Source organism: Mustela lutreola, chromosome 5 (genome assembly GCF_030435805.1).
Source record: "Mustela lutreola isolate mMusLut2 chromosome 5, mMusLut2.pri, whole genome shotgun sequence".
In the NCBI taxonomy this organism is placed as follows: Eukaryota; Metazoa; Chordata; class Mammalia; order Carnivora; family Mustelidae; genus Mustela; species Mustela lutreola.
In genome coordinates, this window is record NC_081294.1 from 1100306 (window position 1) to 1168188 (window position 67883).

The window sequence follows — 67883 nt, forward strand, 5'->3', positions numbered from 1 at the left end:
TCAGTTTCTCAAAGATATTATTTCAGTTGGAAGTGAGAAGAAATGATGGGGGAAATCCCCCTCGAGCAGTAGCAGAACCGGTGGAAATGAAGTCTTGCGCGGACGGGAGCCACGTCCAGGCTCGCGGCTCGGGGGCTGCGGGCCGCCCCCCTCTGCGGGTGTGCACGCCGTGGCCCTCACTGAGGCTCATTCACTAGGGATTATGCAGATCCAGAAGTGTCCACCAGAAGCTGGGTAGGCCACGGAGGCCCTCAGCTGTCAGCGACCGGGACTCCCTGCACCCTTGTGAGGGCCTCGGGGATGCGAGTCAGGACACAGGGAGGACCGTGGACAGGCGGAGACACGCGTGCATTTTCAGGCGTTGGCGTGGATCTAGTGGGTGTCTCGCAGGTGTTTCCAGTAGCAGCAGGGCCTGGCCTGGCAGGGGATGGGCAGGAGTGGCTGACTTGGGAACGTGGCGTCGGGGTTCCCGTGGCCCACCAGGTGGAGGTGGACAGGGTGAGGCAGGCCGGTGAGAAGTCAGATGGGGGGACCGGCGTGTGTGCAAATCGGGGAGTGGTGCCCTCCTTTCCAGCTCGGGGCGAGGAGGTGGATCTGGAGCCCGCCTATCTGTTGTCCAGCGTCTCTGGGGGGGACCGGGAAGCCAGAAGCCACAGAAAGCCCCTCCCCCCGTGCCGGCGCCATGTCCAAGCTGGAGCTGGCCCCTGGGCCCTGGACCGCTGTGCTCGCTGTCCCAAGGCGAAGCTGAGCTCTGGAGGGTTCCTGCGAGGATGGGGGACGAGTGTGCAGCGGTGCTGGCGCGGAGGCCGCGGGCGGGTGCCACCCTGCGTGGGGCGCGGGGAAAGCCGCGGCCTTCTCGCTCCTGGCGCATGGGCAAGGGGGCTCCGTGCTGCCTTCGCCCGCCGTGACCGCCCTCCGTGACAGCGCCCGACTTCCCGCAAGAAGCCCGACACGCTCTGCTGGGGAGAAGGACCCAACGTTGTGACAGTGCAAAGCCCGGGTCCGGCAGGAGCCGCACTGGCCTCCCTGCGCGAGCACGGTTCTCCGGCTCCTGCCGCTGAGCCTGCAGGGAGGCGGGGGCGCAGCTGGAGGGTCTGGGCCACCCTGCTGCAGTGGGGTGCAGCCCTCGCCCCGCGGAGGGCCCCGCCAGGCCTCAGCCCTCCTCCCTGCCTCCCGACTTGTCCCGCTGGAGCCCCCAGCTCGCACGGCTAGCTCGAAGCCAGAAGAGCCCTGTCTGAGGACACGAGTCCTCGGAGCCCCTGTGAACCACGGGCAGGAATGTGGGAGCACAGTCTGGGGTCAGAGACGCTAAGCACAGGGAGCACCACGTGGCCTGCAGCACTCAGTCCCACTCCACACCTCGGGGGCTGGGGGGGAGTGGGGGAGGTTGGGGGATGGGTAGGACCAGGGCGGGGTGCAGGGAGACGGGGAGGATGCGGGAGGCACAGACCCGGGCAGGCGGGGAGGCAACCTGGCTCCTGTCGTCTGGAAGCTCCTCCGCGTCCTGGACACATGCAAGTGATTCCCGTTTGGTTTCACAGGAGATGCTCAGCGGGTGTGAATGGACCTGTGGACCGAGACACTTCTCGCTTGTTCATTTTTCTTTAGTTCTGAGGCACGTGGTGTGATTTTCTAGGAAGCGTTCAGAGGGTCAGAAGCTCACTCAAGCCAGTGTCGTGGTGGCTGCAGGGAGAGGGCGGGGTGGAGGGTGCCTGGGGCGGAGGCCAGAGTCCCGTCCACCTGGAGGGAGCCGCTGGCCCTTTTTCTTCCGTCCCGCACTTTCCTCCGTGCCTCTGTGTTTCCGCAGTCCTCGCGGTCCTTCTGGCAACAGGGCCTCCAGCATTGCCCAGGCCCCCAGGAGCTCGCAGTCTGGGGCTCCGCACGGGACCTGGGGCTGCGGTCTCCGCATAGCCGCCACGCTCACTCGTCCTTCCTGCTGCGCTGCTCACGGACCGGACCCTGGCTGGGGAGCGTCTCTGCCTCTGATGCCATGGGGGGGGGGGGCTGTTCTCCTGGGAGGTGACGTCTGCTCAGCGCTCCTCCCTCCCCAGCGCTCCTCCCTCCCCGCCCTGCGGGCGCCTTCTCCCCTCTGGCCCTGCATGTGGATGCGTGTGGACAAGGGGTTGGAGGGACCTTGCCCCTGGAGCAGTGCACAGAGGCATCTCGCCCAGGGCTGGTCCAGAAAGCCTGGCACATGGCGCCAGTGGTGCCCACGGGGAACACAGACCTCACGGAGGGGAGATGGAGGGTGCCCTGAGCCCTGGCTGGACATGCCGTGCCTGCTCTGGTGGACGGGCCACTCTCTTTGCAGAAATAGGATGATGTCATGGGATTAATCATGTGTCCCCTAAAATTCACAGGCTGATGCCCTATCCCCAGTGTGACTTACTGGGGACAGGGCTGTCAGGGGGCGCCCGAGGTGAGACGAAGTCACTAGGTGTCCTCGTCAGAAAAGGAGATGCGGACACAGACAGGCACGGAGGGACGCCGCGCGAGTACACAGAAGACAGCCGAGCTGCCCAGGGCTGTCTGCCCAGGACAGCATGCGTGTGCGCGTACATGGTGTGTGCGTGTGCCTGACACCGTGTCGTCTGTGTGCGTTTTCCCAGGAGGAAGTGAGGGGTCCAGCCCTCGGCCCCCGCTGGGGGGCCATGCTCTGGGGTCTCGGCGTGGATGGGACGCTGCCTCCGCTCCTGCGAGCCCCGGGGCTCCTGCACCCTGAGCCCCGCGGGGTATCAAGTTCGTTGTGCTGGCGGAAGCCGATTCCCTGCGCCTGCTCCTTCCTCCTGAAAGCAAGCTTCTGCTTGGTTCTAATGAGTAGCTTTTCCTAAAGAGAAACAGTAACAACAGCAGGAACGCAAGTGGGTTCTGTACACTTGTAATCGCGCGTGTCAAACAGCGGCAGCGTTTTCCGTCCGAAACAGACACGGTGGGAAAGAACACGGTGCGGCGCCGGGAACGGTGTTTCCTCTGACAGAAGTTAATTCTAAACTAAGTATTCCTGGGAAGAAAAGCGGGGAGAACATTTTTACATGTCTATCATTTGTCCTCGGAGGACACAAAACAAATATGTTTTTTGAACGCGTGACACCTGCATTATGCCGTGGCCTCGGGCTATGTGCTGTTTCCAGTTTGCAGAATCGGAGAAGCCAACAGCTCTGCATTAAGAGAAACAGACATACAGGCTAATCACAGCCGCGCAGAAACCAGAGGCCGCCCGCGGAGGAAGGGCTCGGGCGCCCGGAACCAGGGAGGGAGAGGCTGGGGCGGCGAGCACTGGGCACCCACGATGGCCCACGTGCGTGGACACTCTGTGGGCAGGAAGCTCATTTCAGAGCTGCTCGAGATTTCTCAGAGCGGTTTGTATTTTGACAGGGAGCCCCTTGGAAAGGCAGGAGCCGTTTCTCAGTGGGTGCTCCTTGGCAAAGACTCTGCTGCAGAACGTTCTGTGCCCTGAGGTCCCGAGAAGCCCACAGCACTCTCAGAAAAGAACCCCTGAGTGGGTCCCAGTGCAGGGCACAGGCTAGGGGACCGGAGACTGCTGGGCTGCAGCCCCTGGGCTGATCTGGTGGACACTGTCGAGCCCCCCTGCGAAGTGAGCACCACAGCCAGTGCGGCCTGGACATTCCAGGGCAACAGGCTCTGGAAGGTCCTTTCCAGAAGAGCACAGTGTTGACCCTCCTGGGGTCACCTGTCCTGACTCACACCTCACCTCCGCCATCCCCCCCTTCCTCAGCTTCACCTCGGGCCTCAGACGTCCCCACGCAGGGTCTGGCCCAAAGGCTCGCCCACACCTACATTCCCCAGGGTAAGCCACAAGGCCCAGAGGGTGTGGAGCTGTGGCCGTGGCAGGGGGCACCTCCAGTTCTCCCAATCAAATGGGAGGTGTCTCTTTCTCCAGGAAACAGCCCCATCACTAGCCCTGGGGCCTCGAACCTGGATCTCTAAGCCCAGAGCCCCCGGTGTCATCTTGGGGGACTCTGGGGACCTTCCTGCTGTGAGCCCAAGAGAGGTCCCTTGGCCTGTCCTCACGGGCCTCCAGACCCACTCTCCCAGCCACTCTGGGTGGGAGGGGCCTGTGCTTTCCTGGAGGGTGCACCCGCTCACGGGGTATGGATAGCCCCTCTGGGCTCATCACTGAGGAGCCGGCGAGTTCACAGTCCCACAGACGGCTTGGGGCTGAGGGGAATCCAGGCCAGAGGCTCCCCTCCCCCACTGTTCCCTCCCGTCTTCTCCGGAGGCCCAGCAGCCTTCCTAGATATCCACGGCGGCCCTGGGTCACTGGGGTTTATCATGGTTGGGAGCCCAGAGCTCCAGCCCAAACTGTGCTCAGCCCACTCAGGCAGGAGGAGTGCACACTGTGGCCTGGGAGCTCCCCGCGGGAGAGTTCCAGACTCTTTCTCCCCCCATCTGCTTCTCTGGGCCTTTCAACGAGCCCTTGCCCCGAACCCAGGAAGTGACCCTAGACGCCCTGACCCTCATGTGTCCCACGCAGGTTCCACGGGTTCCCACAGGGATGGCGTCACTCGCCGTCTCCCTGTCTCTGCAGTGCACACTCACACAGCGTGACAATGGGTCCAGCCACAAGCTGGCTCGGCTACCACCCCCCCCCCGCAGGCCGTGGCCCCAGTACCACCCAGCTTTCTGGCCTGGAGGGGAGAGGCCGTGGCGCTCTGTTCTCGGCTCTGTCCAAATGGGGCACGGGATCCCAGCTTCGGAAACGCCCGCGGTGGACGGGGCGGGCTGCCCAACCAGGGCGCAGTGCAGGATAGTGGGGACCCGGGGCCGGTGCATGGAGGGTCTCAGAGCTTCCTGCTCTCTGCTGAGCCCTGCAGAAGCCTTCAGATCGGCACCTGCAGACGCCCCACAGGTGTGCACGCACATCGCACTGTGCAACCCACACGTGTGTGCACCCCGCATACAGGCTCTGTGCTCTGTGTCCCCCATGTCTCCTGGAAAGGCTGGGACTCTCACCAGCTCTGCTCCTACGAACACAGTTCACGACAAGGCTTTTAAAACCGAGTCATCCCTCTATCTGTAGGGCACGGTGAGCAGAGTCCCTCAGGCCGGCCCTTGCCCCGTGTGGATGGGTGAGGGGTCAGGAGACCAGATCACTTATGAACAGGGGAATGTGGGGCCTCCAAAACAGTCTTTTACGAGTCTGGAGGCTCCAAGTTGGGCCCAGTGCGCCTGCTCCGCGGGTTAACGCACTCACCTATAAATAACAGCGGTGACAGGTCCCCTGTCAGCAGCACTGATGGACGGTCCCTTCTCCTGCCATTACAGCCTTGTGACTATGGGAAAATTAATTTACGTGGTAGTTAATTTCTAATGAATTCCACTCAAGCGGTTAATGTGGTCCTGGGTGTTATGGTACCCTTCACGGATCATTGCGTTATGTAAATACATTCTACTTTATGCTGGTTTATTAAAAAACAGTGAGGTTGGGGAGTCTGGTTAAATCCCGTCTGCACACACACAGCGCACTCTCGGCAGGGGGACCCTTAAAAGGGGAAGAAATGAAAAAATCCATCATGAGTTTTCCGGAAGGCTGAGCTCGCCTGCTTTCAGCTGCCCCACGGATGGCAGTGCCCGCGGTCACGGGCGTGGACGATACCCGAGTCACGCTGTTGTTGTGGCACAGGGAGCAAGGGGGGCGCTTTCACCTCACAGCCCGTGGGAAATTCAGAACTGTCCTTCACTGTGCTCTCCGGAAGCGCGTCTGAGGACAAGGCGGGGGGGCGGGGGCGCAGCTCTCGCACTGGCGGACAGAGAGGGGCGGCCCGGGGGTGAGCAGCTCAGCTGGGCTCAGGGCGGGCGGGCAGGGGTGCGTCCTCACTGTTGGGGGCCCTGAGGCTGGGCTCCATGGCCTACCCCCATGGCCGGTGTGTGCAGGGATGTTCTGGATGACTGACACGGCTCAGGGTCCCCCATGTGGGCTCCTGAGCTCAGCCACCGCGTGGGACAGCACAAGCTGGGTGGCCGAGACAGCACACAGGGGTCTCTCAGGGCTCCGACGGCCACAGGTCGGGGGTTGGCGGTCGGCGTGCTACGCCAGCAGATCCGGCTCCCCTTCCTGGCCCGCAGACACTTGGGCTCCTCGTCCATCCCAGGGAGTGGGCACCTTCTCGGGGGTCTATCCGGGGGAGGGCACTAATCAGACCACGCCCTGCCCCCCAACCTCGCCTACAGGGAACCACCTCCCCGGGCTCCACCTCCATGTGCGTCGCACTGGCCAGGGCTCCAGCATGCACATCTGCGGGACACAGACGCTCCTGCCGGCACCGTGGGCTCAGCACATGTTGTGGCCGGTCACGCGGCCTGGGCTGGCTGCTTCCTCCACATGTGCCCGGTGGAGAGACCCGCACCGGGGCTCTTTGGGCACCTCGCCCTGTAAGTGGGTTCTCCGTGAGGACACCTTCAAGGGCCCCAGGGTGAGGGCCCCGGGAGGACCTGCAGGCACGAGGTGCACCTGCCTGCCTGGAGGGGGCTCCCTCGTGTCCGACTGGCCTGCAGAACTGCCGGGGGTGATCTGCAGTGGGCAGAAGCCAGACTCCAGGCCCAGCCACAGCCAGCTCAGACCCCACTCTCCAAAGAAGAGCCAAAAGCAATGGGTTAGGGATTTGGGGGCCCGGTGGGTCTGGCTGTACTGAGCCGACAGGCTGGACGTTCAGGTGGGAGTTGGCGTTGTAGGCCTGAGTCTGGTTCACGCAGGAGCAGCTGGAACCTCAGCCCGGGTGACTCCGCCACCATCATAAGGCTGAATTCTGCCTCAGACCAATGGGTCTTTGCACTGATGACCTTCAACTGATTGGGCAAGGCCCACCCACACCATGTAGGCTTACCCAGGTTCCTCGAAGTCTATGGATTTACATGCTGATCACAGGTACCAGGGGTCTGCAGAGCAGTGTCCAGCCTCCAGGAGCCATCACCTGACGCTGATGCGTTCGCTGCTGCAACGAACCATCCGTGCTCATCACTGTGTCGGTGGCCTGCCCGGCAGGGCCGGCTGCAGGCGCTGCCGCGGGCCCTTCCCTGCCATGACTCTTCCTGAAGAGGCCCTCAGGCATGACTCGCCAGGGCCCGCAGAGCCATGGGGCCTCTGGCACGGCCGGCTGCACCACATGCTGGGAGCCACGGTCCTGCCAAGGACGGCCTCCGGCCTCTGCCTGCGGACGCCGGGCCCTGCCAGCCTCGTTGTATTCAACGGGCTGCTCTGTGTCTGCATCCTCCCCGCAGCCTGCACACCAGGAGGGCCACCCCAGGGATGGGCAGGACGGACGTCCCCCCACCGCACAGCCGACGGCTCCTCCGACGGCCTGCACTCTGCTTACAATCCTCCAAGATGCCGGGCTCCATCTCCCTCGGCACCCCTGGAGCCTCCCACAGCGTGGACTGGGAATCAGGCCCTGTGTCTGCCCTGCCGTGGCCTGGACAGCATCCTACAGCAGGGGGCCCGAATGGCACCCAGCCAGGCCCTCACCGGACTTGCGGGGATGCCCCAGGGCAGGTGCGACCCCGCTCAGAGAGCCCCTGCTGGGCACTGACACCGCCAGCTCTCCGATGGCCACACATATCAGGCCCAGGAATGGGGACGGCCATGGTTTTAGTGGCTGCCGTAGTGCGGCTCTTGTCAGAACGCCAGGGTTTGGGTCAGCTTCCCTGTGGCCCGGCAGCCGGGCGTGGGCTCGCTGCACACTCCCACTCGGGAGCCAACAGCCAGCCCACCCCAATATCTAGGGAAGGATATGGTGGGAGAGAGGACCCTTGGGTCTTTCGGTAGAGTGTGTGACTCTGGGTCCCACAGTCGTGGGTTCAAGCCCCACACTGGCCACGGAGCCAACTGAGAAAAGCCACAGCATCTGCCGGTGAGAGAGGGCGCGTGGGCACCGAGGGCGGAGAGACCCAGCCTCCCTGTGCTCCTCCGCCCAGCTTCCCGCCCCCGCACCTGTCATGGGACGTGGGAACCACGGCTCTTGCGTCTGCCTCTTCAGACCTGGCTCTGTCACCACCCCAGGTCCCAATTCACAGGGAGTCCAGCCAAGGAGACAGTTAGGAGGGACGGAGTGTGGAGGGGAAGGGGAAGCTCAACAGCGGGGACGTAAGGCCCCTTGCCCACCGCAGCTTACAGGGGGACTTAGCACTGTCACCCCGGCAGGGGCCATGTGGTCTGGAGAACCAGGCCAGAAAGAGAGCAGAGAAGCAGCCCAGAAAGCAGGTTTGGGCAGAGGAAGGGGTGGAGAGGGCGCGGGGGGCGGGGGAAGAGGAGGAAGGAGGAGGGGAGGGACCCAGAGGGAGGGGGCGGGGGGCGGGGGGGGGAGACACAGGGGCCGGGGAATGGCTCCTGCCTTCCATGGACCCTGACCCGGCCTGGGGCCCCGTGAATCTGGAACTTGGTAAGGTCCGTGTTCAGAGGCCCAGGCGGCCCCACAGCAGAGCCGGGGTGGAAGTGAGCTGGTGAGTGGCGCACCCCCCCAGCCCCGCGTCTGGGAGCCGCCCGCCGGGCTGAGCCGCCTGAGAGCCCGTCGCTCGGCGCAGGGGAACCACGGACGACTCTCTGATGTGGAGACGGGAGAAGCTTACTTCGGAGGGTCCAGACTGATACTCTCGGGCTCCAACGGTAACTGCACTAAACGCCCAAGCAAGCAAAAGCGCCTGCGATTCAAAACGGTAACGGGAGAGAAGCACAAGTTCTGAGTCACTGGGCACTGAGAAGCCGTGTGAGCTCTTCCAGGAACACGACTGGGACGGGACAGGAAACCAGCACTAACTGCAGGAGTCCCACCACTGGTGGTTCGGAAAAAGCGGGTTTTCCTTACACAGAGAGGGGCGCCCCCCCCCCCCAAGATTTTCACCTGGAGGCACACAAGGTTCCGGACACAGATGGGAGCAGCCACGGTCGGGCATCAGTTCCCTTCTTTCCTTCCACAGCAGCAGTCCCTCGCCAGCCCATGCAGCTGGAAGACTGGTTTTCTGCCTTTGGAGCCGGGACCAGCTGCTGGCAAGTTAGCGAATCCATGGTGGGTCTCAGAGAGCTGCTTACCGGAAGGCTGAGAGGGATGTGTGGAGGGGTGGGTGTTGGGTTTGTCCTCCAGCCCTCCCCTGCCTGTCTGCCTGGAATGTTGGATGTAATAGCTGGAGCTCCAGCTACCATCTTGTGCCATGAGGTTTCCTGTGAGCACGGAAACCAAGCACCAAGACTTGTTGGTGAGGCACAGGACTGAAAGCCTGTTAGAGCAGCGGCTCTAACAGCTCTGAGTGCCTTCACGGGGCCCTCCTCCACGGACGAGGGCAAGACATTGCATATTCTGTGTAAACACTGTGATTTCCAGCCCGTCTCCCGCAGGGGACAGAATATATAGCTGATGGCACATTTCAGCAGACCAAGCAGGACTCTTCTCATACATGTATCCATCACCGTGAATGTGATGCAAAACAAAATCTTAAATATTTGGGTGAGCGGTTAATATATGACGAGTCACAACTTTTGATTCACCAGTCAGAAGAGACTCCACCTGCTCCTCTATCTCAAGTGGCACATGAGGTAATTAAACTGATGGCAGTTTCGCAGTTGGTGACCCATGGCATTAATCACTGAGGAAACGGCTGTACGTGAGACAGGAGCCTTAGGACAAGCCACACTCCAGACTTCCTGAGACGGTGCAGGGGACCAGCTAGGATTTCTGCACGGGGATCCGTGCTCGTGTCCTGTACTGGCCTCACATGGACGCGAACACATGCCTCACTTTCTGGGAGAGCCCGCACGCTAGGTCCTCTGCCACAGTTGCTTGGGTCTGCTCCCGCAGCGTGGACGTAGCCACAGATGACACATGGAGGAGGCTCCGTGGCTGTTTGCCAATAAAACTTTATTGACAAGAACAGGTAGCGATGGGGCTGCCCACCTCCGGCCACAATAAGCAAGAGACCCTCATTTGCAGAAACTGACGTCCCCAAGGGGTAAAGCAACAGTAGAAGACACCTGTCTTCTCCACTCATGGTCCAAGATTAAGAAACGCCACACGGGCAAGCAGTGTGGGCGCTCCTCAGAACCTAAACAGAACGGCCGAATGACCCAGCAATCCCTCCTCTGGGTGTTTATCCAAAGACAACGAGCACACTGATGGGAGAAGACTGCGGCCCCACACTCCCTGAAGCACTGCCCACGGTCGCTCGGATACGGGAGCAGCCCAAGGGACGGACTGCCGGATGGCCACTCTGAGGTGGGCCCGCCCGTAACGAAACGCTGCTCACCATCAGCGAGAATGAAGCCCTGCCGTCTGCAACATGGGCGGAGCCGGAGGGGATACCGCGAAGTCCGAGAAGGACCACCACCCTACGATCTCCTGTACGTGGGATCAAAACATCACCAAACCAACCCCCCCCCACCCCGCTCACAGACGCAGAGCACAGACGGGGGTGGGGGGCGCACAGTGCAAAGGTCCAGTTACAAAATGAGGACGTGCTGGGGGTTCCCGCGCGCGGCGACTCCAGTTAGCGATTCCGCGTCCCCCAGTGGACGGTCGCTCAGCTGCACAGAGGCTCGAGCCGTGTGTGGTGACAGGTGCCCACTAGACCTCGTGTGGTCACTCTCGAAGTGTACCAATGAGTCCCCGCGCCGCACACCTCCGACGAATGTACTGTGCGTCAACCATGCCATAATGACAAAACAGAAACGCTTACAAGTGGGTTACGATATTTAGAGGGTCCTGGCGCCCCCGGAGGAAAGAGGGCAGTGGGAACGGCGGAGCTGCCGGCAGGTGTGGGCGCTGAAGGAGCTGCAGGCTGCACGTCGGGGCCGGGCCGGCTGCCAGCAGGTGTGGGCACTGGAGGAGCTGCAGGCTGCACGTCGGGGCCGGGCTGGCTGCCTCGCACGGGTCAGACACTAGAAGGAGGTGGTCTTGTGGGCTGGGTAAGGAGGGCACCGCCGGCTCGGGCAGCGCAAGCGGGGCTGGAAGCCTGAAAACCCGGGGCGTTCCGCCCGCGCGGGCGTTCATAGTGGACACACGCAGAGCAGGCAGGCACGGGGCCGCAGTGTGCATGACCGCACGATATGGCCAGGCCGGGACAGGAGGTCCAGGGGTAGGGGGGACGGGCCTGCGGGCCTCCCTGTCCTGTGCTGTCATTCTGTGGCTCAAATTCTCTTCGATGAGGGTCCGGTCCACAGCACTCCACATTCCTCTCTCAGGAATCAGTTACAAACGGGAGACGCAAACCCGACTCCTCAAAGGAAGGGAAACCACGTCTACGCCAACAAGGGAGGCCCCGTGCACTCCCTGCCTGCCCACTGCCCCGAGAAGCCCCGTTGTTGCCACCTGCTGTGCGCTCCTTGAGACTGTTTCGTACACAGGCACCCGGTATTTTCACCTTGAAAAGCATGTGGTTGGGTTTTTAAGAGTTTAATGTTCACATGTACGAAAACGTGCTTGGCACGCTGTTGCAGAACTTTCTTCCAGACGCAAGATGCTGAGCCCTGTCTCAGGGGTGTCCGTGGCTCGCAGCGGCCGTGTCCTCCCTCTGAGGGTTCCTAGCTGACTTCCCAGGGCCCCTGACCCTGAGCTCGCTCCAGGTCTTTGCCGTGACGTGCACTGCTCCGAGGGCAGCCCCTTGCAGTCCTCCGCGTGTGCAGGGGCGCACTCAGCACACCAGGTGTGGCTGGGGACACATGTGTTATCTGCGGGGGCTGCTGCTCCGTTCCTGCACGGGCACTGCTGGCCGCAGGGCCAGGAGTCCGTGCTCACCACCAGCCGTCCACGCTGGAGCGCGTTCTCCGCGAAACTTGTGCAAATCGGATGGGCAAGTGCTTGCTTCATTTCTCCTTTCTTCTCACTCCTTGATTACTATGAGATCCCCGCCATCTCAGTGGATCTTCCACACTCTCCCTGTTCACGCCTTCTGTCCATTTCTCTGCTGGCTTGCTGGACCTTAAGAGTGGGTGATGCCTTCTGTGAACCTGCCATCTCCTCTGGGGCGTTACTGTCCGTGGCTGGGGATTCCCTCCCAGACGGTCTTATTCTGCAGAATGTGCTGGATGGCAGCATCTCCCCTTGTCCTGGAGGGTGTGCCGAGGCCCTGGTGGACAGTCTATGCCTTTTCAGGGCAGACTCCGGGCCCCACCTCCAGACCCCCATCCCTCTGAGGTGGCACTTGTCAGGGGGAGGGGAGGGGTTGGACGGGGCCCTGAGGCCCAGAGCAGACATAGCCTCCCCAGTGGTGGGACACTGTGTCTCTGGAACTTGGGAAGCCCAAGCCCCGTTGCCGGCTTCCCCGGGGGGACAGAGGGCCAAGGTGGTGGTGTGTCCTCTCCACGGCAGGAAGAAGGGGATCGGATTTTCTTCCATCCCGACCAGAAGCCAGAGGCTGCCTGGGGAGAGGGGTTTGGAGATTTGGCTCCTGGAGCAGACGGAGCTTGCCGTGGTGTTGGGAAGCAGGGCAGGGAACACGGATCTGTTGTCCGCCGTCCAACCTCTGGCGTCAAGTGGCCACTTTTAGGGCTGGCCCTCATGGCCCAGGAGTGCCGTCTTTCACCTGCCAAAGTGAGCCTGTTGTGTTTCTTCTCTTCTGACTTATGGAGTCTGAGCCTTGCTGAAGAGGAGGTCTTCCTACCCCAAATTCATGCAAATAATTTCCCACCATTCTCCTTGCCACGCGCCCTTACCTGGCTTCTCCTTGACCTGTGGAAGGCTTCCTGCACACGGGGGGTGTGGTCGTACGTCCGGCCTTTCCCGGGGTGGGGTACTCGTGGTCCCCAGCCGCTGACCACCTTCTGCTTTCCTCCTTCTTCCAAGGCGCCCTTCGACCCTTCCAGGTGGGAGCTCCCTGGAGACCTCTCCCCGCATGTCCTCAGTCCTGCTGCGCACACACGCCCCGCGTGAACTGTTCGACCTTCTCAGAGTGTTTTCACGTCTGCAAGTGAACCTCCCCTCACGTTCGCGATAGGACAGGTGCCCCGGTTGTCTGTTCACGATTCTCCTTCTCGAGGCGGAAGCCACTGGGAGACGGTCACGTCCATCAGCGTTCCCGCAGGGACCTGGCTGGCTTTGCATGAGGGATGAGTGGGCCAGCGGTCCCCGGGAGCAGAGCCCGAGATGGGCAGAGGTGAGCATGTGATCTGGGATGCGATTCCTGCACGCAGGGGAGGGGAGGGGAGGGGGCAGGGGAGGGGAGGGGAGGGGGCAGGGGAGAGGCGCCCGAAAATCTGGCTGCATGCCAGTCAGCCCACTTGTCAGCTCCTGCCGCTACCAGACATTAAATTCCGGACCTTCTGGGGGGCCTGGGGGCTCAGTCAGGGAAGGGCCCAACTCTTGATTTCGGCTCGGGTCATGATCTCAGGGTCACGGGATGGAGCCCCTTGTCGGACTCTGTACTCAGCACGGAGTCTGCTTGTCCCTCTCCCTCTGCTCCTGCCCCTGCTCTCTCGCAAAGAGGAAAGAAATAAAACCTTAAAGAAAGATTCCTTCCAAAGAAGCAGCCTTCACATGCTCCCATTTTCCTATTGCTTCTCTGTTTTTTATCATTTGGATTTTGCTCTCCACTTGCGAGTTTCTTTGGGTAGAAGTAAAGAGCATGGTTTCCTTTTGCCTTTTCTAATAAAAGCGTTCAGTGTTATACATTTCCGTATATCGCTTTTTTCCCCAAAGATTTTATTTATTTATTAGACAGACATAGATTACAAGTAGGCAGAGAGGCAGGCAGAGAGAGAGAGGAGGAAGCAGGCTCCCTGCTGAGCAGAGAGCCCGATGCGGGACTCGATCCCAGGACCCTGAGATCATGACCTGAGCCGAAGGCAGAGGCTTAACCCACTGAGCCACCCAGGCGCCCCTAAGCATTGCTTTTTAATGCCTTCCACGCTTCCTTTTGAATTCATTGACGGATGGTTTATTTAGAATTGTGTTGTTTAATTTCCAATTACCTGAGTGACTTTTCAGTTGTCTCTGTTGTTAAATCTTAGATTCATACCACTGTGGTCAGAACATATTTCCTATGACTGAAGTCCTTTGCAATACATTGAAACTCATCTTATGGCCCAGAATATGGTCAGTTTTGGTACATCCTCTATGAGCCTAAGAAAGATGCTTCTGCAGCAGATGTCCGGGGAAGGTTTCATAAATATCGATTAGATTAAATTGGTTGATGGTGTCGTTCAAATCTTTTTGCACCCTTAATATTTTCTGCTTTTCCTCCCAATTATTGAAAGAGAAGTGCTGATATCACCAATCGTGATTTTTATTTCTGTTTCTCCTGGTAGTTCTATAGATTTTTGCTTTCTGTATTTTGAAGCTCTGTTTTAAACGCATAAAGATTTAGTATTATCTGTTCTTGATTAATTAACCCATCTATCGTGATACCTGCTAAGGTGATTAAATCTACTTTGACCAACATTACTATAGACCCTCCAGCTTCCTTTTGATTATCATCTGATACTTCTTCTGTCATTTATCCTCTCCGTCACTTACATTTAAAACGGGTTTCTTCTAGACTGCATATACTTGGGTCTTGCTTTTTCTTTTTTAAGATTTATTTATTTTAGAGAGAGAGGGAGAGCACGAGAGAGTGGGGGAGGGGTGGAAAGAGAGAGAGTCTTTTAAAAAAATCTTTGTATTTATTTATTTAAATTTAAATTTCTTTTCAGCATAACAGTATTCATTATTTTTTCACCACACTCAGTGCTCCATGCAATCCGTGCCCTCTATAATACCCACCACCTGGTACCCCGACCTCCACCCCTCGCCCCTTCAAAACCCTCAGATTGTTTTCAGAGTCCAGAGTCTCTCATGGTTCACCTCCCCCTCCAATTTCCCTCAACTCCCTTCTCCTCTCCATCTCCCCTTGTCCTCCATGCTATTTGTTATGCTCCACAAATAAGTGAAACCATATGATAATTGACTCTCTCTCTCTCTCCCGACCATGTTGCTACAAAAGTTGGGCATTCACCCTTTCTGATGGAGGCATCATACTCCATAGTGTATATGGACCACATCTTTCTTATCCATTCGTCCGTTGACGGGCATCTTGGTTCTTTCCACAGTTTGGCGACCGTGGCCATTGCTGCTATAAGCATTGGGGTACAGATGGCCCTTCTCTTCACGACATCTGTATCTTTGGGGTAAATACCCAGGAGTGCAATTTCAGGGTCATAGGGAAGCTCTATTTTTAATTTCTTGAGGAATCTCCACACTGTTCTCCAAAGAGGCTGCACCAACTTGCGTTCCCACCAACAGTGTAAGAGGGTTCCCCTTTCTCCACATCCTGGGAGAGAGAAAATCTTAAGCAGACTCTCTGTTTGGCATGGAGCCCGATATGGGGTTTGATCCCAGGACCCTGAGATCCTGATCCTCGCTGAAATCAAGAGTTGGGTGCTCAACCAACCGAGCCCCCAGGTGCCCCAAGTCGCGCTCTTCACACTGTCTGACAAGGATACTTGCCCATGTCCGTGTGCTGTGAGTACCAAAAAGGCTGAATTTAAATCTATGGTTTTACTTTCATTTCCTGTTTAACATATCAATATGTTGTTCCTTTTTCCTCTTTTGGTGTTCTTATTTTAAATGAATAACTTTAATATTGCATAATTTCTCCGTAATTGGCTTCCTGCACTTACCTTTTTGTTTGCTTGTGTGCATAGGGCGCACAGTGACGTCACAGTTCGCCTTTACATAACGCCTTGGGAACGTCTGCTCCTGGCCGCCTGCCCTCCCCCCGCAGCCCTGCAGATGCTGTGAGCACCGGGACACTTTGCCATTATTGTTTCTTTAGAGCGTTCTTTCAAAAGGATATTAAAGGAGGGAAAGATGTCTTTTGTATCCAGCCAAGCAGCTCCTGAGCCGATCTCTGCTTCCTTGAATGCTCCCAGATCTCGCCTTTCAGCCTCAGTCCTGAGAGGTCCTCGCGGGACACAGGTTTCTGGACGGCCGCACTCCCAGCCCCTTGTGGACGGCCGCACTCCCAGCCCCTTGAAGATGTGTTCTTGTTCTGGGCCGCATGGCCTCTGATAAGCGTGCGGCTGTTTCTGTCTCTCCGTGAGGAATCAGCCTTGCTTCTCTCCCTGGGTTTTAGAGGTTTCCTTTTTAGCTGATATTTAGCAATCTGATAATGCTATTATTATTATATGGTTTTCTTCATAATTCTCCTGATTAAGCTCGTTGGATTTGTGGATTTATCGTTTTTGTCAAATATGAGAACACTTCCCCTGTTATTTCTTCAACTGTTGTTTTTCTCCCCCGGGAAGAATGCTGGACCTGGTCCCACAGCTCACGGACTTCCTTTTTTTTTAAAAAAAAGATTCATCTGATCCTTATTTGCTATCTAGCAATTCCATTGGGGAATCTTTTTGCAAGGTCTCTTGAAGCGAGGTTCTGTGAGTTTACAAGCGTGTGTTGTCACGAAACGGCCACCCCAGTCAGCGCATATTAGAGTCCCATCACCCGAAAGCGCTCCTTCCCGTCCCTTCGCAGCCGGCCTGGCCCCCGCCCCCAGCTCCGAGCCACACGCCTTCCCTGCCCGCAGGTCGGATTCTCCACTAGTCGCAGCACCGAGATCGTGGCGTCCGGAGCCTTCTGAGGGCAGGCTTCTGTCGGTCGGAGCGGCGGGTCTGGGGTTCATCCGTGTTCGCGTTTGGGCCACTTCTCCGTCCTCAGCTGCTGAGCACTGCACTGTGGGAGCGCGCCATACCTGCTGGACCTGTTCCCCAGCTGAGGGACACGTGGGCTGTTCCCCGCTGGTGGTTTTGTTTGTCTTGGTTGTAAGTAAAACCATTACATCCACGTAAAGGTCTCACTGTGAACATCAGTTTTCACTGTTCTTGGACAAGTACTCAAGGCGGGGCCACTTGGCAATGAGTCGCTTAACTGGATCGGCTGGTCCCGGTCCGGCAAGGCCGCGCCACCCCGGCGAGTTACCTTGGCTGCAGCATCTTGCGCTTTCCATTCTGTAAAGTATGTGATTTTGTCGTGATGCTCATGTGCATTTCACTCAAGTCCAGCGTTAAACACTTTGATCTGCTTATGTTCCATCAGCGTCTGTTCCTTTGTGAAACGTCTTTTGCCACTTTCAGCGGGTTCGTGGTCTCCCCAGCACTGAGTCCTGAGATCTCGTCATATAATCCAGACCCAACCTTTTATCAGATAGGTGTTCTGCAAACATCTTCTCCAGTTTTTGGCTTGTTTTCATTTACTTAACATTTTTTGAAGAGATGTGAACTTTGATGAAAATATCTCGAGGATAGAACTTTGGTGCAATCCAATTTATGATTTTCTTTCATGTTTTTGCTATTCTAGCTAATAAATCTGCAGATCCCAAAGTCACATGTATTTTCTACGCTTTCTTGTGAAGATTTCATAATATTAGATTTCACATTTAGCTCTATGATTTGTTTTTTTAATAGACATTTTATTTATTTGACAGAGAGAGATATCACAAGTAGGCAGAGAGGCAGGCAGAGAGAGGGGGGGGGAAGCAGGCTCCCCCCTGAGCAGAGCCCGATGCGGGGCTTGATCCCAGAACCCTGAGATCACGACCTGAGTTGAAGGCAGAGGCTCAACCCACTGAGCCAGCCCCATGCCCCTATTTTTAATATCGGCGTATGTTGAGAATTATTTTGTGTATTTGGAAATTCAATTTTCAAGCACTCTGTGTATAAAACTCTGTCCTTTCTTCACTGAATTGCCCTTAATCCTGTTTTGAAAATCACCTGAGCAGGGATGTGCGGGTCCATCTCTGACCCCTCCACGCTCTTCCCTTTTGTGTGCTTTGCTGCATGGGGACTAGTGTCTTGGCTACTGTGGCTTCATTGTAAGCTCTGATATCAGGGGGCAGGCTTCCTTCAACATTTCTATTTTTAAAATTTTGGCTCATTTGCATACTTAGCTTCTCCATACAAAATTTTGAATAACCATGACATTTGTACAACAATTTTGCTGGGATTTTTATTGAAATTACATCGAGTTTGTAGATCAGTTTGGAGAGACTTAACCCGATCATGTATTCTAACCCACAAACATGGTATAGATTAATCTGCAGATCTTACTCAAATTCTTTCAAGTGTTGTGTAATTTTAAGTGTATGGAATGTGTATAAATTTTGTTAGGTTGTATCTAAACATTCCTGGTTTCGGTGCTATTACAAATAGCACCTTTTATTTCAGTTGCTGTCTGCTCACGGGCAGCATTTACAAAGCTCCTTCTCATGTGTGGATAATAGAAAATCCATGAAGCTCTTTTGGCAGGTTGTGGTCATTGTGAAATCAAATCCCAGGGTGAGATGGGGAACTACTGTGAAGACCCAAACAAGGAGCTGACACACTTTCTCTGCAAATGTAACTCTAGCTGTTAGGATTTTCAGGCCATACAGTATTTAAGCAACTACTTGGCTAGTAGAAGGCACAGACAACAGATACGTGATCGAGCACAGGGGGACGGGTGTGCCTGCTGCCTCCTGACTGCAACGAGGCTTGCTGTTCACTGCTGCATCTGGCTAGACACGTGGGCTCATCCGGACACTGAAAAGCAACGGAGCCATAAGGATGGTTTGGTCAGCACACAGGCAGCCCCCTGAGATTGAAGAGAGACTAACCCCAGGAGGGATGAATGCTTTAAAAACCCATCAACACCCTCTTAGAATCCCAGCCCATCAACTACGATCCCAGGTTCCTGTGGATTTGCCACCCCCCACCCCCCGGCTTCTGTACATTGCTTACTGCCTGTCCTCGGATACCTCTTTGAGAGTCACTTCCCCGCGTACAGGACACCACCAAATATTTGCAGAGCCAGGCAGTCACAGGGCAAGTAAAGACCTCACACTTACCTGTCGAGGAGAAAACAACTGAAAAGAAGTAAGGTGTGTGCGGTGTGTGTTTGTGTGCATGTCCTGGATCAGTGCAGTACCCAACTTCTCCCCCACGCAGGATGGGGCTGCATTCCCATGAACAGGACCTGTCGGCCAACTCTTCAGAATGAGGCCGTGGCCTTCGCCGGACAGAAGCCTGCCTCAACCAGGTGGAGAGAACGAAAGGCCTTGTCCTGTCGCTACCACGTGAGTGCACATGCATTTGCTCAGTGCCTACTACGGACCAGCCCCTCTAGCAGATCGAGAGCAAAGCAGGACAGAAACAGGGTCCCCCCCCAGGGCTTCAGTTCTCCACAAACCCTGTGTGCGGGTGGGAAGTATCAGCTCCTGTGGGGGAGCGTGCCCTGGGAGCCCTTGGCCACGTCTGGAGATCTGGTTGTCACGCCCAGGATGAGGGTGCTTCTGGCACCCCGGGGGAGGGGGCCTAGGATGCAGCACCCTCCAGTGCCCGGGGCAGCCGGGCACAGACAAAGTCTGTCCCGAGGGCCAGCAGTAGCGAGCAGGATAACCCGCCCGTGTCCCAGCCGTGTGCTGGTGTGACGGGAATGACCACCTGCGAGCATCTGCTCTCAACACGGTTCAACTCGAATGAAACAGCTACAAACATCAGCCTCTGCGAGGCCCAGCTGCATGTAACCCCGACAGGGTCCCTGCAGCACTTGATGGGGGGGAAGACGGTCCTCACTCCTGCAGAACCCAGAGAACCCCCGTCCGCAGGATGAAGCGCTGCAGGGAAGGGCGCTTCCTTCTTTTCCTTCTGGGCCCTGTGCTGGGGACCTGGGTACCAGAGTCAGGGCCCACGAGGCCGGGACCACAGGCACAGCGCCGGAGCAGGGTTCAGAGCTGCCTGCGTGCTGGGGGGGGGGGGGGAGGGGGGGGGGTCATCCAGCTTTCCCGTGCAGGACGCTGCTCGGCCCCCAGCCCGCCAGGGCCCCTTGCTGGGACACCCCTGCGTCGCACCCTTGTGGGGCCTGCGGGAGTCAGCCCGCACCCACCTCCCTCCCCGGGACGGCATGGCTGGGGAAGGCCTTCCCTGGGCTCTGCACACGCTGCTCACCGACACTCTGCGCCCTGTACCACCGTCCCACCCAGTGGGCCCCGCTCCAGCCGCCCCGGGACAGGAAGGTCACCCGAGGCCGCGGGCGGAGCTCGGACCATGTGGCGAGGCCGGCAGACCCGAGACAAGGGCCGGTGAACACCTGCGCCACGGGGTCGGGCCCCACGCGGGCAGAGGGTAGCCGGGCCGCGGCTCCGCGCAGCACCACGCACTCGTCCCCCACACACGCGTGTTCGCGCGTGCTCACGGGCGGCCGCCACGCTCGGCTGAAGCCCCGACTCCGTCTGCGGTCGGAAAGCCGCGTCGGCCTGGACTTTGAGCTGCTCTCCAGGCTGCCGCACGGGTCGTCTGGACAGGACGGGACCGGGCGGTGCCGTGGGAGCGCGGCCGAGCCGGGGACCCTCCGTCCCGAGGGATCTGGGTCCCTGTGAGCCGGCCGCGTCGTGGGCCGGGGCAGCCCCGCTCCCCCCGGTCTTCCGTCCGCACGACGCCCCCCACCCCGGGCCCTGCGGGACCGAGGGCCGGAGCTGGGCGGCGACAGGACGCGCAGAGGCAGGAGGACGCGAGGCTGGACACGTGGACACGGAGCGCGCGAGTTCCCGTTTTATTGTCGGTGCCGCTGGGGCCCTGCCGCGAGGGGGACGCCGCGGCTACAGCTGCCTCTGCTTGTGCTTGGGGTTCGCGCGGCAGTAGATGAACCAGCGGCCGCGCCTCTTCACCCGGTAGCAGTCCCGGCAGCGCTCCCGGATGACGCCCCTGGTCTTGAACCCCCGCGCGGGCGGCAGGCCGGGCGGCGCCAGGGCGGGCAGCAGGCGGCCGGGGAGCAGAAGGCCGGGCAGCCCCGCGGCCCCCGCAGCGCCAGGGCGTCCGGGCGGGAGCGTGGAGAGCGCGCGGGGCACGGCCGGGGGGGGCCGCGGCCGGAGCAGGGGGCCCAGGGCGGACGCCAGCCTCTTCGCCGCCAGCATCTTCGCCGCCAGCATCTTCGCCGCCAGCGCGGCCGGACCTGAGCGGGAGCAGAACGCGGTCCTGCGGGGCCTCGCGCACCCCCGGCAGCGGCGCCCCCGCGGCCCCTGACCCCAACCCCGCCCCCCCATCCCTGACCCCAATCCCGCGCCCGCCCCCCCCGAGCCCAACCCCGCGCCCCCGCCCCGCCCCGCACCCCCGGCCGCCGACGGTCCGCGAGGGCCCCGGACATGCCCGCCCGCGGGGGATACCAGGCGGCCCTTCTCGGCCGCGGCGTCCGGGGAGCGCAGGGCGTGCGGCTGGGGCCCACGCGGGGACCCCCGAGCCCCCGCAGCAGCCACCGCCCGGGCCCTCGCGACTCCCGGCGCCCCTCACCTGAGAAGTACCGGGTCGGGGCGACGAGCCGCGCGCCTCGCAAGCGCCTGCGCAAATGGGGCGCGGACGCCGCCGCCCGGACTGTGCGCCAGGAAGAAAGATGGCGGCGGGGTCACGTGGTCACCCCCTCGGGGCCGGGCGCAGAGGCGGGGCCGGGCGCAGAGGCGGGGCCGCGCACGATCCCGGGACGGCCCCCGCCCCCGCCCGCACGGGAACCCCCGACCCGCCGGCCGGTGTAGGGCACGGACGCACCCGGAGCCCACGCCAAACCGGGGAGCACCTGGGCGCGCACTCGGGGGTTCCCGGGGCAGGCGGTGGGCTCCGCGGGCGGCTCCTCGCCGCGGCCCTCGGACCACCGCCCGCTACGGCCCGGCCCGGCGGACGCGGGGTCTGGCGCGCCCGCCCCGCCGCGGCCGCTGTCTACGGGCGCCGGGGCTGACGGTCCCGCGGGGCCGCCTGACCTCGCCGGCCGCTCCCTGCGGCCGCGCTGTCCCCGCGGTGCTCGCCGCTCGCTCCAGCGGAGCCCCCGCGGGGGACACCCCCGTGGCCATCAGTGACCGGCCAGCGTGCGCCCCTGCGCCCCCCGTCCTCCCCGTCCCGCCCCGGCGGGAACCTCCCGGCGGCCGCGGGCGCTCAAGCCGCGAGCCCAGTTTCCCGCCTTTTCCCGGCCGGGCCGCGGCCCCCCCCACCCGGGACGCTCCCGCCGGAGCGCAGCGCGCGTGCGCGACGCCCCGAAGCGCGCGAAGTCGGGCCGCCGGGCCCTGCGACACGGTGCGCATGCGTCAGCGTCTCGGTGCGGCGGGTCAAGGGTCAGCCCCAAGATGGCGGCGGCGGTGACCTTCTGCCGGCTGCTGGGCCGCACCGGCCCGGCGGCGCTGAGCCTGCCCCGGGGCGCCCGGTGCTTTGGGGTGCGCACGTCGCCGACCGGGGAGAAGATGACGCACACCGGCCAGGTCAGCGCTGCGGCTGAAGCCGCCCTCCGTCTCGGCTCGTGCCCGCGGTGCCCGCGGCGGGGGGGCGCGCCCGGTTCCCGGAGGAGCGGCGGCCGCGCGCGGGGTCCCGCGGGCCCGGGGCCTGCGTGGGTCTCACGCTCTGTCGCGCCGGGCGCTGCGGGCGCGGGGGTCCGGGGCGGGCCGCCGTCCGGCTCGCGTCGGGGCCGCGCTGCGTAGGAGCTGCCGGAGCGCAGGCACGGCCGGGAGGCGACTCGGGGACCCCTGCCGCCGCGCTGCCCGCGTCCGCCGCTGCTTCAGCCCCGCCTCGCCGCCCCCCGGCGCCGTCGCCTCTTCTCTCCTTCGGGCTCTCGCCGAGCTGCGCCCCCGCCCGCGCAGCCGCCCCCGGGCCCCGCTGTCCCCGGTCCCCGCTGTCCCCGGGCCCCGCTGTCCCCGGTCCCCGCTGTCCCCGGGCCCCGCTGTCCCCGGGCCCCGCTGTCCCCGGTCCCCGTTGTCCCCGGTCCCCGCTGTCCTCGGTGACAATGGCCGGAACCTTCCGCGCACACTTTCCGGTAATGCTGGCCGTGGGCACCGGCGGCTGTAGAACTCGCACGGTCTCTCCCCAGGTCTACGACGATGCGGACTACAGGAAGGTCCGGTTCGTGGGTCGCCAGAAAGAGGTAAGCGGAGGCGAGGGACGGCCGCAGCGTCTCCGTGAAGGCTTCAGGGAACAGCGAGACACGGAGGAGACCGGAGTTCTCAGACGAGCCCCGGGCGGCTCTGGAAGCCTGCGGTTCTGTGTTCTGTTTCCCTCCGGTCCCGGCTGCCCCTAAGCGCAGTCTGGGGTGTGTGTGAGCCCCGGCGGCCCTTTGTTTTCCTTTCATTTCTGGGCCTCGCACTCCCCAGACCCTCGGATTAAAGGAAGTCGCATCATCCACTTTTAAAAATCACTCTCTCCGTCCCCGGGCTGGGGTTTGCTTGTCCTACTTCCTGCCGGACAGAGGGGCCCTTGTTCTTACAGGGACGGGCACTCCCGAGCGGACGCTGGCAGGAGGACCGTCCTGCCCTGAGTGGCTGTGACTGGTCCCGTACAGTGGCGGCAGGAGAGAGGATGCTGATGTGTGTCTCCAGGAACCTGAGCTCCTCATTCCTCTCTGACCTGCGCTGCCGGAACGCAGTCTGCGGGCCGCGCCGCGGTCGGGGCCGGTCGGGGCCGGTCGGGGCCGGTCAGGCCGTCTTCCTCTTCCGAGTCCTTTTGTCCTCTGCAGTCACCTCGGGCCCCTCCTTCCCCCAGTCAGCCTTCTTGTTAGTTCTTGTTAGCTCTGCGCGAGTTGGGTTTCCCGCCTCTCTGATCTCGGTTACACTGTCTGTTCTTAAGGTCTTTTTCTACTTCGTTTCCTGCCTTGCGGGGGACAGGGTGGTGGAGACAGCGTTCAGTGCCTCGGTGGAGCCATGGGTCCTGACTCTGTGGCTGGCCCCTGCGGTCCGGCCCCCGGCTCCCCAGCTCAGCAGTTCTGATGCGTGAGCAACACCTGGTTCTGTCCAGGCTCCTCCCTGCTACAGACTCTGTGGCCTCTGGTTTCTGATCGCCTTAGCAGGGGGCCACCGGAGCAGCTGAAAACCAAAACCAACCCAACGAAACCAGAATTCGCAAAGCCAGTGGAGTGTGAACAGAGGAGGCAGAGCTGAAGGTGTCCCCTCACCCAGGTCCGGAGCCCCTGTCCTGTCTGCGGCCTGTCGCTGTGGGACATCACGTGTGTTCGGGGAGCATTGCTCCCGTTGTCCGGGTGCGCGTGTTTGTAAACGAGCGCTGCTCTGGCGTGCGTGCGTGCCACAGACATTAGGCGCTTAGTAGCAGTGTAAGATTGTTAGCGTTTCCCAGAGGCGTTGTTTTAGAAGAGTTTCACGTGTCCTGGGAACTGGGACAGGAAGTGCGACCGTTCCTCTGGACCCGCCTCCTGCCAGGCGGCCTGTTGCAAGTGGCACCTTCTGTCCGGTGCTGCGGTCACTACAGCGGGTGCTTCGAACACTTGATGGTGTTGATACGTGAGCTCAAGCCCACGGCTTGTGTCGGGGTTCACTGTCGGTGGTGTACAGTCTGTGGATTGTGACCCACACGTGTCCCGTGTCTGTTTTTACAGCATCAGAGGGTAGTTCGCCCGCCCTGAGAATGTGTCACGTTCCGCGTCCGGCAACCACGGGTCTTGCTGGCTCTCTAGTTTTGGCTAGTTGTATTTTAAGAAGCCCACCGAACCCGAGCTTAATCTGATGAACGAGGAGCGCGGAAAGCTGGATAGCTGAGCTGGCCTTTGCAGAGAGAGACAGGAAGTGTCTGTGCGTGGCTCTCGGCTACTCCTGGCCAGAGGCACCTGGTGCAGTTTGCGGCGTGTCTGCAAAGGAATCCGTGCGGGCCTGTGACGGGGTCTTCCTAAGACGAGACACTCCCGTGCTGAAGAACCGGCTGCATAGCGCCCACTCCTCGAGGAGGGGCCAGAAGCCAGGCCTGCCATGGTCCTGGGCCACCTCCGCGAGGCAGGGGGCTGGAACGGAGCAGAGGCTTGTCTGAAGCTACAGAAAGCGTGTCGTTGACTTGGTGCTCATGTACCTCAGACAAAAGGCACACGTGTTCTGTCCTCCAGCAGAAGAGCTCGTGCGGACAGGAGACCGCGTGCGGAATGGCGGTGACAGTGACAGCAGTGAGAAAGCAGCAGCGCTGTCTCTGTCACCTTGCGGCTCAGAGGTGTCTGGTCTCGAGTGTGGCTCCAGGCCGCTCTGTCCGACCGCGTCCGGATCTGTGCAGCCCCCTAAGCGCTGCCTGCCTCCGGCGCTGACCTCACTGGGCTGAGGGTGCTGGGTCCGAGGGGACGAGCCACTAGGGAACCCCCGCCCTGGGAGGCCTTCAGCGAGCGTGTGCCCCATTCTGTTGCTGCTGGGTTATTGCGACGGGGCTGGCGTCATTCGTGCGCATTAAAGATGCGCAACGGGGCGGAGAGCCCAGAGCACTGGGAGGCCGAGTCCGTTGAGTATAGCCCCCCGTGCCCTCCGCTTGCTGCAGTGATGACGGGGCGGCTCAGCCCAGGCGGGTCGCCCTTGCCGGCTGGGGGGCAGCGGGGACCCTCGCTGCCCAGGTGCTCTGGACATGTCCTGCCCATCTCAGACGGCCTCCCGACCCCCCGGCGGGCAGGTGAGTCTGGCTGCGACTCTGACTCATCCGCTGGGCACCTTGGTTCCTCAGTAGCAGCTGGAAGGTCCCAGCCACCGCGGAGCTGAGGAGCGGTCCCCGTGGCACCTGCTGTGTTGGTGGAGTGACGTGAAGCCTGTCCTCCCCAGAGGGGTCTGGACGTGGTGGCTGTGGACGCACAGCAGGGGCTGGGAGTGCCGGAGTGAAGAGCTCGCGGGTGGGGCGCGTGCGGTGTGGCTGCGGGCCCCACCGGGAGTGACGAGTGTCCCTCAAGGGCTTGTAGCCCTGGGCTTGTTGGGCCTTGCTTCTGGGCGCCGGCAGAGTGGACCGCTCGCGTGGTGAAGTGACTTCTCCGCTGAGGTGGACCATGCTCCCCGCGCAGACGCTGTAGGAAACTTGCGGGTGTGCTCCAGGATCGGCGGCGGAGGGAGACCCTGAGCGTAGTCGTCCCGCTAACGGCGGCTGCACACCGACACCTCTGTGAGCTGCCGTCCGGACCGCGGTGATGCGAAGGTGTGCGTGTGTCTGCACGTCCAGGCGGCTAGAGGAGGCTGCACGAGCCTGCGGGACGCAGCGCTCCCGAGGCTCGGAGGCCGGTGGCCGGGCGCTGAGCCTCCAGGTCTGTGCCTTCCTCTCGCCCTCTGGCGGTTCCACGATCCGTGCTTGTCCTCGGCCCCTGCCCCGGCCACATCGCCCAGGGCACCTGCAGATGCTGCTGTACAAAAAGCCTAGGAGGTGTTTTTGAGCATTTTCTCCAAATTTGTGTTAAAAATTAGCAGGTTGGCAGCGTCCAGCACGGGGTCACTCCGCGAGGCTGTTCCTCCTTGTGCAGTTGTAAGACTGTCCCGTGTGCTCCCGCGTTGTACCTTGTGCTTCTCGTGGGCGTGACCTCAGTCTGACGTAAGGGAGTAAATTGTCCATGGGAACGGTCACTCCCCAGGGCACGGGTCAGACGAAGATAGCCGCCGCCTCCCGGTGAATTTAAGCCGGTGGGTCTTCGTGCCCAGTCAGTGGGCCGTCAGGAGGTAAATGAAAAGGTAATTTCACATTCGTTACGTCGGTGACGCATAAAGGACAATCGTATGGCCGTTGGACAGTCGAGGGCGTGTGACACCGTCTGCCTGAAACCCACGGTGCTGACGGCTGAGGCAAGAGCCCGGGCCGCTGTGATGTTCCTCTGCGTTCATGCGCTTGGAAGGCCCGCGGGTGGCCTCCGGGCCTCGCCTCCGTCGGGGCGGCCAGACCAAGCCCTGAGCTGCCACCTGGGCTCGGCTCTGGGACTCCGCGTGCGCCTGTGGTTGAATTGAATCCCGGGAATGAGACGCTCATCACGGACGGTCAGGGTCACCCTGGGGCTGAGTGACGGGCAGTCCTGTGTCAGTCTCTGGTGTCAGCTGCCCTTCCTGCGGGAGATGGCGGTCTGTCTGACGGCCATGCTGGGGCCCCGGGGTTTGTTCGTGTGGCCTTTGTGACACGTGTGTCACTTAGGTAGACGCCGTCCCGTGTTACAGCACCGGCTTCACGTGTGCGATGCACGGCTCTGTGCAGCCGAGGGGAGCGGGCCCTCCCGGCCTCCGCAGCCGGCCGACAGGTGCGCGTGTAAGCGGAGCGGCGAGGCCGCGTGTGGGGCCGCTGTGCTCAGAGAGCCTGTGGGATGGCCCGGCCTCCCCACCTGGCCGCGCTGTGTGCGAGCCCTGGGCTCTGCTGGAGCCCCGTGTCCCCGTAACCTCCTGGTGAGTTTGTAGAAACGAAACTTCACAAAGTCAGAGTCTGTAGTAATAATTAAGTTTCTCCAGAATGTCCGCAGTCTGTGGGTTTGGGACATTATCTGAGTCAATGGCAGGCGAGGCCGTCTGTTCCCGTGCACGAGTGAGGGGCTGGGCCCTGCGGGATCGCGTGTCCTCTGCACGGAGTCCGCTGGCTTTAGAGAGGCTGTTCACGGAGGCTGATCGTGCCTTTCTAACTCATTTCCAGGCCTCATTAGAGTTCAGAGGTCCCAGCCCCCTTCATTCGTGAACACTGATCCTCGTCTCCCTGTCTCCGCTGCGGTGGGGCCTCTCCCTGTCCGTGAGGCTCTGGGGACGCGGGGCAGGTGCCCCGCTGGGCCCCGGCAGCCGCGACCGACTGGCATGGCTCTGCCGTCAGGCACCCCTGGTACCGAGGTTGGTACTCACGGCGCGGCTGGTGGGCGAGCCCACTTACTGTGTGTGGCCTCCGTTTCCTGTCCTGTCTGCACGCAGTGTCACCCCCGTGGTGGCCGCGGGGATGTCTGCCAGGAAGAGTAGTGGCCCTGGGAGCATTCGTCCCGTGGCGTGTGCTGCGCGCAGACGAGCCTCCGGCTTCAGAGGCGGGTGACGTCCCAGATGTGGTCTCGCGGTTGTTTTCCGCCCTGGGTGGGTTGACGGTGGCGCGGGGTCTAGAGGAACCACCAGCTGCCGCTGCCTGGGAGCCCGAGCGTGGGACACCGAGCCCTGCAGACGGCCGAGAGTGTGGTGGGGGCTTGAGGGTTGCCGTAGACGGCTTTGGGGAGCACACGCCGTTGGAGGGGGGACGTGCCTCTGGACGGCTCTCCGGGGTGAGAATCTGCAGCCCCTGGCATGGGCCGGCCCCCGGGGTGAGACGCGGGAGTCGGCTCCGTAACAGGCTGGGGGCACGTTGGGGACCTTTACACACACACACACGCGCGCGCTCTCTCTCTCTCTCTCTCTCTCTCGGATGCTTTCCCTTCCCAGCCTTGGGAGCTTTGTCTCCTGGGTGATGGCCAGGGAGGCTGTGCGCGCCTGGCTCAGGGCGGGTCAGGTCCGAGCCCGGTGGGTCTCCTGGCCTGGGTCCCCTTGGCCACAGTAGCTCGCTGTGAGACATGCTACTTGCCCAGCCAGGTGTGCGAATTTCTGTTTAACGAAACAGATGTGGGGGGATAGTGTCACGGTCCCTTGTCCCGTGAGCCCGGTCTGGCGCAGCCGTTACCAACCAGGAGGCTTCCCGAGGCGGCGGCGCTGCTCTCTGTGCTGATGGCCCACAGCCCGCTCCCCACCAGGGCTGCCGTTCCGCAAGCAGGTCGCCGACTCGGTCCCCGTGAACCGAGTCCGCGGTGCCTGCAGCCCCCACGAGGCACTGACTGGACCGCAGACTACCGCGATCTCTAAGTTAAATAGCGGAGCGGAGGTGGAGTCCTGATTGTGTCGGAGTAAGAAGAATCTTGTGACTGAGGACACAGATAAGCCCCAGGCAGTGCACCTGCTGACGAGTCTAAGTGTCTTTTAACTCTTAGGTGTCGTCCCCCGCCCCCCTCCCGAGGCTCCCTTTACCTGCTCGGAAGTCGCCTGTCTGTGGACCCGGGTCTCTCTCTCCGCTGCGTCGCCGGCGGCTGGGTCTCCCGGCTGCTGTACGTTGTGGGGTTCGGTGCCCGTGTTCTCAGGGTGTGGAACCCGGGTTGGCTGTGGCAGCTGCATCAGGTCAGACTCGGGGTCTCTGTGCGAGGTCACTGCGTGGGGGCCGCACGGGGTTCCAGGGCGGTGGCCGTGACTCCAGACGGGGTTGAGGGTGACACGGTCTTCCCCGCAGCTTGAGCGCTTGCGTGAAGACACTGGGTTAGCCTGGAGGAAGCGGAAGTATCGGTTCTTTCCCTGTGTCCCAGTTCTCACGGTGACATCCGTCCCTGACGCGAGGTATTTATTCAGTCTTCAAATCGGCGAAATCACAGATTTCAGCATATTTGTTGGGTTTCTGTCCCTGGGGTTGCAACCCTGTCGTCTCTCCAGTGTCCCGTGTTGTCCCGTGTTGCTCCATGCGGTGTTTCCCCGAACTGGCTGCCCTTTGGGTGCGGCCGTGAGAGTCTGCCAGAGCTTCCTTGCCCCGTGACTGCGGGGCCTCTGCTGGCGGGGACAGCCAGCCCCGGGTGCCTTTCTGCATGTCACGGGTGGAGCGAGACGCGGGGCCGGGAGCAGAGCTGGTGTTGAAGCCGGGGCGCAGCGCGGGGGCTCTGGTCCGCACCTTGGGTATGACCAGGGGCAAGTGTTCGTAATCTGGTTCCTGCCCCGTTTCTGTGAGTTTGAAGTTGTGTCCGGACGGGAAGTGACGTGTGTGTGCATGTGTGTCGTGTGTATGTTGAGGACCGGCAGCAGTCCCAGATGCGAACATACGAGAACGTACAGAGGTGCCTGTGCTGGCAGGACCCGAGCGTGGGGCCGTCCTCTACGTAGACCTAAATTCCGTGAAATTGTCCCGTTTTTGTACTTGGCTACGTGAGCTTTTCTTTCTGTCTCGTTCCAGGTGAATGAGAACTTTGCCATTGACCTGATCGCTGAGCAGCCCGTGAGCGAAGTTGGGAATCGTGTGATCGCGTGTGACGGCGGCGGGGGGGCTCTTGGCCACCCGAAAGTGTACATAAACCTGGTACCGTCCACCTGTCCTTGTGGGTCTAGTCTAAGCGGTCCTGTCCCGCGTCCCTTGCGGCGCTGGCTCTCACCTTTCCTCCAACCACGTGCTAGGGACCACGTGGTGGGCGCCCTCTCCATGGGGACGCGCTTAGCGTTGCCAGCACAGTCGTCCACTTTCCTGCCACACCTGGGGCTTGATCTTCCTGGAACCTCATTTTGCAGGTTGTGCCCCACAGGGCCTTGGCGAGGGGAGGACCGAGACGTTCGAGCAGAGGGGTGAGCGGGGGCTGAGGCTCAGGTCTGCCACGGCGTGGACGCAAGAGGGGGACGTCGCAGCACCCTGGCTCCCCGTCTGCTGGTGGCCTGAGCAGGCCCGGGCCGGACTGGGGGCTGGTGGGCCTCTGCGCAGCGCCCCACCTGTTCCAGTCCGTTGAACTCTGGGCCCAGAGGGAAACCTCGGCCTTCGCGGGCTGGGAGAGAAGACGGGCGCTGAGCTAAGGCCGGAAGACGTGTCCTCAGGGTGATCCCACGGGGCCGGAGCTAGGGTTCAGGCCCCTGCCCGCAGCTGGCAGAGAGTCGGGGTGGAGCAGAGTCAGACCTGGGCCCTGGTGCCGTGACGGTTCTCTGTCCCTGTGCGACCTCCGAGGGCTTAAGCCGCGTCTAGTTGAGACCCGAGCTCAAGTGTGGTGCACGCTGTCCTGTGTGATGCGGGACGCGTGTAGACAGCAGCAGAGCACGGCGTCATGAGCTCTCTCCTCTGAATCTTGCAGGACAAGGACACGAAGACGGGGACATGCGGCTACTGCGGACTGCAGTTCCGACAGCACCGTCACTAGCGCGGGCCACTGCGGACGGCGGCTCCGACAGCACCGTCACTAGCGCGGGCCACTGCGGACGGCGGCTCCGACAGCACCGTCACTAGCGCGGGCTGCGCGCACAGCGCCTCTCGCTGGGGCTGAATAAACGGTGTTGGGACCCCAGACGGCGAGCCACCTGCCTGTTTCTTTCCGAGAAGCGACGTTTCCTCCGAAGCGCAGACCACAGTGGGGTCATCCTCGGGGGCGCGTCCTGTGGCTCCGCGGTCGTCGTCACGGCGGGGCCAGGCTGGGGGGCTCAGGGCCAGGCGGGAGAAGGACCGCTCTGGTTCCGCAGACGGAACGGAGGTTTGTCAGGCGAAGGGCTCCCCATTTGCCTCCGCACTCCGACCGGAAGACCGCACCCCCCCCCTGCCCCGTTTCTCACCTACAGTCACGCTTCCCTCTGTGCTCTTGTCGCGGGGGAAGTGTGAGGTCTTAAAGCCCGAAGCGTCTGTGTTCATGCAGGCCGCGTCCAGGGCAGTCTGCGGAGTGCGGAGCAGCAGGGTCACCGGAGAGCAGCACTGGCACTCGGGAGGGAAGGGGACGCCTGGGGAGCGTTCCTGCAAGCCCGGACACGCCGTCTGTGGGGTCCAGGAGGAGGCAGCGCTGGGCCGTGCGAGGTGAGGAGGGAGCCGGAAGGGAAGCCTGCGCAGCGCGGGGCACGCCGCCTCCCAGCAGGGCTGGCGAGAACACGAGCTCCGTATGTTCTGACCCTGAAATGTGTGGACTCCGAGCTGTGGGGTCTGGAGAAGAGAAAACTGTTTGAGCTTCTGGATGAAAGAACAGATCGCCTAACGAAGGCGTTATCAGAAGGGCGGGAAGCCTTTCTGTCCTGGGAGCTGGAGATCGTCAGGAGCATCAGGAACCTGCAACAGGCACCCGTCTTGAGGGGGACGCTCCGTGGACCCCTGTAGGGCCAGCCCAGGCCTCGGGGGCAGGGCAGGCGTGGGTGGGGCCTGCCGGTGGTGCGCGCCAGTCCAAAGCTGGGCACGCCTGGGCCATCGTGAGGCTCTTCTGGCAGAAGTGCCCAGGGGCAAGCATTGGGGGAGGGGTGTGGGGGGGAGGGCCCAAGAGACCCCGGGGTCACGATGGGTGTGGGGGGAGCTGGAAGGGGCCGGTGGTCTCGTCAGGGTGGAGCGCGAGCAGGATGAACACAGGAGGGACGTCACGTGGCCTCGGTGTCCAGTGGCCTCGGAGCCCGTCAGAGCTGCACCCGGGTGGCGTGGTGCCCTCCAAGGGAGCGGGCCTGGCCAGGCCGGGAGTGTGGCAGTTGGAGGGCGGCGGGCAGCCTGGACACCCGCGGGAGGGCCCCTCGGCTGCGCTGCTGGGTGCAGGTGGGTCTTTGTCCAGCCGGCCGCGAGTTCAGCCTTGCATGGATGTGGGGTTCTAGCAGACGCTTTCTCCGTCTGTTGGAATGGGATGCTTTTCTCCATTAAATACGGGCCACGGTGAATTACTCTGATTTTCTAGAGGGAAACTGTTCCTTTGCCAGGAGAGGCCCCACGCACTCCTGGAATCCTCCTGTGAGGCCTCGTGTGGTTTGGGGCTGCCGCCTCTACGTGTGGGCGTGGATGAGGGTCTGTAAGGTTTCCTTCCCTCTGTCCCCAGTGTTGGCGTCAGGGGTGCACTCCCCTGCAGCTGGGGAGCCCCCGGGTTCTCTGCTCTCCAGAAGAGAAGGGACAGGGTTGCGGTGACCTAGTGACGGGGGCTCAGGAGTGTCTCGCGGGCCTGGTGCTATGGTGGGAAGGTTTGATTTCCTGGGAGCTTCTGGCACATTCACGTTTCTCCTTGAGCCAGTTTTGGTGCCATGGATTCTTTTTCTTGGCGTCTGGCTGTTTGCCTCCGTGCTCGGTCCTGGCGTCGAGCTGCTGAGAGTGACTTCCTGATCTGCCGTGGCCTCCCCCTGCCCCCCCGGGGTTATGTGGGCCTGACCGGTCTTCTCCGAGCTGCGTCTCTCCAGAGGCTTCTCCACCACTTAGCACTCTTCGGTGTGTCGTCTGCTTGGCTGTGTTGCTGGCTTCGGTCTGGCTTCTCTCCGTTACCTTCGACCCCTGCCCCTGCTGCCCGCTGCCCCCACGCCTTGAGTTGGAGGCTTTACTGTGTTGCTTCTCAGCAGTCCTGTTCTCACAGGCACTGAGTGCCACGAGGGTCACTGGCCTCTGCTTTAGCCAGAGCCCTTGTCTGCAGCCACACCCACAGCCCCTGATGTCATTACTGTCCAGTTTTAAATGTGAGCGCGCGCTTACCGGTGGCCAAGCGGAGGGGAGTGTCCTGCTCCTAGTTCTCCGCACCCTGGTCTGGCAATGTGCCGTGTGCGAGTCCGGCCCTTGAAACCCATTGCTGGGGACCTGCTCGGCGGGACCTGCTTGGCGGGACCTGCTCGATGGCCGCTGCACGGCTGCCGTATGGAGCGCCCTGGCTCGCTTGCAGGGGCCGATGCCCCGGGCGGTGCGGCGTGGCCGGGGGGAGCCGGGGGGGCCCCCAGATGTGGGCTGGGCTGTTCCTCCACCACGTTCTCTCTCTCCTTCCTTGTTTCCCGTTTTAAAGGCGAGCGTCTGGGGCTCTGCCGTCGGGCTCCTCAGACGGGAAGTGCTCTCTTCTGATTAGGCAGCGATTCTGTTGGTCTCCAGTAAGACATTTTGTTTTCCGTCGGTTTTGCTTTTCTTGATTTGGCCACAGCAACGTCTTCTGCTGGAGGCCAGCGTTTGCACGTTCTGTGTTTTCAGTCCTCTTACCTTCAACGTGAATGTGTCCTTGTGTTGTTAGCGTGTCTCCTGAAGACCCGCGTGGCTGGATTTTGGCTAACCCGTTTACAACTCTTTGTGTTCTAACTGGAGAGGTCAGTCCGTTTTTACGTGAGGTGAGACCCTTGGGTGTGACGGTCGTCTTGCTCTGCTCCTTGTCCCAGCTTGTGACTGGGTCTTTCCTATTCTTCCTTAGAGAATTGATTTTTTCATTCTCTTTTTCCGTAATACATTGCAAGCTGAGTTTTGTTTAAAACAGTGAAGACTGGGGAAATTACTGGCAGCTCACATGGTAAAGAACCCAAATACAGGTCGATAGAAAAACGACTCCATCACGCAGGGAGACGGGAAGAGGCACAGGCGGACGCTGAGAACGAAGCGCGGGGGCAGATCGCTTGTGCCCGCTGGTGTCCGGGCCCGGCGGCAGGGCCACGTGTGCCCCAGGAGAGTGGAGTTCTGCACTGAGATGTGCCTGTGGGGCCTTGTCGGGAAATTACCCCAAGGAATCCACTGGCAGACGTGGAAAAGATGGTGTGAGCGTGTCCACTCACGGCTGTTCGGCGAATTATCCCGAACTAGGGCCTAGGAGTTCCGGTGTGCTGAAGCTGTTAGAAGGACTGTGCGGGCCGAGCTGACCGCCACCCGCTGGCCGTGGCTGAGCCGACCGCCACAGGTGCAGGGGCGTGGCCTGGTCAGGAGCCTGGGGCTGGATTCTGCAGGACGCCCCTGTGTCGCAGCCCGTAGCTCACTGAAACCCTGGCTGTTTGGAAATGTGGTTCAGAGGACCCCCCCATCCTCTCTGTCCTCGGATTTTGTAAGTCATGCAATAAACCACATCCCTTCTGTTTGCACGCAGAGTTTTCTGACCAGAGTGTCCTGTGAGCCTAGTGGTTTGGAAATCTCGTAGCCAAAGAGGTCACTGTTCCCGTCAGGCTGCAGAAGCTGGAGTGCAGGGTTCACACAGGGTGCCCCGAAGTCGCACTAGTCTTCAGGTCACCTGGCAGACCCTGTAGCCTCCGACACCTTTGAGTCTGCTGCCGGCGAGCCCCAAAGATGAAGCCTGGAGTGGAGGCGGGGTGGGCGACGTCGCAGGGAATGTGGACGGGGTGGGCGACATCATCAGGCAGGACACGGGCTACAGGTTGGACAATGCGCAGAGGTTCTGGGGCCTGCCTGATGTCATTCACGTGGAGTCCGGGGTCGTGAAGTTTGGGTGACATCATGTAGAGCATTGCGGCAGGGTTGGGTGACCTGATGGCGCAAAGCCTGGGGGTGTGGAGTGGGGTGATGTCACACACGGGGCATGGGGCACTCCTGGGCCCAACTGATGTCATCCACCAGGAGCATCAGGGGCAGGGAGAGGCGGTTCTGGGTGACGTCAGGGGCCCCTGGGTCAGGCACGCCAGAAACGGGCTTGTGAGTTTGAACCTAGTGTGCGCATGTGTGGCAGTCTTCTGGGTTTTGGGTGGATGGGTTGGGCATCCGTCCCCTCCCACAGTGAGGTTGGGGAGTTACGGCAGCCGCAGACACATGGGAGTCCGGAGATGAAAGGTGTTTCCAGCGCTGCCTGAAGGAGCCACCCGAGACCGGGGCTTAGAATAGGGCACCACGGGCTCTGGGGCTGGAAGTCTGAGGTTAGGGCGTTCCCAGGGCCCCCAGTGCCCTCCCTCGGAAGACACAAGCAGGCCTCCTGGAGGGCAAGCCTGGGGGTCCTGGGTTTGCAGACCATCACCTGTTTCTGCCTCGGTGCGCCCTGGTCCTCCCGTCCCTGAGTGTCTGTCCTCGCGTGGCCTTCCTGTAAGTTCACCAGTCGCTGGTGGGGTCCCCCTGCTGCACTAGGGCCTCGTCTCCACCATGATGTCTGCAAAGACTGGCTTTCTAAATGAGGCCCATTCTTCCGTTCTGGGTGGATGAGGGTATTGGGGTCACTTCTGGGGGGCACGCCCCCGCTCACTAGACTTTGCCCACCTGGCATCCCACAGCAGCCGTAGGGCAGGGTCAGGTGTGCAGGGACACATTTCTGCGGGCATGGGGACCCGGCATCACCACCTGCCACCTTGCCAGGGCTCAGCTCAGTGTGTGTGCAGAGGGGATGGCTTGTCCCCACAAGGAGCCACAAAAGAAGTGGGGGTTCACCTCTTTACGAGAAAGTTTTCTGATGAAACACACAAACCTGAGGAATTTGCATCAGAAGATAAAAACGCCATGTTTCCATCTCCCGGTTAATCTTGAGGCACAAAAATGGAAATCACTATTTCTGAAACCAGGTGAAGCAAACAAAAACCTGTTACAGTGGGAACTTCCAGACACCGACTTCATGGGCCGGACCACACGCACAGAGGAGCACTTGAGACCCCCGCCTGAGGCTTCCTCTGAGGGTAGCTCCGCCTCCCGCTCAGGAGCGACTCGCTTCCGACGCAGCCTCCGAGGCACTTGGGGGCAGGGGACCTGTGTCCTCAGGGAGCTCTGAGGCCAGTTGTGTCTGTGAGTTCAGTGAAAGCGCTGCGGTTGCACCTGGCGGCCTGTCCTGCAGGTGCGGGAGCTGGAGACGGCCACCCCAGGCGCAGCTCTGGGGCCCCCTTCCCGCGGCCTGGTCCTGACCCTCCACAGCCTCGGGAGCTGCTTCTCAGCCCAGCCCTGCTCCCCACGCTCGGCTGCCGATGCTCGCTTTCCTCCCTGGAGTCCCTGGAAGGAAAAGCAAACGTGACACGCACTGGGCTTATGCAGAGGCCACGTGTCCCCATGGCTGGTTTTCCAGAAGCAAGTCCATAAGCTCCGCCTACGGCTGTGTCCCTGTGGCGAGGTCACCCAGAGAAGCCTGCCTGCCGCAGCCAGCAGTGCCATCACCGGAACCATCATGGCCCTTGCCGAGGCCCTGCCTGTAGGAGAGCCCTTGTCCCTCGGGAAGCACAGCCTCCACGGTCCCCACGGCCTCCAGCTGAAGATCGGTCTCAGCATAGCCCACGAAGGGACGAACGTCAGACACCCCCTCCGTGTGGAAAGCGCAGGGTGAGGCTCCCGTCCGCCCGCTGTTGAAGGTGCCCGTGCGCAGTCTGGAGGATGGAGCGTAAGGCTCCCCCGGGGCAGGGACAGGGCCGTGCGGTCGGCAGGTGGGACAGTGGCCTGCAGGAAGTGCAGCCCAGCCGCTGGACTGGCCCAGCAGAGCCCTGGTGGGGGGACGGCCCATCGGAACGCTGTCCCGGGCGGTGAGGGGCTCCCAGGGATGGCTCCCACGTGTCCGTGACAGCTGCGCTCTGCAGGCTGGGATGGACACCGGGAATGCTGCCCTGCAGCCGGGGCTTCCGTGTCGGGGGGTGGCGGGTAGTGGGATAGCGCCAAATCGTCAGAGGCCACGTGCGTGATGCTGGGTGAGGAGCGTTTCCCTGGCGCGCCCTGAGGCCACACCCCCGGGCCGTGGTGCTCGCCAGGGTGAGCCGGGTGTGTGGGCAGCTCCGAAGCACCTGCCGGTCTAAGAAGAACCAGCCCAACCCGGTCCTAGTGTGCAGCAGGTCACGCCGCGACCCGCGCAGGGGCGGGGAGGCTGGCGCACCTGCCGGGTGCTGAGCGTGTGTGGGTGCTCTGGGTGGTGGGTGCTCCCACCCCTTCCCTGGGAGAAGGGCCCGGAGGCTCTGAGCTCTGAGCCCACGAGGTGTGGTCTAGACCCCCGTCCCTCCTCTGCTCCGAGGGTGGCAGTACCCTTGGGGGGATGGGGCGGCCCTGCCTTCCCTGATTCACGTTTGGCGACGTTGGTGCCCTTCCTCCTTCCTCCTGCCTACGCGGCACTTGAAGCGGGTTCTGGCGCTGGCGGGGGGGTTCAGACCCGCTGTGCCAAGTGGTCTTCCCCGCGTGGACTCAGCCCGTTTGTGCTGAATGTGGTTGTTGGGGTGTGGGGCTCACGTCTGCCTCTGTGTCCACTCTCGATTTTCTCTTGCTCCCCCGTGGGCTCCCTGAACAGCGTCTGGTGCTGGAGGGCCGCTGGGACGCGGCTGTGTGTGCTTCCTGCCCACCTGGTCTGGTGGCCCGGTGGTGCACATGGGCTCCACCTTCCCGGGCACAGAGGACCGTGGCCATCTCCTGTGGACAAAGGACACGTGGTTTGGGGACCGGCGTGGCCTGGGCTCCGGTGTGCGGTTCGGCGGGTGGGGCCGCTGGATGGTCTGCCAGCGAGGTCCGTGTGCGGACGTGTTTGTCGGAGCTGCCCCGTGTGCGGCCTGGCCCCTGTGCCCTACCCAAGAGCACCCGCGTGCGAATCCTGCCCAGGCTCGGCCCGGGCTCCTGGTGCTCACACGGGGCTGCCGGCCGCAGGGGCCGTGGAGCAGGGAGGAAGGCCTCATGGGTTTCCTCCCACCAGCCTGACGGAGGTGCCTCTTACTAGCTCCACGACCAGTGCTGGATGCTGGCATGGGCCCTCCCACAACGGGACCAGCCAGGACCTCAGGGTCGCCCGCACTGGGAGTGGCCCCGTCAGCGGTGGGCACTGTCTCTGCTTCCCCAGCCTCTGCCTCGCCTCTGGCAGATACCTGCCTGGTCCTCCAGACCACAGCGTCCCCGTGCACTCGACAGCCGTGGGCCTGGGGAGCAGGATACGAAGAGGACCGGCCCCGTTGTCAGGCTCAGGGACACACTGGGAATGTTGCTGCTCATTCCCGTGGCCTTGGCCTCGGTTCGTGTTGCACTCGGATCCCCACCCAGCAGGCCTGGCGGGGCTGGCCTGGTGAGCACGGGGACCCAGCTTGCCACCGCTGAGAGCCCCCTGGCCATCCAGGCCATTCCATGCCCAGCTGGGGTCACCAGTAAGGTGACGGCAAGGCCAGTGAGCCCTCAGACATCCTGGGGTGAAGGCCTGGGTCCCCCAGCAGCTGATGCGGCCGAGGAGAGCAGAGATGGTCAGTGCTGGCGGACGAGGCAGCTGCCCCCTGGTCATGTTCAGCAGCAGCAGATCCTCCTCTGGCTCTGCCGTCCGTGGCCCCGAGGGGCTCCAAGCTGGGCTGAGCTGGTGCCGGCAGGAGGGGCTTGCCTGTGGCTCCACATGAGCCCAGCCGTGGGTCCCCACAGCTGTCACCTGCTCTCACAGGTTCCTGAGTGAGGCTGCATTAGCCTCCTTAGCCAGGGCCTGTGCTGCCCTCTGCTCGCCCGCCTGCTCGCCCCTGCGCATCCAGGCCGGGCAGATTGCGGTGTCACACAAGTGTAGGTCTGGCTCCCAGCAGCCGTGGGGGCGGGGTGGGGGCCCCAGGACACTCTGCACCCCCAGCAGACCCAGGACGACCACGTCTTGCTGGATGCCAGCAGGACAGCAGCCTCGGCCTGGGAACCTACTTGGGGGTCAGGGCACCCTGACTTCTTTGGGGGTTTGCTGCCCCTTGTTCTCCGTAAGAGTTCAAGTCCTGACACACTTAAGACCGAGCAGTGGGTGGGGTGTGGAGGCCGAGCACCCCACGCAAAGGCAGGGTGGGCTCCAGAGAGCTGGTGGGCCACGGCCAGGCCCAAGGGGGTGCCTCGCCCAGCTCGCCTGTGCCGGAGCCGCAGCCCTGCTCCGCCAGGTGCACACGGGGGTCGGTGGGGGGACGCCTCAGGGGAGGGCTCTGAGGCCACCAGACGGGTTTCGGGGCCGGAGAGATGGGGAAGGACGGGACGAGGGAAAGGGAGTGACACCGAGTGACGGCGTGTGGAGGCCGCAGAGGCCTGTCTTAGGCGTCGCTGACATGGGCCTGGCAGGTGGTCACCGGCAGAGCAGAGGGGCAGGGCTGGCTCGGGTCTCGGGGTCCTCCCTGGCTGACTCCGGGGGAGCTGTGGTGCTGGGGGCACGGGAGCGGCGGCCTGGCCTGCCCCCGACAGCAGCCCTTCCTCTCCTCCCCTGTGGCTCGGAAACGAGGAAATCCAGAGACGACTGGATTTTCTAGGACTCTGAAGAGATGTTTTTAACGTGGAGAAATTAATTTCAGGTTTTTATCTGGATCCCGTCACCCCCACGCTGCCTCCCGCCCTGGGGACGTCTAGCAGCGAGAGCTGCCGAGATTCCTGAGCGTGTCCTTGAACACGGTACAGCAAACTCCAGGAAGGGAACGTTCGTGGTCAGCAGCCTCTAGAGCGGACAGACAGAGACCTCCAAGCCTCAGAGAGCCCCGTCCTGAGCGGGGCTGCGTGCTCTTCCCCGGCCCCTCCGCACGTGGGGCCCCCCGCAAGGGGCAAGCCCGCGGCCCCGGGCAGAGCGCCGTCCTTGGCCAGCGAGTGGAGGAAAGAGCTTCGCCGAAGTCAGGAAGCTCTGGGATGGGGGCGGGGGTGGGGGCGGGGGTTCGGGCTCACCCGGGGGTGGGGGCTCACCCGCGTGAGGGTCCCCGAGGCCCTCGCCGTGCACCAGCAGGGGTGCGAGCCTGTCAAGGGAGAGCACTGCAAGCCGGGGCTTCCCCTGAAGGGCAGGTGCAGGGGAGGCCTCGCAGGGCGGCCACCAGGGGCCGGGGGCCCTGAGGAGCATGCTGGGACACAGAGCCTGGGCACTGCCAGGCCCTGCCCGGCCGCCCTGCGCCCGGCCTGTCCAGCAGAGGGCAGTGGCGCACAGCCATGGCGGCAGGTCCTGGCGGGTGGCCCTTTGAGCCCGCACCTGCCTGAGCTGACCGCTGGGAGGTCAGGACTTCGTGGGAGTGATGCTGTGGCCCTCGCCTGCCCCCAGGAAAGAGGACGGGAGACCTGCCCTGTGCAGTTGGAGCCCCGCCGGGTGGACAGAACACCTGACGGCCGCTGTCCTTCAAGCCCTGAGTACCCTCCAGTGGGGCACCCAGCCAGGAGGCCATCGCCAGGACCTCCCGATGCGCCAGCCAGTGACCTCATGGGCGGGTTGGCAGGCTGCCTTCTCTGCCCAGCGGTGGGCTCTGGGGCCGCGACGGGGTGGGTGTGCAGCTGGGTGCGACCCCCCAGCCCCTGGGGGAGACGGGCGGGAGCCGCTGGAGCATGGGTGGGCCGTCCTGCTGGGCGAGCCTGGCGGTCAGGGTGACTGTGGACCGGACCTTCCCACCTTGCCGCCCTCAGATTCGAGCTGGGCCCCCCTCGGCTCCTTGGAGGCCGGCGTCCGTATCACGGCACTGATTTACCAGACGCGGAGATATTTATCATTTAAGGTGATGGTGTCCAACCTGATGACCTTTCAGTCGGTCGCTCTGCAAGTGAACTGAGTTGTATAAAATAGGGACCAGGAGCTTCTGTGTATGCAGATGGTCTGCTCTGGGGACCGTCCTGTGGCACGGCGGGCCTGGGGACACAAGGCGGGGGGGACACCACGGGCCCAACAGGACAAATGCTGTACCGGCCAGCTGCACGCTCTGGGACTGTCTCCGTTCTGGTCAGCTCTTCCTGCTTTGTAATAATTACGTTTTTCTGGTTTGACCTTTATCTTGGGGGATTTCTGGCATTCTCCTAATTTAGAGACTCCAGAGAGAGCTGGTTTCCAGCCTCGCGGGGATGCCTGGTGCATTCTCTGTGGCTCTGGTCATGGCTGCATGGACCCCAATACCAGGAAGGGCTGCCCGGCATTTCCCAGTCTAGGAGCCCTCAGGGCACGCGTGGCCTGTGGCTCTTTGACCTGAGTGCCCACCACCTGTGGATGTCCACCTGTCTGACCGGGCAGGGAGGTCTCAACCAGGCCCTGGAGGAGACATGGCCCTTGCTGTTGCAGTGGGACTCCGGGCCTGGCTTGCTGGTGACGGGCTGGGAGATGCCCCATCCGCTCATCTGTCGCATGCAGGCCATTCAAGTCTCCTCTTAGGGGAGCTGTGGGCACTGAGGTGCGTCTGGAAGCCCAGAGCGCAGTGGCCGGCTGCGTGGATAAGACGAGGGGCAGGACACGGTACGTCCGTGCACCATGTCTGTGGGCAGCGAGGACCATGCCGGATCTGGACATGGGGACCCCTGAGTTGAGGTGATCGGACGGGGCACCAGGAGTCACCGGCGATGAGCTAGCGAGGTCAGGGGTCTGTGGGCAGTGATTTGATCGTCACACTCTGTGTGTCAAGGAGGGGTTGGGGACATCAGTCAGGCAGCAGGAGCATAGGCTGCCCAGAGAAGGCCATGGAGGGGGAGGTGGGGCGAGTGGCGGCCCAGCCTGAGCTCTGGGGCATGCGGCCGTGCCTCCAGCTGCTGGCTCTGTGGCTTGTTTGGAGGACAAGGTGGTCCTCAGTGGGCACGTGCTGGCCGATTCAGCGGAGCCATGAGGCTGTCCGTCCGTTGGTGGGAAACCATGGTCTGGTCCGGCCGCACGGGGCTGGCGTGCGGGGTGCTCCCTCCGAGGACGGCTGTGGCCCAGAGCCCAGTGCAGTTCCTTTTGCTCCTGGGAGCGTCCGCGTGTGCGGCAGTGGCAGAGGTACGCCCCATGCCCTCAGGGGCACGGTTTGTGTGGTCTGTTGCGAGGCCCCTCTGGGAGGCCCTTGCACGCCCACCAGGGAGCATGGTGTCCTGCTCTGGCCTTGGTCCTGGGCCCCGGGAAGACCACCCACGGGCATCTCATGTGCCCTCACAGCTCGGGCCTCCCCCGCGGAACTCAGCGCCCCTGCCCTGCCCCGACACCCGGCCCTTCTTGTCTTCTGGGCCTTCCTGGTGCTTTGGTGACTGTGTATGGCCAAGCCTGTGGTGACGGAGTTCCGCGCCCGACCGGGAGTGAAGGACGGGACGGCGGTGACTTTGGTCTCTGGTGGTATCGTGGCCTTCAGTCGTGCGGACAGGCGGGTGCACAGGCTCTGTCCCCGGGACTCGAAGCTCCCAGATGCACAGCCTGGAGCTCAGGGAACCAGGCCTGGCAGAAGCTTGTGCCACTATCGCCCGAGTTCCCAGTTTCTGTCCCCACAGTGAAGGTTGTGGGAAAGTGGTGGTGGTGGCCAGGAGGTGGGTCCGTGCGTCAGCCCCGTGAGCTGACCTGTCCGCCCTCCAGCCTGACGAGGTCCAGGGCAAGACCCCCCCCCACACACACACACAGCCTCTGGGGCTGCTGACAAGACAAAGGAGTCAGTGTGGGAGGCACCGGGGCTGTGGGGGCTGGTCTGAAGGGTGGGGGGGGGGTGGGGCCTGGTGGATACCTCCCGTGGGGGCCAGTGGGTGTCTCCAGCCCCCATTGCTCACCAGTCTGGACTCCTGGGTATGTTGGGGGCCAACCCAGCACCAGTGAGTGGGGGGGGGGGTGTGGCCAGAACCACTGTGGGCGCCCCTCACCCAGCGGGGTGGATGTGCTGAGGGCAGCATCCCCATGGGGGGGGTCACCTCTCTGGGGTGGTGGGCTGTGTGCACCCGCGTCTGAGCTCTGGGCCGGGACTCAGCCTGGCCAGTCGTCCCTGTGGACGTGTTTGCAATGCAAACAGTCTCCTCCCACTGCTGGGCCTGGACGGGAAGGACGTTATTGTTGCATTATCCGATGGCCTGTGGCCCCATCTTCTGACCACGGTGCTCCTTCTGGTGGCATGTAGCACCTTCTGACATCACCGGGCCTCCCCATCTTGCTCTTCGTCCCTGTGCGGCAGACCGGGTCTCCGGACAGTCCCGCAGGTCCGTGGGGTTCGGCAGCTCCCACTCCTCTGCTGCTGACCGCTCCTGCTTCCACAAGCCTGTCCCAGGCGGTTTCAGCAGCTCTTTCCGACGTGGTCACTTCTCCTGGACCTTCTGTGGCTCTGGCTGGTCTCCTGGGACTTCTGTACTGACGACCCGTCTTGGGCTCTGCCATCATGTCCGCGAGATGTTTCCTTGCGCGTGGTTTCCAGATGGCAGGTCATCCTTCCCTCGGCGCCGGAAGGACGTCATCCCGCCGCGTGCAGGGACCTTGCGCGCCCTTGCGGTGAGTCCCCTTCTCCGGCACGGTCCTGCATCAGAGCCACCGTCTGCCCCGTGCGCAGAAGTGAGCTTTGCCTGCAGCCTGGTCTCCGTGGGTGTCGTTGGTGTCCGTCGTCTTTCCTGAGCTGCCTGGAGAGCTAAGACCTCGGTTTGGGATCAGAGGGTGACCTCGCCATCAGCTGGGTCCCTGTGGCCTGCACCGGGGTATGTGCGTGCAGACCCGCTGGTTCTTGCTGGAAGGCTCAGCCTGCGGACTCAGAAGGCCTGCCCTGGCCTCCCTCCTGCGGGCGAGAGGCGGACGGGGTGTGGTATGGGTCAGCGGGTGCGCCGGGCTCGACCTGCGTCCCCATCCTTCCGGCACGACGCGGTCTCAGCCTCACTCCCCCACAGTCCTGGGATTCTCTCCAGGGTCATCTCTGCACCTGCACTGAGCAGAGGGGATGAGCCTGCGGGAAGGCGAGGGGCGGTGGGACGAACTGTCCCCGGCTCCAGGATCTGGGACAAGCCGGCGATGCTTCCCAGCGTCTGCCGCGCGCCCGGTGGAGGCCCGCTGAGAGCAATGACAAGATTTCAGCTGCCGGGGCGGGGCGCCTGGAAGGACAGAGGACAGATGGAAATCAGGGCGTCCTGCAGTCGGCGCGATTTCCTCTCGGGACCCCACAGGTCCAGAGAGCAGCTCTGGGAAGTCTCCAGGGCGGACTCCCGTCTCGCTGTGTGCGGCTGTGTTTTGACCTCGGTGGGGACTCTCGCAGCCAGCGTCCCCGTGTTTCTCGGTCTCCCCGGTCCGCGCTCTCCGTGCGGTATGGGGGCGGCCGTGCCGTCCTTGTCGTTTGGCTGGAGACCTCGGTCGTGCGCACTTTCATCGTTTTCTGTGTGCGCCTTGTCTGGGCTCGAGTCCTGATTCGGGCGCGCACAGGGGTCACCCCGCTGGTGGCCTCCCAGGGAGGCCTGCCAGGCAGGGGACGCGCTGTTGTCCTGGTCCACGCCCTGCGCTTCCCTGGGGCACAGACGGTGACCTTCGCTCGGGGGTGCGGAGCTGGTGCAACTCCGGGACCTTCTTTCCGTGGAGACGGGGTGGGATGTGCTTGACCCTCGTGGCTCTGGCGGCGGGGGGGCCCTCGCGCTGGCCGGACACGCTGCTCTCTGGCCTCGCGTGTGGGGCCTGCGTTCACGACATGCGCAGCGTAGCTGGGGGTTTGGAAGCCGAAGATCTGAGGAGGTCGTGGCTTCCAGAAAGAACAAAAGAAGGAAGTGCCGTCACAGCTGCTGACCTTTAAAACCCAGACGCTGTCCCCTCTCGTTTCCGTTCTGTGTTTGTCTCAGGCTCCCGCGCAAGCGTGACTGTTGGGAAGATGTCGCATCAGCACAGAGATCCCGTAGCTCAGTATCTTTACTTCACGAGGGAGGAACTGTGTCTTGAGGAATCTTGGCTCCGAATCCTAACACCGTCCTGCCCCGTGTCCCCGAGCTAGTGCCGCCGTGGCCCTTCCTGTGGGGGACCGGCCGCAGCCGCGCCCCACCGCCCACCCGCCCCGAGCGGCGCAGCGCCGGGAGCTCAGCAGGGCCTGGCTCGTCGAGGTGCGGGGCTCGCGCGTGAACAGCGGGGGCGGGAATATGGAAACTATTTGATTTAGAGGATCTCGCAGCAGCCTGACGGCTGGTTTGAATTTCTCTCTGTCCTTCTGTCCCTGTCCTTCTCTCTGTCTCTCAGCACATGGTCACGTGCACACCCACACGCGCACGTGCACACACATACCCATGAGTACACACCCCACACGGCCACGTGCGTGACACACGTGTGTGCTCACACTGCAGACGCACACCCCACAGCCGTCTCCTCGCCGTGACTTCGTCCTTCCCGTCCCCTTCCTCATGACACGGACAGCCCCGAGGGCTCAGGAGTGAAGCCAGCGCCGGGCACGTTTGCGCTTCGTGTGGCTTGGAGAGTGAGTCAGAGTCCCGGACTTCAGCCCGCCGTAGCAGGAGGCCCGGAGGAAGCCAACCACTCAACCTCGCAAGGAAAAGATGTGTTTGAGAGGCGACTTGACGTTAGTGTAAGCCGCCGCTAAGACCCCAAGTGAACAGAAATAAGCCAAACTTGCTGTCCGTCTTCACGCGCTGGGTCACTCGCTTCTGTCCCTCGGCTCCTCTCAACGCCCCGTGCCCAGGGTCCCCGACAGCCAGCTCATCCCTGGGCGTGTGTGGCTTTTTGAACAGCTTCACTGAGTTATAATCATGCACCATTTCATATATAATTCACTCATTTGAAGTGTACAGTTCAGTGGGTTGTGGTCTATTACGTTATTTTAGTAATTATGGTATCACATATAAGCATAACATTTACTGTTTTCACCTTTTTTAAGTGTACAGTTTAGGGACATTTCATACATTCCCGTTGTCGTGTGACTCTGCAGAACTTTCTGTGTTCCCGGACTGGAACTCTGTCCCCAGTAACCAGTCGCTCCCGGCCCCTTGCAGCCCTGGTGCCGCCGAGCCGCCCTCTGTCTCGGTGGAGGGGACAGCTGCAGGGACCTCCCGAGAGGCACGCGTCCGGCACCTGTCCTCCCGTGTCTGGCTTGGTCAGCGCGGGGTGCTCAGGTCCGCCCGTGGGAGGAGCTCGGCGTCTCCCGGCTGGCGGGGTGACTAGGATCCCGCTGTGCGCAAGCCCCGTCTCTCCGAACGTCCGTGCGCGCACACCTGGGCCGCTTCTGCCCCTCATCTGTTGTGGCCCAGGCTTCTCCACACACGGGGACGCCAGGCTCTCCTCGAAAACCTGCTTTTCATGTTTTGGGTGCACACCCAGGAGTGCAATCGGGTAGTTCTGTGTTTCTCCGTTTTTACTTGTTACGTAACATCCCTCTCTTGGGTGCAGGGGTACCCACAGGGGAGGGCAGATCCTCCCAGGGCCCACCCTGCAGCTCAGCCCGCCGACACCGGTGACGAACACTCCCAACCCCACACCCAGCCCCTGGGTCAGGAGGGCTCCGCCGGGACCCGGGGGACAGGCAGACACGTCCACGAGCTCTGCCGCTCCTGCGGCCCGCTCCCTTCTCTCTGGCAGCACCCCCCCCCCCCCCACCAGCTGCTGCCGCTCCTCCACTGACCCTCACCTGGTCCCCCGTGCTGTCCCTGCAGCCCGCCCTCAAGGGTCAGCCAGCGGTGCCTGTCAAGCCTGGACAGAGCGACTGGGAGGGAACCCGTCCTCCTGGAAGGGACCCTGCCTGGGCTCTCTGGAGGGTCCCCTCCTGATCCCTCACCGTCCCCGTGAGCAGCTCCCGGCCGAGGAAGCATCCCAGCCCCAGCCGTGCTGTCCGAGGCCCCTTGCCCTCTGAGGCCTGCTTCTGCACACGACCACTTCCTGCCTCTTCCCCAGGACGTGAGCCCCGCGTGGGCGTGGGTGTCCACAGCCCGGGCTGCCCGGGGATGGTACACCATGAGGGTGGAGGGGCTCTGCCTTCCTAGAGTCAGAGACCCGGGGCCGGCGTGGCTCTCTGGCCCAAGGGCCTGGGCTGGCTGGAGGAGGGGTGCCTTCTGGAGAGACTGGGAAAAGGGCAGTGCAAGGGGGGCCCTGCTGGGTCCAGGTGCCCTTCCCAGTCGGGGAGGCCCAGAGGCTGGCTGTGCCCTCTGTGCAGGGATGCCCGGCATCAGGCAGGCCGTGGTTGACATGGGCGGAGGAGGTGGAAGTGGCCGGGACAAAGGACTCCCCGTGTCCCATCCCAAGGCAGCACTTCCAGACGCAGCTGCTCAGAGGACCGGCTCCCTCCGGAGGCGGGGGGCAGGAGGGAGCACCCGCGCCCCTTCCCCCGGGCTTTCGTGAAAGGACCATTTGAGGGTGAGGCTGAGTTTTATTCGAGAGACACTGGGGCTTTGCAGTCTTCTCCTTTGGCTCCACAAGTTCTGAAGGGAAATAACTGGCCTTCCGCTTCTCCGGCATCTGCACACCTCGGCGGAGGGGGTGGGAACGCACGGCGGGCCTCCTGTAGTCAGGGCGCCGGGTTCCAGCACGGAGCCCCCAGGAGGAGAGTCATCCCGTCTGAGTCAGGGGGTTCTGGGCAGCCCCGACGCACTGGTCAGTAACAGAACCAGAGGCTGAGCCCGTGCCCGCTCCTGACTCCGGGGCAGCGTGTGCTCCTGGTGGTCACGAGCCGTCCCACGGGTGCGCCCGCGACAGCGCGTGTGCAGAGGGGCGGGAGCCTGTCCGGAGACGCTGTAAGAAGTGAGGGCAGTTCTCTGCCAACTTCTCGCTGGTTCTGAATCTTTGTCTAAACGTCCCACTAAAGTCAACAGTTGGGGGCAACAGGAGGCTGAGCCAGTGCTCAGATGTGCTTGTGAAGCAGCTGCTCGTGGGGCAGGCGACGCCTGTGTTTGGTGAACAAGGCCTTGAAGTCCGTGGAACCGGCCATCTGCAGGCACATGGCTGGGCCCCTCAGAGCAGGAGGGTGACTCATCGGGGACCCCCGTTGTCAGATGGCAAGCAGCGGACACCCAGGGCTCAGAAGTCCCTCTCCTGACGGCAGTCTGGTAGACTCCCCTCACGGATAGACAGTGGGTGGCTGATGACGGGTGGACGGACGGACAGACAGACGGATGATGACTGGGTAGGGGACATGGAAGTCTGTTTCAAAAGATGCTGTACAAAGACCGAAGGAGAGAAATGAATCAGGTTGGGGTCTTGGTAGACTCCAGTCTAATGACCTACACGTGGAGCTTCTCAGCCTGTGCTGAGGCTCCGAGGCTGCCGTGTGGCCGGGGCTGCAGGTGGGTCTGCGTTGGCCGGCCGCTGAGACGAGCGTGCCCCCCCCGGCTTGCCGGAGCCTCGTCCGCCTGTGTTCTTGCCTGGCGTCTGCGTGTCTGCAACTCCCTCTCCTCGTGAGGCGTCATCCCCGGGTTTAGGGCTCGTCTTAACCTGAATGCGTCTGCAGGGACCCCATTCCGAACGAGGTCACATGCCCGGGCCCCAGGCCCCCGCTGTCCCCGGCTCGGGTTGGTTTGCTTTCTCACAGTGCTAAGATCTGCACGGACACAGACGTCACGGCCGTCACCTCTGATGATTGAGTGGGCCACAAGCTCCGCGGGGGCCGTGGCCCCTCCCCACCTCCCTGGGGCACCACGACAAAGATGTCAGCCCCACCTAACAGCTCCAGAGGCAGCCTCTGTGCGGAGCACGGGCCTGCTGAGCGGAGCACGCAGGGGCCCCCCACGCCGGGGCCAGCGTCCCAAGCGTGTGCTGGGGCCAGAGCAGGGCTCCCCGCTCCGGCCATGCAGCCGTGCCTCCCGGGCAGAAACAGCTGACAGACCGGGCTGATGGGACGTGGTCCAGGGGCCAGAGGGGGTCAGGACCAGCTCGAGGGGAGCAGCAGACGCTGCTCGTCGTCCGAACCCCGAGCTTTCCGGCAAACGGCGGGAGTTGGGAAAGCTGCCGACGGCCGCCGAGAGCTGCGTGCGCACGGACTTTGCTGATGTTGTCGACAAGTGTGACAAGTGTGGACGGATGTAACTTGCTCATTTTGTGAAATGTGTGGAAGATCTGTCCAGCTGGGTGAGCCGGTAACTTGCTAACGACCACTGCAGGCGGTCACGAGAGTATGCGTGGGCGAAAGACGCGCGGGAAGCCCACGCTGGGCCGTGGGTCTTAGCACGACACACGGACGCATCCACAGGGCTTCAGGCTTTATGACTGAGCTCCAGGAGTCTCCGACTCGCTGAGTTTTGGGGTAATACAAAGAAGAAGGATCCACGGTATCTGGAAACGCTACTAGAATATGCCTTTGCTCTCCAGCCCTGCATCTGCGTGGGGCGTGGCTGTCCTGTCCTCCAGCCGAAGCCGCGGAGCCGCAGGCGGAGCTGTCAGCGTCGCCGCTGAGCCAGGCGAGAGAGGGTTCGAGAAACACAAACGATCCTTCTCTTTTCACTGTTGCTTGAAAAATAATTTCAATAAAAGTGTGCTGCTCATGATAACACGTGACGGATTTGTTTTCATTTTTAAATGAACTGGTGTCTATTTTGATGTCACCTGTCCTGACTTCCAAAATGGCAAAGAGCGTGGACGCAGGCCCCAAAGGGAAGTGTGTTGGTGTCTCCGCGACGCGTCCTGGGGGCAAGGGGCCGGGGCCGCGGCTGTGCGGGCCGCTTCCTCTCCCCGAGTTTCTGCCTTGTCGGTGGCCGGGTGAGGACGCCCCTGCGCGTGCCGGGAGCGGCGCCGGGCCACGGCGTGCGGACAGCAGTGCTCCCTCGGGGGGTGCGGGCGCTCCGACAGCGGGCCTCCACACAGAGAGCCATGATGGCCGCTGGGCTCGGGGCGACCGTCGGATCTCACCACGTTCTGTATGAAATGCTTTCTGCTGCGCCAGGTTGTGTTACAGGGGACACAAGAGTGCGCTGAGGGAAGGGGGTCCCCTTGCCGTGTGTCCAGCAGCGGGTGGGGCCGCCGACCCCCGGCTTCTCCTGTCGGCCCCTGAGCTGGGGCGACGGCCCCCAGCGTTGCCTCGTCGGGTCGGCCATCAGGAGTGCAGTCCTTTATCTGGTGTGTCGTTAGAATGCAGGCTATGACTCATTTCCCCAAAAGCATTTTCGCACGACCTCGTGGGCCTGGTAGGAAGGTCCAGGCCCCGGGCCTGTGTCAGTAACTCTAGGCCCTGGGGGATGTCCACATCCTCGGTCCACGGTGACGCAGGACTTCACTGAGGAGGGTGGCGAAGTGCGAGGCGGGACCGAGAAGCGGTTCTCCCGAGCGGGCGGGGACCCCGCTGCCTGGTTCTCGCCTCCGGGTGCTGCCGGCACAGAGAAGGCCCCATCCTGCAGGCGTGCGAGCCGAGCAGGCGTTCCCCGCAGCAAAGGGAAGGACCCCTCGAACAGCTGTGTGAGCGGCCGCTTCCCACCAGAGCGTGGCGGACACGCATCCCCGGCCAGCGGCCTGCTGTAGGGAGCGGTGATTTACGGGTGTGTGGGCCAGGCCGAGTCTCCCGGCTCGGGGCCCTGGCTGGCTGTTGGCGAGTACCGGGGGTCTCGGAGGGTGACCAGGCGCCTGGTCCTGTGCCCCGTGTCTCCTGCTCCTAGGCCCGTCTGCTGGCTTCAATCTCGGCTCCTTTCCGGATTAAAATTCTCCCGTATGAGCAGGTTAGCGGCCGACTGGCAGTGGGAGGCCTCGATTTAAACACTGTTCTGGGTGGCCTCCCAGTCATGGCCCGAGGGAAAAGCCAGCCTGACCTGATTTTCCAGAGACTGCACACTGAGGGCCTGATTGCCCAGCTGATGGGGGGCCCCAGTGGGGACAGGTGCACATGGCCCAGGCCCGTCCACCGCCGTGGGCTTGGGGTGAAGCTGGAACCTGGCGGAGGGGTTGCTCAGGCCGAGGGCTGGGGACCATGGCTTCTCCAGCAGGAGGGCCCCCTCCCGGGCTCCGAGGGAATGGCCGGCGGGTGAGCTGACGGGGAGCCGGGCCCCGGAGCCCTGAGCAAAGGGCCCTGCGGGAACAGAGGCGGCGGGTGAGGGACAGAGGCCCCCGCATGTGGGGCTCAGAGCACTGTCGTGGGGACAGCCGGCTTCTTCCCTGCCCCCGCCCCCTCCCAGTGTAGCCGGCGATCAGGGGCCGATGGAGAGGCCGCATGGACACAGCCCGAGCCACCGTGGGACCAGGGCACTCACTCAACGTGAGCGTGGCCTTGCCCTGCCGCCTGCACCTGCAGCGGAGCCGTGTTTCCCTCCACCCCCGGGGCACCTGCTCTTCCGCAGCGTTTACTTGCCAGCTTCCAGCATGCGGGCGGCCCTGGACACCGGCGTCCGGCTCGTGAGGGGCTCCCGCTTCCCGGGGTGCAAGTGGGGGCTGTGGGGTGGGGGTCGTGGGTCCGCATTGCTCCGGGCCTCTCCCCCGGGCGGCACTTTGTTACCCGCGGGGTGTTGTGATGCTTCTGCGGATTGCGTCTCTCCTGGGCCCGGGCGTGCCTGTCCCTCTGCCTGCACGTCCGCACCCCCAGGATGAGTCCAGGCGGCTTCGTTGACACGTGGGGCTTGTCGTGTGGCTGGACACTGGAGGCCTCGAGGCGGGTGTCCGGGCGTCGGCTGCGTCAGGAGTTTGCACAGGGCTGACGCGCTGGTGGGAGTTTCCGAGCAGCAGGAGGCACGGCTGGGACGTCAGCCGGCTGGTCCTGGCCTCACGCGACACCCCCGCGGATATCTCACTCCCAGTCCAGCTGGAAGTCGCAGAAGAGCGTCTCCCCTGGTGCGGCCGTGGCCTCCTCGCCCCTGGCTGCCCATTGCAGAACGGACTCGTCTCTCCGCTGCCCCGAGTGTGGGAGGAAAGCCTGGGGGCTGGATGGTTGTCAGCGACCCTGTGTGTGTGTCTCAGATTCACTGGGAGCCTGTCCATCGGGGGTCCGGAGGCCCCATGGCCCCTGCCCTGCTCCCTGATGGTGGTCCCATCTCCTTTGTGCGGCACGTGCGGGGGGGGGAGGTGGCATTCTGAGTGTCACAGGCAGGCTGGCCCATCGCACAGCCGTGGGCGCCGTGGCCCCGAGCCTCTGCCCTGGCTCGCCTGTGCACCCTCTGCCCCCTGCCTGGGGCTGGCGCCCGGCCTGGCTGATCCTGCCCTGGCCCCCGCGGGCCGATGCTCCGTATCCAGTCCGTGTGGGATGGGGGGTCACCCGCAGCCCTGCAGCCCCTCCTGGTTTCTGGGCTCCGCTCTGCTCCCCAAGGAGACCTCCCCGCATGCCTTCCCCAAACAGGGAGGAAGGGCATGTGCCTAGCCTGAGCGAGGGGATGGGCGCCCTGGAAGCGGGTGGTGGGGCTGGTGTCTGCTCTCAGCTCACCGCCCCCACCCCCGCTGTCCACAGGTCCACGTGTCCACGCTGGTCGCCATGGTTCCCGCTCCACAAGCAGAGCGTGGTTTCCTTCCCCGGGAGGATGGCTTGTCCTCATCTCTGTCGCGAGTGCTTGGGATTGTCACCGGGAGGGCCATCTGGCCGTGGGTCCCTGTCCTGACAGCACGGGGTCCCAGACGCTGACTTGTCCTCCAGCCGTCAGGGGGGTGGGAACGAGCAGCGTCCTGACTGAGGCGCGACGGGCCCCGGAGCCCGACGGACACTGGCTCACAGCGGGAGACTCGCAATCACACGCTCGCAAAAGGTCACATTTGCAATAAGTAAAAAGGAAACGGAGGTAATTGGTTCTGGAGCCCGTTAATGCCTCTGCGGGCCTGAGAAACAATCTGACGGACTTGAAACCTTTTTGTTCAGGTAATTAAAAATGAGATTTCATTATATCATTAAAAACGAGGGCCAGCACACGGTATCCTCGGATCCTAGAAGGTTGTCGGAAGACAAGGAAACGCGGCGGGCACCGCACACGCGCCGGGTCCCCGGGCCCCAGGCTGGGAAGGAGGCAGGTGCTGGGGAGTCAGACCCCACCGCGAGGTCTGGGGAGAGCGGCGGAGAGGAGTCACGGACTGACGCCCCGTAAACGGCACTGCGGCTTCCGTAGCAGGGATGCGCGGCGGCCTGTCTGCAGGGGACACGCTGGCTGCCTCGCCCAGACGGGGCGTCACGATGATGTCACAGGTTTCTGTCCTCGCCGTGGGTCCCCCGAAAGTCCAGACAGAAACTGCATCCTGGGACGTGTCACCGCGTGTACGCTCTGCGGGGAAGGGTCCCGTCTGAGATAAAAGGCCGACGTGCCCACGAGCTACGGTTGTGTCGCTTCTTTCTCCACCCCAGCTGTGAGCTCTCGCCGGCATCTCCTTCAAACTCCCGGGGCTGCTTCGGGAAGACGGGCAGAATTTCACCGGTGGGAATTCGTGTTAGGAGTTCAGACGGCTTTAATGTTCCCACGGTTGTGTTGAAAGGATCCCGACGCGGGAGACTGTGGGCTCTGGCCACGTGTCAGGCCATTGCTCTGGACCGCCGCGTCCCGTGCGAGCCACGGCTGCAGACCCGGAGTCTGCAAACCCAGCCCACGGCTCTCCCACAAGGAAGGGTCGTGAGATTCTGGATCGTTCTTGTTGAAGGCACTTTACATGAGTCTTCATGAGACCCATTTAGTTTGTAAATAAAACAGTTTCTGCCCAGATTTTAGGGTTAAGAAGAACACTGTATTAGATGTATTGCGGCCATAACAAAATTATTTACCTAATCCCAGTTTTACGTAAAAATAAAATTACATGATGGAGAAATTGTGATTTACTCCCTGGCTCATTGAATGCCCTTCCTAATTTGGATTTCCAGCTTTCAGTCTTATTTTTAGGTACAAGAAATTCACGATTTAAAGTGTTCTCCTTTCATTTGAAGATTTTCTTTACGCTGTGAGTCAAACTAGCTGCCGTGTCGAGGAAGCTGGCAGACTCCGCCAGGCGTTTCGTCGTAAAACCCGGCACCGAGGACTGTGGGTTTCCCAGCGGCTCCCCTTGGCCGGGAGGTGAGTCAGCGGCCCTGGGCCTGGACTGGGCACCTCGTCCTAGCTTGTCCTGTGGTGGGCGCTGCTCCCGGTGGAGGCAGAGGACCCGGCGCTCCTCCTTCCCAGGCTCGCTGCTTCTCCCCGGCCCACGCCTGTACTCCTGGGTGAGTTCTGCCTACCTTCCCTGGGGCGGCAGGGGACAGCAGACGTCCCGGGCTCCACGTGCGGTAAGAGCCGCCGGTCCCCACAGCCGCCACCCCGGCGGGTCAGGCTTCACATAGCTCGGCCCTCTCTGTCCTCCGGGACCCCCTGCATCCCTGGGGATGGGTGCTCCGTCCCTCGGCACTGCCTTTGCTGTCCTCCCCCAGACCTCCTGTGGCCACATCCTGCCGTCGCCAGGGCCTTCCAGCTATAGTGGCCGCAGCAGGACGCAGCAGCCGTGGGCGATGCCCCGGGGTTGTCCCAGGAGACCCAGCTCAGCCCTCAAAACCTGAAGGAGCCGTCGACATCCGAGGTCACAGCTGGACCACGCCACTTCTGGCCCCGTACTGATCACGGGCAGGAAAGGGGCAACCAGGGCTATCGTCACAGGCGTCCCGCCGATTCAGAGTCAGGACTGGCCCAGGGCCGACACCTGCTTCTGATTGTCCTCGCACTTCTAGAGGGGCCGGCGGTTCGCCTGGCACTGCACGTAAGCGCCTGATCAGGCCTCACGACCCCTCACATGTCCGCAGGGTCATCTCACATGCCCAGGGCTCAGACACGGGCTCGGAGTCTCCTCAGCAAATGCATTTAAGCCGTTTTAACGGGGAAAATCCCCTCGTAACCCAACCTTGAATTCTGCAAAAAGTAAGTGTTTGTGAATGGCGACAATTATTTGGCAGATTATGCCTACAGATACATTTAAAATGTGATTTAAGAGGCGCCCGGGGGCTCCGTCGGTGAAGTGTCTGTCTTCGACTCAGATCATGATCCCGGGGTCCTGGGTTCGAGCCCCGCGTCAGGCTCCCTGCTCCTTTGGGAGCCTGCTTCTCCCTCTCCCACTCCCCCTGCCTGCACTCTCTCGCTTTCTCTCCCCCCCGCCCCAAGTGAATAAATAAAATCTTTTTTAAAAAAGAATGATTTTAAAAAATATGATGGGAGATCATCCACCCCGGCCCTCGTCATTGAACGGAGAACCGAGCGAGGAGAGTGTAATCTACAGAATGAATGCCCTTTCCCTAGAAATATTGTAGTGATCATTTGAAAATGGAAAACGCCCTTTGTGCTAATAAGATTGAGATTTTAAGGTACCAGAGTCAAGTGAATTTGCTACCTCTGTGGGAACGAGCCCAGGGTCCCACGTAGAGTCGGTATGAGCACGGGGCGGCCTCGCTCCTGGCTGCTCTGTGGAGCTGGGCACGAAGCGAGAGGACGCCAGCCCACGCTCGGGGGTCCGTTCCCTGCAACACAGACAGAGCGTCCGTATTAGGTTGACTGTCCTCATCCGAAGATTTAAGGACAATCCGTATCTTTTTTTTTTTTTAAACCAGGAACATTATTTTATTTTACTGTAAGTCGGAAAAAGCCAGTCTTCTGGGTTCATGTCCAGGAGCACTGTTGGGACAGGCACACGGCTTCGGGGAGGATTTCCTGTAGGGCCCGAACAACTCGAACAGGGCAGGTGCAGCTTCTCCAGGAAGGCAAGGCCTGACTCAGGGGCCCCGCAGCCGTCTGGAGCCCGCGGCTCGTGTCCTACGGCTGCTCCTGACTTTCTGGATGTAAACGGTGTGGCCGTCTGACCGCGGGTGCCGGCTTGGAGCTGGGAGTGTTGGCGGCAGCGCTGCTCCGGGCAGAGCAGAGGAAGGGAGCTCACAGCCCGGCGGACACGTGCACCCCTGCTCTCCCTGAAGGCGGCCGGGCCGTCCGCGGCTGCTCAGGGTCTTGGGTCTCCCCTGGGCTTTCCTCTCACTGGGGCCCTTCCACTCCGGTTCGGAGCAAGGGCTCGGGGCAGTGACCGAAAATAAGTTCTCAGACGAGAAAGGTGTGATCTGATCGCTGGAGGCGAAGGGAGCACGGAGTCCCGCCCGCCGGAAGAGGCCTCGTCCACGCGCGGCTCCCAGGGCGCCGTGTCAGCGAGCCGGGTGGCGGGCGGCGGTCCTGAGCGCCACTGCAGTGGTCACCAGCCGTTTTTCCGACGCTGACTTATTTGTAAAGGCTTGGGTGTTCGCCGGGGTCTAATTAGTCCAGATGCCCCTTCTTCCTATTTTGAAACGAAACCGATTCGGAGGACGATCGTGGCTCACCTGGGGTCTGGGTCTGTGGCCCAGGAAGTCGTTTGTTATTTTCTCGTGACGGCGCAGGGCTGGAAGGGTGAGGCCGAGGCCGGCAATAACTCCGCAGTCGCATTTGAGCCGGAAGAATGGACTATTGATCCATAAGAAAATGGGACCGCGCCGCTGTTCGCGCCGCCCGTGATCTTCCCCGACCCTCCCCCGCCACGCCGGTTCTGTTCTCGAACGTCGTGTCCTCATTCCAAAGGCCTGTCCTGCTTCGTCTCCTGTTGAAATGAGACACGCTCGTCTCCACACGCTCTACTGTTGCCGCAGGACATTTCCTTGATTTCCGTGTCGCACCGGGGTCCTCTGCCGCTCTGCCCGGTTCACACAGCGCTGGGTCTGTCAGGAGCCCCCGCAGAACCCCGGCAGCCGCCACGTGGCGCCTCCGTGTCCGCGGGTCCTCGGAGCAGATCGTGGCTTCAGACGAGAGAGGCCACGTCGACGGGCGCTCCGCCAGGTGCCGAGCCCGTGTGCACGCGCATCTCCGTGTGTGTGTGTGTGTGTGTGCGAGCCCGGAGGTGAGCCTCCCTGGAGACCCCAGTGGCCTCCTCTGAGGGCAGGTGAGGCGGGAGCATGTCACCTGCGGGAAGGCCAGAGCACAGGGCCGGTCCAGGAGGACGGAGGTGTGCCCGCAGGGCGCTGTGCTCGGGGGCCCAGGATTGGAAGCTCAGCGCTCAGCTCAGGGCTCAAGGGCTGGTCCACACTGCCGACAAGTTGTTGCACCCGAATGGGGTTGAATGGTGTCCCCCCAAATTGCTGCCCACCTGGAACCCACGGGCACCACCTGATTCGGCAACGGTGTTTCCGCGGGTGCGACGGAGTTCCGATGAGGTCACGCGGCTTCAGTCCACGCGACCGGTGTTCTCATGAGAGGGCCGTGCAGATAGGGAGGCCGGGCTTGGAGTGAGGCGTCGGTAGCCACTGGGGTGGGCAGAGCTGGGTCGGGGGCCCCGGAGCCTGCAGCAGGAACGGCCCCTGTGGGCACCTCCATCTTGGGCATCAGACCTCCGCCCCAGAAGACCACACGCTTCTATCTGCGGGAAGGGAAGCAGGCCCCGGCTTGCTGCCACGTGTGGTGCCGTGCGCTCCCGGGGGGCTCAGGTCCCTCACGGGAGCCGGGGGTCAGGCCTGCCCCCGGGGTCACCAGGTGGGGCGCAGGCTCCAGGCCCCGCTGGGCGGCTGGGGTGGGCCGTTCCACGCTGGCGTCCCCGTGTGCCTCGCTGGGCTAGGGACAGGCTGGTCGTCCAGCAGGAGTGCTCCCTACCCCCGCTGTGGCACAGTCCGGCCCACAGAGACTGGGGGTGTCTACTGGCTGTGGCCGCTCCCAGGGAGGCCACCGCCTTGGGCTGGTGCTTCTGTCAGAGTCAAGAATGGTGTGGAGCGTGGGTGTACAGTACGCGGGGCCCTTCGGGCAGGAGGGCAGGCGAGGCCCAGGACCCCAGTGGCCCTGCCCTTCCCCACCATTTCTGCTCTCCTGCAGGGCCCCTCCGTGTTCTGTCCCTTCTCAGGGGACAGCAGGGGAGGAAGGGCCGAGATAAGGCCTCTCGGGGATGGGGTTATCTGGCTGACCTCTGGAGAGGCTGGACGGGGAGTGTTGTCACCCAGAGGGCGCAGAGGGGTCGCTGGGTGGGGAGCAGCCACCAGCTGCCAGATCGGTCAAAGGCAGGCCCGCGAAAACAGCCCAACGGCCTGACCCGCTGTCAGCGCCGTCAGCGCCACCGTGGCTCCCAGACGCCCAGACACGTCTGCCGACACGCATGAGTGCGCGCGTGAGTCCCCGGGGAGGGGCCTGGCGTGGGGGGTGGGGGAGGCCCATAGGTGGCCTGGCAGGTCTGGGTGCTGGGGGGAGGTGATACGCTGTGTCTGGGGACATGGCCTTTAGCATAATGACGGAGCTAGAAACCTCCCTTGGGTTTGGTCCGTCTGTCCGGCGTTCTCCAGGAGGCGACTGGTGAGAGGCACCGGCTTTGTTCAGAAGCTCAGGCCTTCCACGGTGGGTTCTGCATTCATTTGTAAATAGACAGCCTCCTGCACAGGAAAGACGGCAGGACCAGCTCCAGCTCTCACACAGCCTGCCTCCCGTGATGGCTCCTGCATGGAGAGAGATCGGGGAAACAGGACTTTCCCTCCAAATAAGCCCGGGTTTCTGGCTCCCTGGGGCTGGTTTCAGAGTCGACGGGACCGTCCACAGGTCATGTTCTCACTTTATACAACGTCGGGGGGCTGCCAGATGCCGGGGGGGGGCACTCCTGCCGGAAGACAGGACAGTGCCCGCGCTCTGTGCCATGTGCCGCATTTACCGTGCCCGCATCTGGGGGAGGGGGTTCTGGGGCCACTGAGGAGCCCCTCACCGCGGAAATGCCTGGAGGTCACTCTTTGGAAGTTATAAAGACACCTTCACTGTGTTTTGTATAAGATACATTTTATTAATTGTGCATTACGTGTGTGTTTTCACAGAGAAAATCATTTTTTAGGGCAGAAAAGTTGTGAGTTACAATCTTTTAAAGAGAAGTTTTCTGGACTGTAAATGCCAATCTACCATAAAAACGGATCAAAACTGTAAAAAAAATAAACCCTGATAACCTCATATGTAACTGAGCGGGGAAAAGGTATTTTTAACTAATATAAGTCTTTTCAAAAAGATTTTATTTATTTATTTGAGAGAGAAGGAGCGATCAAGAGGGAAAGCACTAGTCAGGGGGCAGAGGGAGAAGCAGAAGCAGGCCCCCCAGTTGAGCAGGGAGCCCGATGAGGGACTTGGTCCCAGGACCACGGGATCATGACCTGAGCCAAGGGCAGAGGCTTAACCCACTGAGCCACCCAGGCGACCTAACCAATATAAATCTTTATTTTGTTTTATTATTTAAATTCAATTGCCGACATATAGTACATCATTACTTTCAGATGTAGTGTTAGTAATTTATCGGTGCCAATATCAGTCTTTACAGGGCATTCTGGCTTGGGTAAGACCGACGCCACAGACACCGCTTCCTTGGCAGAACACTGGGCCGCCTCTGGCTTCTTCATAGTCACCGCAGATCTGAGCCGATCAGGCACTTTCCACACCCAGAAAACCCCTCCGTTCCGACCAAGCCTCTGTGAAAGCACCTGCCACCCGACCCGCCTCGGGGCCGGCCGCAGCACGGCGGGAAGCGTCCCATGCTCTGAAATCATGGCCCTGAGGGCTCCTGTTCTGGCAATGGGGTCTCTCCTTCGGAGTGGGGGGGTGGGGCTGTCCCCGCTGTCCCCAGGAGCCCAGTGATGGACACGCGTGCGGTGCTCAGACCAGCCCCAAACATAGCATCGGCAGGAGTCGCTTTGTCTTCTGCCACCAGTGGTAACATGGGGGGAGTCTTCAGGAAGAGGGACTGTCAGACCCCCAGCGCTCCTGGGGTTTCCGTGTTCCTGCGCGGCCCCAGGTGAGCGCCCGTCTGGCCTCAGTGACCCACACCAGCGTCCTCCCGAAGGCCCTGCTCTGTTCAGTGTGGACCGAGGGAGGATGTGGTTTGTGGCGCAGGGTCCCCGCTCCGTGTGGGGCACTTGCAGGGGCCGTCCTCAGTGTGGGACGCTGCCGTGCCCTCCGCGCACAGGGCTGGGTGCACAGGCCTGGTCTCCCGTCTGTGGATCCGGTGATGCGATTGTTCAGATGATGCGTTTGTTTGTTTTCCTGTGACTTAAGGTAAGAAACTAGTCGGCAGGATAACGCCATGCCACGAGGCCGGGCCGCGGGGCTGGTGGGAAGGCGCCTCCGACCCCTCGCCCGAGGCCGGGTGCTTCCTCCTTGCGGCTGCTGCGGGTGGACTAACTTTCCGAGGATGGAGCGGAGTCCGTTCAGCCTGGGCCGCGACCGGGAGCTGCTCCCCTTGCAGGGGTGAGTCCCCGGGTCTGTCGCAGAAAGGGCCGCTCTGTTTCCGGTACCCGGACCAGAGCCCCGGTGCGGGGGACAGAGGCCGCGCTTTGGGTCACCCCGGAGCTGGAGCGCGACAGGGGGCTCTGCTGTGGGCTCTGCTGCAGAAGACGCAGGCGGACGGCGTCTACCGGCCCGGTGTGCGGGGGCTGTCAGGCCGTCCTGGGGGGAATGCTGTGTGTGGCTGTCGGGGCTCAGCGAGGCATTGGAAGGGACGCGCATTTCTTGTGAGGTTGGGGGTTCTCTGTTTCGGCTGTTGTTGGTTTACGGCTCTGAAGCCCTGTGCCCTTCCTACACAGCACGGCGGACGGACCCAGGGCTTCCGGCACAGACTCCGCAGGGTCCCGGGGACCCTCCCCCATTCACACCTCTGTGTCGTCCCGTCCCCTCCGAGTGGCTGGGAGCCGGGACAGCGTGTAAGTGCAGGGTGCAGCCGAGTCGGCACGCGTGCAGTTAGTGCGTGTGACAACACCCCTCTGAGCGCGTCATTGCCACACGTGCACACCGAGGCCAGGAATTCCACCCCCAACACACGCCTACGCATGCACACACGCTCCCACATGCACGTGCTCTCACAGTCACATGGAGTTGCACACATGCATCTGCAAGGCCTCAACTCTCAGGACAGTGTCACGGACCCTTGTTGGTGGGGGTCTGGCTGTCCCTGTGTCTCTCTGTGCTGGACCCAAGGGCAGGCTTCTCGCCAATTCCAGGGGAAGGTGCCCAAGAGCCAAAGGGACTGGTCTGCAGAAAGCAGACCGAGCCCTTGATTGCTTGCGAAGAAACATGCACACATGGTTATTGTCCACAGATGGTTTTTTCGGGGGCGGGGGGCAGGTGTCCACCAGCTCCTGCCCCTCCTGCCTGGACACAGAAAGCCTTCACCGCAGTATCTCCAGCCCTGTTACGGCGCTGCCAACCGTGGGAGTGTGGGAGTGTGTTTGTGCGTGTGTGTGAGCCTGCCGGTGTGGGCGCGTGCGGCCATGCACGTGCGTGTGGGAGTGCGTGTGCACGCGTGTTCGCTGTGGGTGTGCACTCTGCCTGTCACCGGCTGAGCAGCCTTTCCTTCTTGGGCCCACTGAAAAGCTGACACTTTGTGGCCGGGGACAAAGCCAGGGACGGTGTGAAGTGTGGATTCGGACGTGCTCCGGCGTTCTGTGTCCGGCGTCCCCCCGGCCAGCAGGCTCACAGCCGTGCCCGGGGCTCTGTCTGCAGCCGGCAGCCTGGGGCCCCCGGAGGCCCTGGCTCTGTACACGTGTGGGTAGCCAGGGGTGGGGGCTGCTGTTGTTTGGTCCATTGTTCTGGTTGTTTCTGAATCCGCCCTGGGCCCTGCTTGCCCACGGGGAGGAGAGCTGGCTCTCAGGCCGGGCAGTCGGCGGACGGTGCCGCAGCCCGTGGTGCGGGCTCCCTTCCCGAACCGGCCACGGCTCCTCCCCGACACCGTGGCTGCCGCGTCTTCCTTCCCAGGCTGTGTCCCAGAGCGGCCTGGCCTCTAGCCTCTTCCTGTGCCCTGCAGGGGGCCCAGCACCGAGTGTCTGGAGGGAAGAAGACGCGGCCGTCACCCTAGGAGCGCAGCACACCCGGGCCGGAGCGGCCACCGTGGGAGCCCGAGACCCGGTGCCGCGGCCTTTCCCTCTGTGTCTCGTCGCTTTTCTCCTGTCCCCGCCCGTCCCCCTCCTCCTGTCCCCTCCCCTCCCCCCTTGCTGTGGCCACACGCATGGCCCAGCAGCTACGCCGGCCACGTGGCCCAGGCACAGAGGCAGGTGAGCCGGACACAGCTCCTCCTGTGCCCGCAGACACGTTTGGGGCGTCTGTCCACAGGCGGCGATCCTCCCTGTGTATGTGTCTGGGGAGAGCCAGCTGTGCGCGGGGGACACTAGACCCGGTCCTGACCTCACTGGTGACGTGACCCCAGGGGTGGGCTCCCCGGTCCGGGTGGGGCCGCGAGTGCTCGTGTGATACGTGGAGCCCACGCACGAGCCACGTGTGCCTGGCCCTTCTCTACAAAGGCCCTGGGGTAGCCGGACGACAGCGCCAGGACATCACAGCACTCATACAAGGAACGGATGGGCCACGAAGGTCCACATCGTGGGATGGTCATGTGTCTCCAGAGACTCACCACACGGTTCCTTGGAGAGCCGCCCCGCCGCAGCCACGCCCACAGAGCGCACACACGCACACACATGTGCAAGCACACGCACACTGGTGACCATGCACACAGGCATACCCGTGGCACGGATGCATGCACATGTGGGTGCAGCGTGAGCACCCACGTGTGTGAGCGCACCGACACCCAGTGAGCACACGCGTGCACGGTGCCACAGCTCCAGTGGCCTTGGGTCTCCCGCAGCTTTCTGGAGCTTCATGGAAGGTACGACATGCTCTTCTCCGGCAGCTCTGAGCTGCTCAGGGAGGCTCTGTCGGTCTCACTGCTGCGGGCTCACCCTCGGCCTCTGCGGCGCGGCCAGTGACAGCCGGAAGGCCGCGAGGTGTCGGCGAGGCGTCCTTTCCTCGCCTCTGCCTGTCACTCGGACCCTCTGCCACTGTGGTATTTGGAAGTGGTCCCTGCTGCCGTGGCTCCTGCCGCAGGACGTGAGCCAGTGGCTGTCAGATGGCACCCGTCGGCCGGCCGGAGTGGGCGCGCGGCCCCGCGGGCACAGGCTGCCGGGAATCCACAAGTGGGAGGCGGCACTCTGTGGCCATCTGGCACATCCCAGAGGCTCTGGTGACCTGGGGCAGGACAGGCACCCCCTCGCCCCTTCTGAAGCCCGTCCCCGCTGCCAAGAGCAGGAGAACTAGGCCGAGTTGGCCTGGAAAATTCATTCGCCAGCCAGACCGGCCGGATCCTGGAAAAGCCTCGCATTTCCCCTCCCCGCCTCTCCACTTGGGGGCAGGAATGTGCGGCCGGAGGCCGGCCTGTCTGGGCCTGCGGCCGCCCCTCCTTGCACCTGGCTCGGGTCCTGTGGGGACTTCTTGGGGCCCCACCCCCCGAGCACCTAACTCTTCACAGCCTGCCTGTGGCCTGGGTGGGCCCCGCTGGGGCCCGTCGGGAAGTGTGGCTGCTGGCGGCAGGCCTCGCCGGGACGGGGGCGTCCAGGACGCTCACCGCCCCAGTGCGTGTTCCTTTCCTTCCTGTGCAAGAGATCTGCTCCTTACTTGTATGAACAAAACAAAAAAAATCCTGAGAAAGAACAAAAAATAAGTTTAAGGTAGCTTCGCCACAGGAAGCATGAGACCATGGGTTTCATCGGGCAACTTTACTACCATATTCTTGTTTTCTTCTTATTTTTTTAAATTAACAGACTTTATGTCTTCAAACACAGGTTTAGGTTCACGGGAAGCGGGAACGAGAGCCCCTGCGTCTGCCTCACCCAGTCACCGTCTCACCGACGCAGCATCCTGCTGGGCTGTCCCTGTCTGCGCTTGTGGTTCAGTCTACACGGCTCACTCTTGGTGTTGTTCCTTCCATGAGTGTGCACATGCAGCCTACGGAAGCACCCCACTGCCCCCCCGTGTCCTCGGTGCTCCCCCGCCCGCCCCTCCCCACAGCCACCCCACAAACCGCTGGTCCTCCGTCTGCTGGGTGTTGTCCTGGACACGTACGTGTGCGTCCTGCTCCTGGCTTCTCCTTCCACTTAGCAGCCTGCCCCGAGGGGCCCTCCACGTCCTGTATGTCCGCTCCTGCCCCGTGGGTTTCTTGTGGGTGACACGGGTTCTGCCCTGGGCCTGTCCACGGGTCTCTGTGCTTCTGTGCCCGGCGCGCCTGTGTCAGGCCCCGTATTTCCTCCTCAGCCTGGCGGGGCAGGCGGCCTTCCCCATGGTGTTCGCTGCTGGTCTGCTCTGGGCAGGGCTCCGTCCCCCTCTGCCTGGGGACTCATGGCAGGGGCCACTGGCACACTTAACCTCTTCGGGACTGAGCTGTCTCCGAAACTCAGGCTCGACCACCCACACCAAGGCTGTGAGCCCAATAGCTGCACACGCACACATGCACACACACGCACACACCGATGTGCCGCACACGTGCACATGCCCACACGCGGCCCACATGCACACATGTCGATGGTGTCACGCGGCATCCAGAATCCTTCAGAGATAAGGAGCGGCCAAGGGTCTGTGCTGGGCCTTGTCTTCCAGCCCTGCGCCCAAGGGGGCCATCCCCAACGTCACGCCCAGTGCTCCCCAGCACCGTGGAGAGGCCGACCCTGCAGGCTGAGGTGCGGAGGGCGCCCGTGCCGTGAGCCGCTGCCCAAGGCCCTTCGACCCCGTGAGGCCAGCCTCCTCCTGATGGGGGAGCGGTCAGCGACTCTGCGGACACCCCCAGATGTCGAAGAGCTACATCCCCCACCTCTACCCCTCGCCTGAGGGCTGGTTCCTGCTCTGCTCCGTGTCCCTCTGCATCCTGGCCATGAGGAAGGAGCAGCCCCCGTGGCACAAGCCTTCCTCGTGGTGGACGGCAGGAACGGGAGGCAGGGAGGAAGCTCACGGATCCTCCCACCTTCCGTGTCAAGTGGCTTTCGGGGCCTCTGCCCGCGTCCCATCGCTGAGGCAGGTCACGTGGCGGAGCCCGAGTGGGGGGGCACGTGTTCTCCCACGGATGACGGGGCACGTCCCGGGAAACGGGCTTCTTCCCTACAGAGGAACGGGGAGGGGGGGCTCCTACCGGCCCCGCAGCACTGGGGCGAGGGCTCGTGCGCGTTCGCAGAACGTGCTGGCCACGGGCACGTGCCGCCTGGCGGAGCATGGCTGCGTGGACAGGTGCCACGCGAAGTGGCTTCCGGGGCCTCTGTGCGGGCTGAGGAGGCCACTTGCATTGCACATTCTTGTCCTGGAAGGACGTGTCTTCAGTGTGCGGCGGACACGACGCTGGTTCGCAGACTAGTACCAGACCTCTCCTAACAGGGGCTCGGATGGGAGTAGCTCGCACAGGTTCAGACAGGCCGATAAACAGAGCAGCTGATGCACATTTCGTTTAATCAGAAACTTAAAGCCGAGTCATTAGCCGGAGCTGGATTCCAGATCTCCGCTCGCGGGTGCGGCAGGGGGAGGTGGTCCCACCTGGGCCCTGCAGGGTGCTGGGGGCGGGGCCTGGTGCTCCCGCTGCCTCGCACCCCCCCTGCCCCCGCACAGCCCCCGTCCAGTCCCCCGGCCCCCGGCTGGGCTGCACACGGAGCCAGAGCCTTCCGCACGTGGCCTTCTCCGGGGGCGGTCACGCTCCGGCCTTGCCCGCCACCGCCCTGCCCCGGAACCGAGCCAGGCACACCTGTTCCTGCCTCAGAAATCTCTCCTTCAGGAAACGTGTGGCCGTGGGACCCCCACAGCTCCGCAGCCCCCCTCAAGCTGGAGCGGCCCGAGCCCCGATGCCACACGCCAGCCCCGATGCCACACGCCAGCCCCCGGCCGGCCCAGCCCAGTTTCCTCCGCTGCCCTTTCGCTCGTGGGAACATGCCCGAGGCCGTGGCAGGGACAGACGGCCAGCTGCACGCCCCTTGTGTGGAGACGCCCATGGGAGTCTGCGGGCTGTGCCCCCGGGCTGTGGGCCTGCAGCGGGGTCCGTCCCTCAGGACTCCTCAGTGCTAGAGGCCGAGCTCAGGGAGGCAGACCGACATGTGTGCACTTTTCGCCCCAGTGACCCAGCTGCCTGCGGCCCGTGGGAGGCGGCCGACGGCTGCCCTGGGGACAGACTCCCGCGGGGCCCCTCCTCCAGGTACGCTCCCGCGGGTGGCCGGGAGCCTGGTGCGCCCAGAGCCCGGGTGGGAGGCCGTGCGCTGCCGGCACCCTCGTCGCGGAGCGCGTAAATCATGGGCACGTGAGCCCTGTCGCCCGGGGACTCGCGGCCACCGTGTCACTAATGGCACTGACTATTACTGCAGAGCCAATAAACGGCTGCTCCACTCTGCAGATCGCCGGCACTCCTGCCTGCACTGTGTCAGGTTCAGGCTTAATTGGTGTGGAGGCCGTGAGGCATGAATCACGGCGTGTGTGATTTATTTATGCAATAAAACTTACCGTTAACCGAGAGAGGACGAGTAAAGAGAAAGATCATATGTTTCACGCGATGATTACACAGTAAAGTTTGAACTCGGAGCATCGCGGGGACCACGGACTTGGTCTGCACCAGGGAAGACCGGGAAGCAGAGTCACCGCTTTACTCCCTGCCTGGACACGGAGGAGGTCACGGTTCCGAGTCAAGTGTGGGGGACACGTGCGTCTGCGCCCAGAGGCAGAGGCCGGAGCCGGACAAGGATGGGGCTCGGGCCAGGGAGGCGGAAGGCGGGTGGGAGTTAGGACCCTGACGACGGCCTTGTGTGGGATGGATCGTTGTGAAAACAGATTTTTGGGTAGCAAGGTTTTTCACTCAGAGACAGGAAAAAAAGACAAGACAAGACAGCAGCGCTGGGCCTTCTGCGTTTCTTCTCGCCGTCTGTCCCCATGCTGGCGTCTGACCGTGGTGCTCACAGCAGAACGTAAAACGGCAGCCGTCTGGCTTCCACGGGACAGTTCCAGCAAAGAGAGGGTCTCTGTCCTCATGCATAGACCGGCAGGGACAGGGTGGGGAAGGCCTCTGGGGACAAGGGCCCCGTGGGCAGGGGATGGAGGGTGCTCAGAGTAGCCCAGGACTCCAGCGATGGCCAATGACAAGGAGGTCACCAGGTGGGTGGGCTCACTGACTTACAGCCCAGGTCAGGCTCTCCCTGCCGGCTGGACACCTTCATCCTTAGGCTTGCGGCTGCCACTGTGCGGGGGAGGGGGGATTCGGGACAGCAGCACCCAGGGCCCCGAGAAGGGGAAGGGTCTAGGAGGACAGCCTATGGGGAGAGGTCCTATGGACCCGGGAGGTCTCTGAGAGTTGCCTTGGAGCTGCCCAGCCCTGCCCGGGATGTTGTTCCAGGCACCTGGGAGGGTGACTTGGTTTTATTCTTCCTGTGAAGCTACCTCAACCTATGAAGACCCACTGCTTTCTCCCCCAGGTGGCCCTGATACTCCTGGGCTGAACGGAGCTTCCCTGAGCAGACCTTGCCGCCACCTGGGTCTTTACGGAGATGCGTCTGTCCCAGGGAAGCTACAGCAGAAATCACCGAGAGAGAAGCGCTTTCGTACAGCGAAGGAAACCGTCAGCAAAGCGGCCAGGCGGCCTGCTGAAGGGGAGAAGGTGTTTGCAAACCATATATATGATACGGGGTTAATATCCAAAATCTGTGAAGAACCTGTGCACCAAAGATAATAATCCAGTTAAACTGTCAGCAGAGGGTCTGGACAGACGTTCCTCCACAGACCCCGAGACGGACAGCAGACCCATGCAAAGAGGCTCGGCGTCACTCCGCGCCAGGGAGATGCAGATCAGACCCTCGGCGACGCCCCCGCACAGTGGTCCGAGGCTCGTACCACAAAGACAGGAACAGGGGCGGAGGCTGCGGAGAAAGGGCCGCGTCCTGCACGGTTGGTGGGAGGGCCGGCCGCTGCGGCCGCTGCGGGAAGCGGTGTGCAGGTCCCTCAGGAAGTTACAAACAGAGCCGCCCCAGGGCCCAGCAATCATCGACCGGGTATTTACCGCCAACGTATAAAAACGCTCACTTGAAAAGCTACATGCGCCCTGACGTCACAGCCGTATATTCAACGACCGCCTCACTACGACAGCCGCCTGGCCGGCCATCGGGGCCGGCGGGGTAGAGCAGGTGTGGGCCAGACGCACGACGGATGTGACGCAGCCGTCAGAAAGGGGGCACCTCGCCGTTTGCAACGGTATGGAAGGAGCTGGGGGGGCGGTGGGGAGTGAGGCGAGCCGCAGGGGACAGACACAATGTGGCCTCACTCGTATGTGGTCTGAGACGAACAAACACACAAGAAGCAGACACAGACCCTAAACACGGAGAACCACTCGGCAGCTCCCAGCGGGGAGGGCACCGGGGATGCGTCTGTCGCCTGCGGTGACGGGGCGGGGGCGGCCCCGCATGGGGCTGGGTGTGGCCCGGAGATAGTGTCCGCCGGGTTTCAGGTAAAAAATAAAACAAACAAAATGTTGCAGTTACAAAACTTTTGAGACTTAAATAAATAAGGTGGATGTATTTGGGCCTACATCACTGTGCCTATGTTCGGTTAATGAAGAAGCAACCGCAAACAAAGCAAGGGTGCGTCCGTCCTGCGCGTGCGT

The 67883-nt window shown here is 62.4% G+C and overlaps 2 protein-coding genes and 1 long non-coding RNA gene across 6 annotated transcripts; 1 reads left to right on the forward strand and 2 right to left on the reverse strand.

Annotated features, from left to right (window-relative positions):
* Positions 1-17887: 17887 nt before the first annotated feature.
* Positions 17888-20329, reverse strand: LOC131831546 (uncharacterized). Its single transcript, XR_009353682.1, has 2 exons — positions 18706-20329; positions 17888-18490 (listed from the first exon to the last, which is right to left on the reverse strand). It is a non-coding gene; the product is annotated as an uncharacterized LOC131831546 (long non-coding RNA).
* Positions 20330-20471: 142 nt separating this feature from the next.
* On the reverse strand, positions 20472-21408 carry MRPL36 (mitochondrial ribosomal protein L36). The gene is made up of 2 exons (XM_059173589.1): positions 21233-21408; positions 20472-20897 (listed from the first exon to the last, which is right to left on the reverse strand). The coding sequence occupies exon 2, from the start codon at positions 20872-20874 to the stop codon at positions 20545-20547; it is 330 nt and encodes a 109-aa protein (XP_059029572.1). The 5' UTR covers positions 20875-20897; positions 21233-21408; the 3' UTR covers positions 20472-20544.
* A 561-nt stretch (positions 21409-21969) lies between these two features.
* Positions 21970-30703, forward strand: NDUFS6 (NADH:ubiquinone oxidoreductase subunit S6). 4 transcript variants are annotated; one of them, XR_009353684.1, is made up of 4 exons: positions 21970-22185; positions 22788-22841; positions 23183-23868; positions 29615-29737. XR_009353684.1 is itself a non-coding variant. In XM_059173587.1 (4 exons), the coding sequence occupies exons 1-4, from the start codon at positions 22054-22056 to the stop codon at positions 30555-30557; spliced, it is 375 nt and encodes a 124-aa protein (XP_059029570.1). In that variant the 5' UTR covers positions 22006-22053; the 3' UTR covers positions 30558-30703. The 4 variants fall into 4 exon arrangements, 2 of the variants coding, with proteins under 2 accessions (XP_059029571.1, XP_059029570.1); XR_009353683.1 differs by lacking the exon at positions 29615-29737 and adding an exon at positions 24303-28797; XM_059173587.1 differs by lacking the exon at positions 23183-23868 and adding an exon at positions 30492-30703 and having other exon boundaries at positions 22006-22185.
* The last annotated feature ends 37180 nt before the right edge of the window (positions 30704-67883 follow it).

Coding starts and splice junctions, on each gene's coding strand:
- MRPL36 (XM_059173589.1), bottom strand. CDS start 20,874: ATGCTGGCGGCGAAGATGCTGGCGGCGAAGAGGCTGGCGTCCGCCCTG.
- NDUFS6 (XM_059173587.1), top strand. CDS start 22,054: ATGGCGGCGGCGGTGACCTTCTGCCGGCTGCTGGGCCGCACCGGCCCG. Junction 22,186..22,787: donor AGATGACGCACACCGGCCAG/GTCAGCGCTGCG, acceptor GTCTCTCCCCAG/GTCTACGACGATGCGGACTA. Junction 22,842..29,614: donor TCGTGGGTCGCCAGAAAGAG/GTAAGCGGAGGC, acceptor GTCTCGTTCCAG/GTGAATGAGAACTTTGCCAT.